At 41.0% G+C, this 55,686-nt stretch overlaps 1 protein-coding gene across 1 annotated transcript; it reads right to left on the reverse strand.

Annotated features, from left to right (window-relative positions):
- Nucleotides 1-1,160: 1,160 nt before the first annotated feature.
- Nucleotides 1,161-50,232, reverse strand: mtus2b (microtubule associated tumor suppressor candidate 2b). The gene is given in 14 exon segments (XM_067365936.1): nt 1,161-1,368; nt 8,344-8,441; nt 9,177-9,296; nt 10,196-10,294; nt 10,395-10,468; nt 12,277-12,382; nt 13,328-13,542; nt 14,965-15,031; nt 22,326-22,525; nt 28,289-28,387; nt 30,427-30,588; nt 44,429-44,624; nt 47,515-47,736; nt 48,337-50,232. Coding segments are annotated over 14 exon segments (3,762 nt in total).
- Nucleotides 50,233-55,686: the final 5,454 nt, after the last annotated feature.

A 55,686-nucleotide genomic window follows, 5' to 3' on the forward strand; every position in this document is an offset into this window, starting at 1 on the left:
GCCCTTACTTGAACATTATGCTACTATAATATTAAAGGTTAACAACTGAGCCCAAACTATTAGCCTAAATTCAATTTCTTTTTATTTTTAGATAAAATAATCATCACTCAAATAACAAATTGTAGGCCTATGCAAACATGTAAGATGCACCTAGGGCAGTTTTTGCATTAACTTCTAAATGTTTTTACTTGAAATATTTCATTTTCACAACAGATTCATTTAAACATTCATTACATTAAACATACATAGCCTAATCAGGACATCTCTAAAAGGTTAAGTAAAATATAATGATTATATAGGCTAATACAGTGTATATATTGAGCGAAAGAGTTAATTTCTCTAGTGAACTAACAAACTTTGGACACTGAATGGCTTTTCTGAGGTAAATGCTACATGACTTATTGTTTACAAGCTTTCATTAATGTCTTTCCGCCGCTGAAACACTGATTGAGCGATTACATGAGATATGACCGTTTCAGTAAGTTGTACTGTATCGTTCAACATTATTGGTGGTTAATGTTGGTTAGGCTACAGTGTTTCAATGTAATGCTTCGGTACACACGTGCACCGAACTGAATGCCCTGTACCGAAACGGTTCGGTACGAATACGTGTACCATTACACCCATAATACTTGGCTAAAAATGCTTTGGGAAATGCACCACTGATAGATTCTTTCAGGAACAGGACTGATTTTGTTCAACTCACTGATAGGTGAAGATTATGAGTGAACTTTAATTTGACTTTCATGCATTGTTTTAAAGCTTGAAAACTTAAGTCCCCATTAACTGCATGAAAAAAGTAACAATGGCATATTTTTTTCAATTTCTCCATTTATGTTTCACATAAGAAAGTCACTCATGCAGGTTTGGAATGAGTAAATAATGACAAAATGTTTCATTTTTGGGTGAATTTCCCATATACATGCCTTCAACTATGCTCCAACTCAAACTTTGATCAAAGCCTATCAATATTCAGTATGAGCAACAAAGAATACAGTAACACTGAACAGTAAGTTGAGATGTGATGAAACACAAAACGCAATGGTGTAAGAGGTGTGGGAGCATCTTCCGTTCCATCCAATCAGAATCCACATGATGAGAAATATAAATTAAAGATACAAAAAAAGAACAAAGAGTGTGAAAGGCAGGTAATTGGACACTCATCTAGGGAAGGGCTGTTGTCGGGAGGGTGAACCGGGACTAGAGGCTGGTCGGTGAAGGGGCGACTGGGTGGGAGACATTCGAGGGCTCAACTCGCCCGTTTGAAGACGCCACAGAAGCTCTTCGTTGGTACGACTCAGTCGCTTCTTCTCGTTGCTCTCTTTCTCAACGTACACCTGCAGATTGGCATTTTCCTCTGACAGTTGCCTGGTAGAATAGAGGAAACAACTAATGAGAATTCTTCTGTAGCTTTAGGCCACGTACACACTGTGAAGTTTCAGGAGTGACAACCGCATTTAAATACGGGAGTGAATCCCCTAAATTATCCTTCTGTCTTTGTACGGAACACAAATCAAAATTGCGATGATTGACAGCGTGGTAACCATAGCAACGTTCTGGGGCTTATGCATTTGGTATCCGCTATGTAATATTACAGCAACCAAAGACGTTCTGCAATTTTAACGAAACTACCGTCGACAGAGGCATCATGTTTTGTTTATGTTTGGAAGGCAGCTTCGTAGAGCACACTCTTAAAGTGTTGCCATGTACATAACATAAGTGATATTTTGGGCTTGTTTTTTGCTCATAATGTGAATTTACTGAATTTAACTGCAGTGTGAACATGGCTTAAAGCAGTCATAGTAAGGAAAATTACAATTTCATTGCACTTTTGAAATTAGAGTTCCCTTTCAGTCGGTCACGTTCGACGTACGTCAGTAGTGACCGACGAATTGGGATATCGCTTAGAGAGCCCTATCATCTTCGTGTAAACTAAAACAAGCCAATGCAATTGGCGTGCGATATTTGCATAATGCGCACCGCCCCCGACAGGTGTATATAAATAGGAAGCAGATGCAATCGCACTCTGTCTTTCGCTTCGGAGCCAGTCACTGGTGTCCTGTTTAGAAGACTCCTTTCTTCGTTGTTTATTCTAAACTTTGCCTAAACAGAAGAGGATTTACAGCGAGCTTTCAGTGCTGGTGAAAGGGCACGTTCAGCGAGGTTGCGAGTCTCCGAGGAGCTGAGCTATAAGCTCGAAAACTGCTGTTTTCACAGCAACACAAAGAGTGTGTGCGTGTGTAGCGATTTGGGCCGGTTCCTCGGTGTGTCAGGGAGTGGTGTACCTGACACATCGCGTCGCTCCCTGGGTGCTTCAGCACGAGTGAGTTGACTTCCCCTTCTAAAAGAGCTTTACAGACGAACCCTGACAGTATGTCATTTCGTCTGTGCGTTAATGGGTGCGGTCGTTCCCCGGTCCCTGCTGATGGGCACAATCGTTGCATCTCGTGTTTGGGCATTCTGCACGCTGAAGCAGCTTTTGTGGATGGTTCATGTTCCCATTGCGGGAACATGACTATCGCGGTGCTGAGGTCGAGGCTCTCCTTCCTGAAGTCTCAGGAAGCGGGGGTCCCCTCTCCTATGCTGCGTACGACCGTTTTTTCCGGCCCCGGGAACCGGAATGACGGTACGGCGCTGTATAGGCACGGTGACCTGAGGATTACGGTCAGGGCTTCCCCGCCGAGCGGAAACGCTCCTCGGGCCCCTGCCGCCTCATCAGCACCGCAACCCATCGTGCCACCGTTGGTTTCCGCTGGGCCCTCTACGGACTGTCCAGCCGGTACCTTTGGTGTGCCGGCGGCGGATCGGATGTCGATCGCTGCATCGGAAGGTGAGCCTGAGTCCTCGGGGGAGGATTCGGACGCGCTGCCGCCCGGGACGGTAGCGTTGCCCGAGTCGGATCCCGAGCTCACGGCTGTGCTCTCCCGGGCCGCCTTGTGCGTCGGGCTTGATTGGAACCCTCCACCCTGTCCCGGCCCATCTCGGTTGGACGATTGGTACTTGGGGGGGGGGGGGGGGGGGTCACGCTGATCAATTCCAGCGTCCCGCCCCAATGCCTTTCTTCCCGGAAGTACACGATGAGGTGACCAGGTCTTGGCAAGCTCCGCATGGGGCTCGTACAGGGCCTGGTCCCTCGTCCGCCTTCACCTCCCTGGACGGCGGGCTAGCCAGGGGGTACGCGAGGATCCCGCCAGTCGAGCGGTCTGTTGCGACGCAGTTGTGTCCAACGGCCGCTGGCTGGCGCGGTGAGCCGCGTCTCCCGTCCCAGGCCTGTGGATTCTCAGCCGGTCTGACTGAGAAAACTTACAGTGCCTGTGGGCAGGCTGCCTCTGCCCTGCACGCGATGGCCCTTTTGCAGGTCTATCAGGCAAAAGCGCTGTCGCAGATGCCCCAGGAAGGTCCTGACCAACAGCAGCTTGGGGAGCTGCGCGATGCCACTGACCTTGCCCTCCGGGCAATGAAGGTGACAGCGCGTTCTGTTGGCCAGGCGATGTCTACTCTGGTAGCCCAGCAACGCCACCTCTGGCTGACCTTGGCAGACATGAGGGAGACCGACAAACATCGGTTCCTGGATTCCCCCGTGTCTCCGGTCGGCCTTTTCGGCACAGAAGCAGGCTGAGGCTATCAGACATGTCATGCCACGGCGGTCCGGTCGCCGAGGGCGCCCGCCTGCGTCTTCCTCCGCCCCTGCTAAGTTGGCAAAGCAGCAGCCTACACCAGCCAAACAGCAGGGTGCCGGTCGCAGACGCTCTGCCAGCCAGGTGGCAAGCGGTCGGGGAAAACTCGGCCCTGAGACGGGCGACCTGGAGCGGAAGGTTCCTGCCCTTTGGGAGAGTATTCCATCTGCTTTCCCACCCCCGCAGGAGGGCCGGGGGGATTTTGTGGCGGCTGTCCATCTACCGCCGCTGGCTCTCCGGAGTCCAGCGGTACCCACTTTGCCACAAAAAGAGCAGTTTCCTCAAACTCCAGGTCACAAGAGGGCGCGTTCGCCAGTGTGCCAGGCCCCGCCTCGCCACTCGCAACCCCCTCCCATTCCGCCAGTAGGCGGCAGTGTGATGGCGCAGACCGCGTCCCGTGCGCTGTCTCCCATTCGCACTGCTGCCTCGCAGAGTCCGACCTCACTCCGGGCCGCTCCCATGCCGTCCGAGTCGGGTCCCTCTCTGCCTTGCTGCCCCACCCCCGGTGCGTCTGTGGTGCCTTTGGTCCCGCTGGCTCGGAGTCTGGAGGCGTGGATCACGCTTCCCAGCCCGTCCCGCTGGCTCATTCGCACTGTCAGACTCGGCTATGCGATTCAGTTCGCCTGGCGTCCCCCGGTTTTCAGGGGTGTCCACTTCACTCAGGTGTCGTTGGACAGTGCACCTGTTCTCCGGGCGGAGATTGCTGTCCTGCTGGCGAAGGATGCAATCGAGCCGGTCCCTCCAGCCGATATGAAGTCGGGGTTCTACAGCCCCTACTTCATTGTACCGAAAAAGGGCGGTGGGATACGGCCAATCCTGGATCTGCGCGTCCTGAACCGGTACCTTCAGAAGATGCCGTTCAGGATGCTCACGCAGAAGCGCATTTTCGAATGCGTCCGTCCCCGGGATTGGTTTGCAGCAATAGACCTGAAGGACGCGTACTTTCATGTCTCGATTCTGCCTCGACACAGACCCTTTCTCCGGTTTGCGTTCGAGGGTCGGGCATATCAGTACAAAGTCCTACCCTTCGGGCTGGCCCTATCACCCCGCGTCTTTACGAAGGTTGCGGAGGCGGCCATTGTTCCCCTCAAGGAACAGGGCGTTCGTATTCTCAACTATCTCGACGACTGGCCAGCTCGCGAGAGCAGTTGTGCGAACACAGGGACATGGTTTTAGCTCACCTCAGCCGGTTGGGTCTTCGGGTCAACTGGGACAAGAGCAAACTCGCCCCCGGGCAGAGGATCTCTTATCTCGGTCTCGAGCTAGACTCGGTTGCACGGACTGCGCGTCTCACCGAGGCGCGCGTCCAGTCGGTGTTGAACTGCCTGAGTTCGCTCAAGCGCAGGACAGCGGCTCCACTGAAAGATTTTCAGAGGCTCCTGGGGCATATGGCATCTGCAGCCGCGGTCACGCCGCTCGGATTGCTTCATATGAGACCGCTTCAACACTGGCTCCGCGGCCGGGTCCCGAGATGGGCGTGCCAGTGCGGCACGCTCCGTGTCCCCGTGACACCGAGCTGCCGTCGCACCCTTGTCCGGTGGTCGGACCCTTCGTTCCTGCGGGCCGGAGTACCCCTCGAACAAGTGTCCAGGCATGCTGTGGTCTCCACAGATGCCTCTGCCACGGGATGGGGGGCCACGTACAACGGGCATGCAGTGGCAGGTCTCTGGACGGGGCCTCAGCTGCACTGGCATATCAATTGCCTCGAGTTGCTAGCGGTACGTCTTGCGTTGGCCCGCTTCAAGAAGCTGTTGTCAGGCAAGCACGTTCTAGTCCGCTCAGACAGCACTGCGGCCGGTGCGTACATCAACCGTCAGGGTGGTCTACGCTCCCGTCGCATGTCGCAACTCGCCCGCCATCTCTTGTTGTGGAGTCAGAAGTATCTGAGATCCCTTCGGGCCACTCATCTCCCAGGTGTGCTGTCACGGCAGCCTCCACTTGCGGGCGAGTGGCGGCTCCACCCCCAGGCGGTTCAGCTGATTTGGCAGCATTTCGGCGAGGCTCAGGTAGACCTGTTTGCCTCCCCAGAAACTGCCCACTGCCAGTGGTTTTATTCCCTGACCGGCGGCACGCTCGGCACGGATGCCCTGGCACACAGCTGGCCCCCGGGTCTGCGCAAATATGCGTTTCCCCCAGTGAGCCTTCTCGCACAACTCCTGTGCAAGGTCAGGGAGGACGGGGAGCAGGTTCTGTTAGTGGCTCCGTACTGGCCCACTCGGACCTGGTTCTCAGACCTCATCCTCCTCGCAACAGCCCCTCCCTGGCCGATTCCTCTGAGGAAGGACCTCCTGACGGGGCACCCTGTGGCACCCGCGTCCCGATCTATGGAACCTCCACGTGTGGTCCCTGGACGGGATGCGGAGGTTCTGAGTGATCTCCCGCAAGCGGTCGTAGACACCTTCACTTCCGCTAGAGCTCCTTCCACTAGGAATCTCTATGCGTTGAAGTGGAACCTGTTCGTCGAATGGTGCGCCTCTCGCCGAGAGGACCCCCGATCATGTTCGGTCGGATCCGTGCTTTCCTTTCTGCAAGATGGGTTGGAGCGAAGGCTGTCTCCCTCCACCCTCAAGGTGTATGTTGCCGCTATTGCCGCACATCACCATGCAGTTGTGGGTAAGTCCCTGGGGAAACACGATCTGATAATGCATGCATTTTCGGTCGACGAAACGTGCCTAGAATTCGGGCCCGGAGATTCTCACGTCATCCTGAGACCCCGGCCTGGATACATGCCCAAGGTTCCTACCACTCCCTTCAGAGATCAGGTAGTGAACCTGCAAGCGCTGCCCTCGGAGGAGGCAGACCCAGCCCTAGCTTTGCTCTGTCCCGTCCGCGCTCTGCGCGTTTACGTGGACAGAACGCGAAGCTTCAGGACCTCAGATCAGCTCTTCATCTGTTACGGAGGCCAGCAGAAGGGAAAGGCTGCCTCCAAGCAGAGGATGGCCCACTGGATAGTGGATGCCATCGCCTTGGCGTACGAATCCCAGGGCGTGCCTTGCCCGCTCGGGTTGAGAGCCCACTCCACCAGAGGGGTGGCCTCTTCCTGGGCGCTGGCTCATGGCGCCTCGCTGACAGATATCTGTAGAGCTGCGGGCTGGGCGACACCAAACACGTTCGCTAGGTTTTATAGCCTACGTGTAGAGCCGGTATCCTCACGTGTACTCGCATCCACTAGTCGGTAGACGTGTTGTACCCACTCTAAGTGTCGGCTTGCAATGCCATTCCCGCCACTGGCCGGATACGTGCATACTTTCACTCCAGTCGTGTTCCCCGCTTGGCGAACCCTGTCGAGTTCCTCCGCCTCCCCCTTCGGCTCGGACATTGCGGAGTGTCTGATGCCAGGCCTACATCCGTCGCTGACGCTGTCTGTTGGCTGGGGCCCATATGTCGTGACCCCTCTACGTGAGCGGTCCCATATGTGTATTTTCCACGGTTTAAAACTCCCTACGGGCCGAGTCCGTGTCTTTCCCTTAGCAGAGCCAGCTCTGCTGTCACCTGTCAGATGAGTCTCCCCCTACCAGGGGGACTCCATATGCGTACTGCGCCCCGGGCCAGTCCATGTGTGTATTTCCCACGTAAACTCCTCCCCCATTGGGTAGGTAGTGGTCTCCGCAGTGTCCCTTACGGGTTCGCTTCCCCAGTGTGTCTAGTTTACTTAGTGGGTAGTGGTTAGACAGCAGTAGACTCTCTCGGTGTAAGCTCGCCCCCTTCACCGCCAGCCGGTGCTATGGGCGGCTGAGCTTGTGCTGGGCACTGGAAGGGGTTTCGTAACTGTGGCGCTTTAGTTGGGATCCCAATTCGTCGGTCACTACTGACGTACGTCGAACGTGACCGACTGAAAGGGAACGTCTCGGTTACGTATGTAACCCTCGTTCCCTGAAGGAGGGAACGGAGACGTACGTCCCGTCGCCACAGTTTCTGTACCCTCGCTGTAGTGCGGACACCAGTTGTCTCCTCAGCGAAAAACAGAGTGCGATTGCATCTGCTTCCTATTTATATACACCTGTCGGGGGCGGTGCGCATTATGCAAATATCGCACGCCAATTCCATTGGCTTGTTTTAGTTTACACGAAGATGATAGGGCTCTCTAAGCGATATCCCAATTCGTCGGTCACTACTGACGTACGTCTCCGTTCCCTCCTTCAGGGAACGAGGGTTACATACGTAACCGAGACGTTTCTGTCATGACAACTCTTAGTGTGTGTGGCATGGTAATGGATATAAAAATGTTGATATGTTTAGACTTAGCCGAATAGATCTGCTATGCTGCTGCTGTTGGTCATTGCTGCTGGTGCTGCAGAGCAAGTATGGGACTTGCTGCTGCCAATACATACACAACATGCTGCTGTGAGCAAGTAAGTGTACTTTAATTACCCTTAGCAGATCTGTACAGGTGGAGCTGGGGAAGGTGAAGGGTTTCTGAAAGGGCACTGCAAACAGCTACAGCAAATGCTGACCAAGTATTTGAAGGTTAAGCAGCGAGCTCATTGGCTGCTGATACAGCAGGAACCAATCAGCTGTGCTCTATAGAGAATGATGTGATTGCAAGCAGATTGAGTTAAAGACCCATCAGCCTGTGCAATCTAGAGTTTCATGACAGAACTTTGTATTTCATTTATGTCCTACTCAGTACCTTTAATTGTATAAACTAGAAATGTTTTATAAAGACCTGGACATTGCGAGGTTGCGGTCAATCCTGTCTTTTAGGTCTTCATTTTGCTGCTGTAACACCTGAATACGCTCCTCCAACAAAACATTCTTTTGGGCCTGTGCAAAAACATGACAAACATACTAAATCACTGAAAAACATTTTTACTTTCAAAAAGGAACTTAGTGCTTTATTCCTCATTATATAAATATAAATGAGATGGAAACTCCAGTCATACCAAAGGACATTAAAAGTGTTTAATTCTACACGGGGGTGAGGGGTTTTTCCTCACGGGGGGTCAACAATGCATCCCGTTAATACTATATTGTTAGTGGACACTTTTTTGGGAAACAGATACATCTGCATATAGGGAATTTCTAATGGCACAGGTACCTGAAAACATTAGTATTTGCTTGATAATACATCCACACTGATAGTCAGTATAAGTTTAAAAAGAATAAGAAGAATATCATATTGGCTAGCGAAACTTGAGAACAACTTTAAAGACCCCATGGAATCTGTCCTATGTTGATGGATTCCATTTTGAAATAAAAGTGTGGGTGGCACATATTGAGCAGGTGGTCTTATTTAAAAAATAAAAATAATAAAAAAGTTACGCCACAAACTATGATTGGCTACTTTTTGATTGGCGGGGGAGAGACTGTGTAGTGCAAATCAGTATTTTTGGCCTATTTTCCTACAAAAAAAAGATTTCAATGTCAATTTTACACATATCTGCTAAACTAGACTTTTGTTTATGAATACAGGGAATAAGTAAAAAAACATCCAATTTCATGGAGTCTTTTATAAATAAAGAAATCTTCTAACTGTCTCTTTCTCCATTGTAAATTCACCATTTTTTCCAGCTCTGAAATTTTGAGCTCCTGTTGATGAATCTGCTGGTTCTTCATCTCCAGAACCTCTTTAAGACTCTTCAGGTCCTCCTCAATATGCTGATATGGAGCAAGAGCATCCTGTACACAAACAAACACAAAACATTTAAACTACTATATATCTGTATCAAATAACAAGCTTCCCAGTGGTAAATGTGACTTGAGGTGCCATTCATGACCAATTTTTAAAGGTGGGGTATGTATTTTTTCAATAACGCTGTTGGACATTGTTGATATTTAAACTCAAACCCACCCCTCTATTCATTGCTCCACCTCCAAAACTCACCATCCAATCCAAACCACCCTATTCAGAGTCAGTCTCGAACCCCGGCCCATCCACTGCTGGCATGTGAGGCGAGTGCACTAACAATGACGCAAAACACCACATTCTCTAGCACTCGTCAGTGTGCAGTGAAAAGTGCAAGTTTCACTGCACAACTCTCACTAGCTGGCCACACACAATACAAGAATGGGTGTGTGTTTATCATAGCTGACATGCAACAAAATTCTTAAAGAAAAATAAACTGTTTACACAGTTTTTTAAAAATGACGGTGTTTCATACTTCATGCATTTGGCCAATCAAAGTACACTTGCATCACTGGTAGTTCCTATTGTACTGGGTTAGACCCTACTCTGAAGTAGGAGCTCATTTAGTCCCCCCAAAAGGCACTCCTATAACTAAAATCGTTCCCAGTTCCTGCGGCACTTTCGCCAATAGTTATAGGTAATATGAAAATGTTCCTCCAGTGCAAATGCTGCTTATGACATGTTGCAAAAACCTCCTTTTAGGAACCTTTATTTTTAAGAGTGTAGATAAGGAAATAAAGTAAACAAGTATCCAGTATGCAAACTCCTTCAATACTGTTTAAAAAGCATCCCAAAAGACACATTTTGCAAATAAATAAATAAACGAAGGGATGAACTTTTTTTAAATACCACTGGCCAAACACAAAGCAGAAGAGAATATCAAGAACAGTACCACTATCTGCTCATCTGTGCTTCTGCGCAGTGCTTCTTCAAAACGCTTGGCCCGGTCTCGCAGAGAGCGGTTCTGAAATGTCAACGTGTCCACCTGATCCTAATCACAGCACAGAAATACACACTCTTACACTTGCTGTCATAAAAAGGCACACACACACATACTGTACAACACATGCTGGATTGAGGACATTCAGTACCTGCAGTGAGAGTCTGAGTTTCTCAAATTCCTCTTCCATTGACTTCTTTTGCTGCTCATGTGCCATCTTCAGGTCTACAAAGAAACAACCATTTCATTCATGTTAGTAAGAACACACAGATGAAGAAGAATTAACACACAGTTTAGATTCAACCGTCTGTAGTGATGTTGTTAAGCAGAAGTCACCAGAGCTCTCTTAGGAGGCCAAACCTATTTGCTTTTATAGACCTTCTAGCCCAAATAATGCTAAGTAGGCAACTCACTAGGATTTTAGGCCCTGTTTCCACATGGTATTAAGATGCATTTTGGTCAATCGGATCACAAGTGGACAATGCTAACTAGGTGTAAATGGGGTGTAAAACGTTTTGAGCTTGTCCACGTTCAACCACTTCCAGAGGTAGTCGAAAACACATTTGACCGGATTGCTTTCGTAGTGGAAACACACATGTGGTTGAATGTGTTCGAACAGCTGCTAAAGACGCCTGACCTAAGGCTGATTTATACTTCTGCGTTGGACCAACGCCAGAGCCTCTGCGTCATAGGTTATGCGTCTGTTTTCATTTATACTTCTGCGTCATTGTCTGCGTCGACGTGCATGCAGACCACTACTTCGCGGTCATGTTGAGGATCAAGCTGAAGTAGAAGCAGTTTGTCATGTACGTTGTCAGAAGAAACGGCAGAGAAGCAGCAAATAGATAACAACCTTTGTTGCAGTAAGACATTCGCGCCGAGCCAGTTTTTTGACCTGAGGGAAGGGTTCTAGCAGACCAATCACAGCGCTTGCGGTCCGCGTAGAATTGACACATTGTTACATTTTTGAAGAGGTGCACGTCAGGCTATGTCGTAGGCTACGTGTGGTACAAACAACCTACGCCGTAGCTACGGCATACACTCGACACAGAAGTATAAATCAGCCTTTAATGCGCAAACATTATGGAATGTGTGCTGGCCAGACGAAATTTAAACTTTGTCGGCTAAAGACCCAAGTTTGGTTTGAAGACGAAAAACGTACCAAGCACAATGTTCTCTCAACAGTCCTGATTTCCAACACGCACTCAATGCGTTCGTCTGTCAAAGCTAATGCTCTCTGTGAGTTTTTCCGTCGTCATGTCCATTAGATCGAAAGATCTGGAAAAACCCATACATTTACCTGCCCATAGACTCTCCTCTCGAGGAAATCTGGACAGAAGTGGTTGAAACTGGACAAAAGAGATGGATTAAAGGTGCTATAGAGGATGTTTTGTTTTATAAATGTTTGCAATATTATTTGAAACTCTCTTTACTAACTGATAAAAGTCTATTTATTAGTCTATTCACTGAAAGGAATAATATTAATATACATCATCTGTGCATGAGGTAAGGCCTTAAAAACATCAGCCAATCGTTTACGTGTTCATCGCGTAAACGATTGGCCCTCTGGCTTGTCAATCACTGCCATTACGTTCCTTGTGAGAGACGTGCGCGCTCCAGTAACTTTCCACACTCCACAGGCGCCGCATGCAATGTTTTTGTCAGGAGCAACAACTTCAGATTTTGAGTTACCTGCGGTGAGTCCGACATAATCCACTAACATGACACAGCGAATGCCGGAGGTAAACACTTGTGTTCCAATACTTGTGCACGAGTTTTGGGAGGCGTTCCCTCGAAATGAGCTGTGAAGGTGGGGGGTTGTTCTTACGCGCTCATTTCGAAAACTCACTAACAGTCTTTGGTTTCTCAGTCGTCGAAAACATCCTCTATAGCACCTTTAAAATACCAGGTGTAAACAGGTGTTGTGATCGGATCAACCAAAACGCATCTTTATACCAGGTGGAAACAGGGCCTTAGACACGTTCGCTTTGATTCCAGGGAGTGTGATGGATGTGTCTGTCAGCAGGACTCACTCTTGATGGTTCTGGTGTGTTCTTCCTGTAAAGTGGCCAGTGTGGCACCATGAGTCGCTTCCATCTCCACCATGGCCGTCTCGTGGTTTTCACTCATCTCCTCGATCTAACAACAAAAAATGGTTGACAACTTTTAAAAGCTGCTCTGGAATATTGGACTCTGAATGGTCAAATGCAGCAATTTCTGTATAATGTATATTTGACTGTCTCTCCCTTTTTCATACCAACACAATTGAGACTTTTGAACATTTTGAACGGTTTGTGAGCTACTGTAGACTTTGTGATCTTCAGTTTTGTAGTGTTGATAAGTATTGAATCTCTGCCCACCATCACATGCCAAAACAAGAAGCTTGCTGATGGCTGGCGTTGTGAATTTGAGTTACACCAAACTTGAATCCGACGCAGAATTCGCATAGGGAAATATCTTTGCCAACAGAAGTCTATGAGGCAAAATTCTTCATTCCTAATTAAATGACTGGATCTCGCTTACACATACGCTAGGGTATAGGGCGCATATCGCAGATTTCATTATCAGCATAGAACTCGTGTACTGTACACGCACAGTTAGATTTTTTTAAACCAGGTGTATTCTGTACGCTCAGCTTGCAAATGTGCCTTTGCACTAATAAGTTTGTCCACAAGATGGAAACACTGCATAGATGGCAACGACCAATATTTCACAGTTGAATAAAGAATCTGATGAGATGGAACAACAACTCAAGCATTTGTGTGAGGAGATACACAAAACTAGTTTGAATGATTTCAAATATATTTTTTATCAGTCATAACTTTTAAAAAGCAATAGCACAGACTCTGGACAAGGATGAAACGAGTGAACTTCTGTGTTGCAGTATATTTTCAAAGAGTGTGCATTTGGGTATACTTTGGGTTACTTTTCAGACTACTGGGTTACCTTCCAGGCTTCCTTAACTCTTGCTGAGCCTTCACACCATGTAATCATTTGTGTATAATGCTAAAATAAAAGCCTCTTCAAGGTGTGTCAAAGATAATCTCAGTCTTTACACCCTGTTACTTCCTCATCTCATCTCACCTGTTCCTGGTGCTGGGAACGTAGCTGCACCAGATGGCTGGTCTGTTGTTGCTGGAGTCGCTGTATCTCAGAGTTGTGCTCCTCTACCAATCTCTCTTCTAGGGCCTTGAGCTTCTGCTGTTGCTCCTCTTGGAGTACTTTCAGCTCCCGCTCAAAACTCTGCTCCAGCTGGGCCTTCTCACCCTGCAGACGCTCCCAGCGCTGAACACTGACCACTAGAGGGATAGAAAATAGTTTGTTATGGGCCGTGAAAGGACATGCTTAACCTTCAGAAAATGTTTGGTGTAAAAATTGCCAGCCTGTGTGACAGATTTACATATGCTAAGTTTTCAGCCCTGTTACTTTCAACATTGGTACCTATTCTAGTGTAGAAATTGAATAATATATGAGCCATTTTATTTTATTTTCAATAAATATGGGGTTTGCACATTTTGCAACGCTGTTACCAAAATTTGAGATTTAAATTTAAATTGTAATTCTAACCTGATTTGTGTGATCTTGTAATTTTATAGCAATAAATATTAAATGATCAATATTTATAATTTTTAAAAACATTCACCAAAATAGGTACCAAGGTTAAAATGGTTACACATTTATCATAAATCAGGCAGGTAATTTTGACACCAAATGCTTTATTAATATTCTGAGATTCTTAGATTTTATGTTTATATTTTGCTTTCATTTTAATTTCAGTTAAAATTTTAGTCATAGTAATTTTTAGATTTTTTTTAATAGTCTATATCTATATAGGTTTTATAAATGTTTTCATCTGGTTAAACTAAATGGAAATGGGAAATGTTACTTTGTTGACTGGCTAAAAATAAAAAGTTTCTGTATATTTATTTTTTTTATTTCAGTTTTGTTTATTTTACTTCATGTAATGACTTTTGTATTTACTGTAGGTTTTAATTTTAGTTTCAGTTAAAATAGTAACCATGGCTATTGATAAACTTAAATGTATCATAAATTAAGGAAAAATATTTGTTTGAACAACTTGGGTAACAGGGTTGAAAGCTGAGCTTGACGAATGCAATCAACACATTAATATTTGTAAAAACTGATCAAACTGAAAGAGATTATTTACTTGTCTTATTAACACACTATAGTCATGTTTCTTGGGTGTCACAATTTTAAGGTATAGCATATTTTTCATCATAAGGTAAAATCATGCTGTAAAAGGGTTGCATGCAAAATAAAACAGACAAATACAGTGTATTTGGTCATTGAAAACTAGTGAAAAATGATTGATCAAAATTATGGCATTGCATGGTTATATATGAGATTTTCTGATGATGCATTTAAAACTAGCTGCTTTTCATGCTAGCTTAATTTTATATTACAAAAAAGTTTACTTAATACTATGACCATGTGCCACTAATGCTTCACAACAAAATAAAAAATAATATCATGGGACACCAAGGTGTACCATTTTTGTAGAGTCACGTGCCAAATTAAATATGAGGGGGGATGGAAAGAAAAAAAAATGGCATTTACAAATGTAATGTATGTAATCTGAGAAGGTCAGTTTCGTTTTAATTTTTTGAGTGGTTGACCTCATTCTAACATTTGTGAGTAAGCTGTAGCACAAGTGGGTGACATGAGATCACTGTTGTGTGTGATGTCCAGAGGAAACTTACCAACTTCATCCCTGATCCTGGATAACTGCAGGGATAATTCCCTCTCCTTCACAGCAGAGCTCTCACTCTGGAAAACACACAGAGAGATACACAAATGTCTTATGAATAGCTCCACACAGAATCTGCAAGCTCACGTGAGTGTAGGGGAAAATTATGCAGAACAACTGATGTAAAACGTGTTTAACAGTGCTTACAGTACCACAGTGAATGCGTAATAAAATGTTTCAAAAGTTTGTAATAAATAAACGTGAGGGATGAATCTGCAAAAATGTGCATAACTTTGTTCTGCTTACTTTTTACCAAATAAATCATACCAGTCAAAATACCACTTTAAAGGGGTCTTATTATGCTTTTTTTACATGTTCAACTTTTATTTAGTGTGTAATGTTGCAGTTTGAGCATGAAAAAGGTCTGCAAACTTCCAAAGCACAAGGTTATTTTCTATATCAGTGCAAACTATTTCTGAACTCCTGAGTTTTCTTCCGGGAACGAACAAGTCACAATATTCCTCATTTAAATAATTCCCACCCCTAGGGGGTGAGGCCAGGTTGAGTTTGTTAGTAGTGTGTAAAAAATTGGGGTTATGGTACGGGGCATAACATTTCCCAAACACGCTCGAAACACACTGATCCATCTGACTAATCAGAGCACACTGCACTTTTCAGAAGGAGGGGCTTAATAGAGACAGGAACTAAACAGGGGTGTGTTTCCCAAAAGCATTGTTAGCCAACTATAGTTGCAAATTTTGTCGTTACCAACACAGTTCAATGATTTTCCAATGAACATTCGCAAACAGCTTCGCAAACTTAAGTGGTTGGAACTACAGATCTCGACCTGTGGTTAGCAGCATAGTTTCTTGTTCAAATGACATGTGGACTTAAATAGATCATGCTCTTGGGCACAATAAGCAAGCAAACACTCAGTACATTCTATATCTTTAAAGCAACACCATGAAACATTTGCTAAACATTTTATACGTTTTAACCATAAATGCTCATCTTGAACTAGCTCTCTTCTTCTTCTCTATTAGAATTCCAGCAGTGTAGACACTGCTAAGTGTATTACTGCCTTCCACAGGTCAACTGTTATATACAATATTCTAGTGTAAGTATATAACAATTAGTTCAACGTTTGACCTGTGGAGGGCAGTAATACATTTAGCAGTGTCTACACTGCTGGAATTCAAATAGAGAAGAAGAAGAGAGCTAGTTCAAGATGAGCATTTATGGTCAAAACTTATATAATTAATTAATTTATTTATTTTCTTTTTTTAAGAAAATGAGTGATGGTTTCTCTAGATAAGACCCTTATTCCTAGTCTGGGATTGTGTAGAACGCTTTGAAGCTGCAGTGAAACTGTAATTTTGACCTTCAACCGTTTGGGCTCCATTGAAGTCCACTATAAGGAGAATGGAAGGTTTTCATCAAAAACCTTAATTTCTTTTTGACTGAAGAAGGAAAGACATGAACATCTTGGATGACATGGGGGTGAGTAAATTATCAAGAAATTTTTATTTGAAAGTGAACTAATCCTTTAACTCTAACTTTTAAATTAAACCAGCAAGCTTCAGATAACCATGTCACAGACCTTTTTCTGCACTAGTTACACTAGTAGTACAGTACCTCTATCTGTTAATAACACACATTTACCCCAAAGTGACAGAACTAACCACATCTGTAACTGGAATGTTTGATGATGCCACAGCACAATAACATGTTGATGATCCATGCTTGTTTATAAGAATCAATGTCAGCAAATGATATGGCATGAGTCAGCATTTTAACACAGCAGTCCTGAATCCTACACTCATTCAGCTCCAAACGCCAGCTGGGATCTCATTGTAACATCTGCTGTTAAAAAACACCTTCTAACCCTCTTATTCTGTGTGTAAACAAACAGCAGGGTCACGACCCTGTGACCCCATAAATGTCCTGACCTGTCATCATTGTGTCAGTTCTACAGCTCTCATCCAATCAGATTTTCCTCCAGCACACAACATGTCACGCAGATCCCTGGAGAGTCTTTCCATGAATACTAATCCGCCCAGCTTGTTCCTCACCTCAGCTACTTTAATTTCCTGCTGTGGAAGGTCTATAATAGTGAGAGCTAGGTGGTCTCAAGGACTCAGTCCCCACCTATAAAACAAAAGATAAATCTGTAGGGCCTAACATTGTTACACCCCAACACACCTACAGCCTGAACATGCTTTCTTATTAGTGTTGTCTGCTGAGCATTACTATTACTACTGCTTATGTTGAGGGTTAGGACTTTAAATAAACCCATAACCCTAAACATTTTGGTTCTGTAACTTATCCCATATGTCTGTGCTACAGACATTACAATATTTCAAATTGTACGGCTTGTAGGGGAGAAGTTAGCCCTACATCTCTATGATATTCTGTACCAATATGTTTAAACTAAATAAATATTTTTGTCTTGGCCCAATAAGTAACCATAGTAATCACCCTAAAGACATAGCAACATGCTAGATACCATTCAGAGCCCATTAGCACTCTCTAGCAATCATTCAAAACACCCTAGTGAACATACAGCAACATGCTAACAACCACTTAACGCAACCACATAGCAGTTCCCTAGCAAAGAACATGTGATCAACCACTCACAACACCTAAGCAGCCTCCTTGCAAAGCACTAGCAACCACGCAGAACACCCTAGAAAGCACATGTAAATACAACACCTTAGCAACCTCATAGCAACACCGTGGCAACTACCCAGAAGACCCTAGCAATCACATAGCAATAGACAAACAACCACTCACAATACTTTATAGCAACAAACCACCCAGAAAATCACAAAAAATCCACATAGAAACTGCTCAGCAACACACAAACAACTACTCACAACACCTTAGAAACCACTTGACAACACCCTAGCAACCACCCAGGCCGAATAGTAACCTGCAAACAACCACTCACAATACCTTAGCAACCATATAGCAACAGTCTTGCAACCATCCAGAAACATCCAACCACTCTAATATTGTGGTGACAAGTTTTGCAAGGGCAACACTGGCTAATGTCTTCAGAAAATTTTAAAATCTAGTTAGTAGCATCATCAATGCTCATACCATGCAATGTCTCATCTCAAATACATAAATATGAAGAGGTCAATAAAGACCAAAAGTGCAATATAAAACAATAGAATTATGACATCAGACCACCTGAATCAAGTGTCAGCAGTCAGGGTGGGGTGTTTCCCTCACCGTAAGAGCACGTGTTTGTCTTCACTGACACCACACACACATACACACACACTTCCATCATCACAAAATATATATACAAGATGAATGTAGAATAAATATGCAATAAACCAGGTCCTATGCAAAAAGCATCACTGGTCCTACAAGTCAGAGCAAGAAAGCAGTATCACACACAATCATCCTGGTATTGTTTTACCGTAGTATCCGAACAGCATGTAGGATGGAGACACAGAGAGAGACATTGGCTCATGCTAGGGCAGAATGTAGCTTTATAAAAAGCTGTCAGGGGAACACCATACGCACACCGCATGAGAGAGAGAGAGAGAGAGAGAGAGAGAGGGGGGGGGGGGGGGGAGTGTAGGACAGACAGACAAACAGGCGGAGTTAGGAAGAATGTGATAGAAAAAGGCAAAATTCACCTAACAAACGGCCTTACCTCATCCTGTTTTTAGCATCATAGCCTGACTACTGCAACAATGATTCGCGTGAGTCTGCGATTCTACACATGTTCTTCAGACAACCCCCCAAGCTTCTCGCCCTCTCTCTCTCACACATACACACACACACTCGGAGATGCTGGGAGGAGGAGGGGTGAATGATGGAGAGATAGAAGAACAGGAAGATGAGATCAATAAAGAACAAAATAACATGTGTGCATTGTCTGATACTACTGGGCCCACTGGGAATGAACACACATTTTCATACAAGCATCCAATCAGATGAAATAAAGCATTTCAAATGAAATATGATAGTGCAGTGGCAACATTACAACATTACAAACTACCGTAATTGTGACATTTGCGGTTGTATACAATAAATTATGCTTTAAAAAGGTCCTATACAAAATAAAGCAAAATTAAAATTCAGTAAGGTAATTTAAGTGCTTTATGATTATGCGACTGACAGAACAAATAAATAAAACAAATCGCATTTGGAACATTCTTCATGTGTTTGTTTACTACATAACAACACCCTAGCAACCATCCAGAACAGCCTACAGACTGCACAGAAACACACCCTTACTGGTTTCTCCCAAGTTTTTTTTTTTCTCCATTCTCCACCTGATGTCACCTGTTGGAGTTTGGGTTCCTTGCCGCTGTCGCCTTTGGCTTGCTTAGTTGGGGACACTTGACATTTGACTTGACATTTGATATTCAACAGTATTCTTGACATTTATTCAACAGTGCTTTGATCTGCCTGCATTGACACTATTCTTGAAGAGCTGCTGGGCAGCAAAAATGATGTACCAGTTATCAATGTAAAGCTGCTTTGATACAATCTGCTTTGTAAAAAGCGCTATATAAATAAAGGTGACTTGACTTGACCAACAACCACTCACAACCTTTTAGCTCCCACAAAGTATCAACACACTAGCAACTACTCTCAACACCTTGGAGACTACATAGAAACACATCAACAACCACTCACAACCCTTTAGCACCCACAAAGTAGCAACGCCCTAGCAACTACCCACAACACCCTAGAGACTGCAAAGAAACACACCAACAACCACTCACAATCCTTTAGTAACCACAAAGTAGCAACACCCTAGCAACTACCAACAACACCCTAGAGACTGCATAGAAACATACCAACAACCACTCACAACCCTTTAGCAACCACATAGCAATACCCTAGCAACCATCCAGAATATCCTAGTGAATGCATAGCAACATGCAAACAAATGCTCACAATACCTTAGCAATCACATAATGCCACAGCAACTGTACAGAACAACTTACCACCTTACCATCACACAACCACTCACATCTTAGCAATGACACCCAAAACACCCTAATGACAGCATAGCAACATGCTAACTCTCAGAACACTTTAGTAACTACATAACCCACAACACGATGGCAACTGCATAAAAAGACTCAAACAACACCTTATCAATAATATAGCAATGCCCTGGAAACCCTTCAAAGCAATGCACTGGACACCATAGCAACATGCAAAAAACTACCTTAGCAACCAAATAAAACCATCCAGAAAACATAGCAACTGTTTTGCAACACACAAATAAACACTCACAACACCTTCGCAATGCCAGAGAAACCGCCCAAGACCCCTAGTGAACGCAAAGCAACATGCTAGCAACCACTCAGAACACATTAACATCCATATAGCAACACCCTGAAAACCATAATGAACACCTCAGCAACTGCATAGCAACACGCAAGCACTCATAATACCTTAACAATGACATAAAAAAATTTCACAGCAACACCATAGTGACCACATAGCATCGATCACTCAGAACATTTTAGCATTTATTAGAATATTTATTACATTTATTTAGAATATTTATTACATTACATTACAAAGATTAACGAAGGTGTTACGGGTGTGAAACGACATGAGGGTAAGTAATAAATGACAGAATTTTCATTTTTGGGTGAACTAACCCTTTAAGGGGTTAGTTCACCCAAAAATCAAAATTAAGTCACCCTCATTCAGTTTCACACCCGTAACACCTTCGTTAATCTTCGGAACACAAATGAAGATATTTTAGTTGAAATCCGATGGCTCTGTGAGGCCTTCATAGGGAGCAATGACATTTCCTCTCTCATGATCCATAAATCCATAAAGCGACAAGAATATTTTAGGAGCGCCAAAAAAAACAAAATAATGATTTATTTAGTGATGGCCGATTTCAAAACAATGATTCAGGAAGCATCGGATCATAAATGAATCAGTGTATCGAATCTGCTCTTCGGAGCGCCAAAGTCACGTGATTTCAGCCGTTGGCAGTTTGATGATTTTTGGGTGAACTAACCCTTTAAGGGTTTGGGACGACATGAGGGTGAGTAATAAATGACAGAATTTTCATTTTTGGGTGAGCTAACCCTTTAAAGGTACTCTAGAATCAGAATTTGAATTTATCTCGGCATAGTTGAATAACAAGAGTTCAGTACATGGAAAAGACATACATTGAGTTTCAAACCCCATTGTTTCCTCCTCCTTATGTAAATCTCATTTGTTTAAAAGACTTCCGGAAAACACTCGAATCTCAACATAACACCGACTGTTATGTAACAGTCGGGACCATTAATATGTATGACCCCAATATTTGCATAATGCCAGCCCATTCGACGCATTAGACAAGGAAAGGCACTATTAAAAGCTGGATCTGTGCACAGACAAGGTAAGCAAGCAAGAACAACAGCGAAAAATGGCAGCAACAATAACTGACATGATCCATGATATCAGGATATTTTTAGTGATATTTGTAAATTGTCTTTCTAAATGTTTCATTAGCATGTTGCTAATGTAATGTTAAATGTGGTTAAAGTTACCATCGTTTCTTACTGTATTCACGGAGACGAGAGTCGTTGCTATTTTCATTTTTAAACACTTGCAGTCTGTATAATTCATAAACACAACTTCATTCTTTATAAATCTCTCCAACAGTGTGTAATGTTAGCTTTAGCCACAGAGCATAGCCTCAAACTCACACAGAATCAAACGTAACCATCTAAATAAATACTTTACTCACATAATTCGAAGCATGCATACAGCATGCATGACGAACATCTTGTAAAGATCCATTTGAGGGTTATATTAGCTGTGTGAACTTTGTAAATGCACTGTATTATAGTCGAGAGCTCGTGGGGCAGAGGAAGCGCATCTCTTAAAGGGGCCGTGCTGAAAAAATCAGTGCATAGTTAATGATGCCCCAAAATAGGCAGTTAAAAAATTTATGAAAAAAAATCTATGGGGTATTTTGAGCTGAAACTTCACAGACACATTCAGGGGACATCTAGGACTTATATTACATCTTGTAAAAAAAACAATCTAGGGCACCTTTAAGTTACCGGTGCTCTAGCCTGTACATTGGTGTCATATGAAGACTTTAGCTGCGTCTCATTTCGAAGGCTGCATCCTCTGGAAGTCACATTTGAAGGCTGCATACGTCAAGGATCAAGGATGTCTTATTTAAGAAAAGTAACTGTTAGATTGCAAAGTAAGAAAAAAATTACAGTATTTTACACCTCACCAGGAATAACAGTCAATTATATTATGGTTACTTTTCTTAAATAAGACATCCTTGATCCTTGATGTATGCAGCATTCAAATGCGACCTCCGGAGGACGCAGCCTCCGAAATGAGACGCAGCCTTTGACAGAGTGTTACCTTCCGGCAGAAGTGTTGGGTGGTGATGGTGAACACATCCAGGCATCGTGAGGACTTCCTGAGCTCATCCTGCAGGCTGACCAGCTGCCGGGCCTGATCTTCACATCTCTCTTTCAGTCTCTGCACCATCAATCGCTCCCGCTCGGCATCCACACCATCTGAACGCCCACCAAGACGGGCCACACATGACTTCTGACGCACTGTGAAATATATACATAAAAAAAAAAAAAAAATGAAAAAAAAACCCGTTAGTATGAAAATTTGATTTTTTTAAACCCCTATTATGCTTCTTTATAGGTTCATAATTCTGTTTTGTAGGTCTCCTACAATAGATTTACGTGCATAAAAAAACCTTTAATTTTCTCAAAATATACATTGCAGCATCCCCTCTTTTCTCACAGTGTCTGAAACTGTTTGATCAAGGCTTCTGTCTCTCTAATCCCCTCCTTTCCGAGAGCCAACTTTGCTCTGATTAATCAGATGGCCCAGTCTGTTGTGATTGGTCAACTGCTTACAGCATGTCAGAAACCATCTGAATTTCAGCTCCAGATCTTCCTCACCACTTGATACACAGTGATATGAACAGTAACAATGGCGTCGTAATAAATTAGAACATGAGGACCATACATTTATGGATCATTAGACTATTATCAGGTCCAGCATTGAGGAGTAACTGCTGACTTCACTTTCCATGAACACACATTTCCACTATAATACTCACAGATGAGGGTTGAGTCAGGAGAGTGGTAATCCATAAATATGTGTAACATACAGTATGTACAGTATTACATATTATTGTTTAAAATGTTAATATATATATTGAAAAGTAACATTTTAAACAATATCTCAATGAACACAAAAACAATTTCCAAAATGTTGCTCAAACTAGGTTTTAAATAACATCTGTTTAATTTATAACATGAAAGTAAGGTTAATAATATAAATTAGATTACACATTTTTCAGTTTTACTCAATTTAGGGTGATGCAAAAATGAGTACACCCCACTGAAAGTCTCTGGAGCAAAGCTAAATTATAGACTACAAATGTCTAATTTAACAAGAATTCAACCACAGGTGAGTCTAATTATTCATTGTACAGGTGTCTAGCAGACAGTTGCCTATAAAAAGGATGTTAAAACCCCTTTTCATGCTGTCAGCAATGGCACCACATGGAAGAGAAATGTCACAAGACCTGAGAAAGAAAATTATTTCTTCACACCAGAAAGGTGAAGATCAGCAAAGCTTTACTTATCAGTCATAATACTGTAGCAAAAGTGCTACAAAAATGTTAAAAAGATGCAACTGCAACCATCTCACAGAGACATCCAGGTCATCCACAGACGTTGAGACCTCGACAGGAGCATCTTCTGATGAGAAGGCTTGAAGGCATGCAAGCACTGCAGTTATCTAAAGAAGTAGAAAGCCAAACAGGGGTGACTATTTCCCGTGACACAATATGGCGTACACTGCAGAGGAATGGCATGCTGTTACGGGTGGCTGGTAGAGAGATGAGGCAGATACGGATTTCCACGATAATAGAGACTTTACTTCAAACAATGGCAATGAACAACAGACAGACACCTTAACAAAACAGAGAACGGACCAGGAGTGCAGGGAGTGAGTGCATTATATAGGAGTGCTAACAATAGAGTCCAGGTGCAGGTGATGAGTGATGATGAGGAACTGACGAGGGAAGTGAGTGCAGGTGTGGAGAACAGGAGGATTCTGGGAAATGGAGTCCAGGGAAACAAGGGATCTGTAACAGTACCTCCCCCTCCCGGTAGGCGCGTCCTCGCGCCGTAGATGTAACAACCGGGGAGGGGGCGGGGCGCCCTGGAGACCTCAAACCGGAGCAGGGGAAGGAGTAAACTGGAGTGGAGGTCTCCAGGGCAGGTCCAAAAACCATGGCGGGTCAGGAGCCGTGGGCAGCCATGGCGGGTCAGGGGTTGAAGGCAGCCTTGGCGGGTCAGGAGCCGTGGGCAGCCATGGCGGGTCAGGAGCCGAAGGCAGCCATGGCGGGTCAGGTGCAGCGGGCAGCCATGGCGGGTCAGGTGCAGCGGGCAGACATGCAGCGGGCATACATGGCGGGTCAGGTGCAGCGGGCAGCCATGGCGGGTCAGGTGCAGCGGGCAGCCATGGCGGGTCAGGAGCCGAAGCCTTCGAGGCGTTGAGCCCAGGCGTCGCTGAAGGACTGGCGGGTGATGGCGGAACCGAAGGCTCCGCCGACCGAAGCGCAGCCGGGGCTCCAGAAGGCCGCAGTGCAAGCAGAAGGACAGCCAACAAAACGAACACCGGGGGGAGTGAGGAGGCCAACTGAATCCGAGGGACGGAGTGACGGAGCGGAGACGGAGGAGTGAAGTCCAGAGGGGAGGGCAGGCTGATGAATGACCAAGGTGTGAGTGGAGGCAGGATGGAGACTGGTGAAGCTGGAGGACTGATGGGCAACGGTGGAGCAGAGGGAGGTTGGAGCCGGGGTGAAGGTAATCGCCCAGAGGTCCGAGGTGGAGATCTGGGCGAGGGGGCTTGAGGTGGAGGTGCAGTATAGACATGACTAGGAGGAGGCGGGAGAGGGAGGCAGGGAGGGAAAACAGTCTTTGGGCTGGAGAGTTCAATCACAGAGACCATACTAGGAGCGGCTGGCTCGGCGGCGGCGGCTGGAGCGGCAGGCTCGGCGGCGGCGGCTGGAGCGGCAGGCTCGGCGGCGGCGGCTGGAGCGGCAGGCTCGGCGGCGGCGGCTGGAGCGGCTGGCCGGCGGCGGCGGCTGGAGCGGCTGGCTCGGCGGCGGCGGCTGGAGCGGCTGGCTCGGCGGCGGCGGCTGGAGCTGAGGGCTCGGCGGCGGCGGCTGGAGCTGAGGGCTCGGCGGCGGCGGCTGGAGCTGAGGGCTCGTAGGGCGGCGGCTGGAGCTGAGGGCTCGTAGGCGGCGGCTGGCGCTGAGGGCTCGTAGGCGTCGGAGACTGGAGAACTTTGCTTGGCGGCGGAGACTGGAGAATTTTGCTCGGCGGCGGAGACTGGAGAACTTTGCTCGGCGGCGGAGACTGGAGAACTTTGCTCGGCGGCGGAGACTGGAGAACTTTGCTCGGCGGCGGAGACTGGAGAACTTTGCTCGGCGGCGGAGACTGGAGAACTTTGCTCGGCGGCGGAGACTGGAGAACTTGGCTCGGAGGAGGAGACTGGAGAACTTGGCTCGGAGGAGATTGGGGTTGAGGGCCATTTCATCCCCTCAAATACAATTAAAATCCCCACAGGCACTGGAGCTGGCTCTGTGGGGACTGGAGCTGGCTCTGGAGATACTGGAGCTGGCTCTGGAGATACTGGAGCGGGCTCTGGAGATACTGGAGCGGGCTCTGGAGATACTGGAGCGGGCTCTGGAGATACTGGAGCGGGCTCTGGAGATACTGGAGCGGGCTCTGGAGATACTGGAGCGGGCTCTGGAGATACTGGAGCGGGCTCTGGAGATACTGGAGCGGGCTCTGGAGATACTGGAGCGGGCTCTGGAGATACTGGAGCGGGCTCTGGAGATACTGGAGCGGGCTCTGGAGACACTGGAGCGGGCTCTGGAGATACTGGAGCGAGCTCTGGAGATACTGGAGCGGCTTGCTTCCTCCTCCTCCGCTTACGGGACCCAGTTGAGGATTGTGGGTCCCGTGTGGGGCAGGCAGGGAGTTCGCTGGAGCGGTGTGCGGAGGAAGCCGGAGGTTGACTAACTGGCCCGGCCAACCGTGTTTCTGGATGGACCGGACGACAACACTGATCCTGAACCTCTTTCACTAAGAATTTGGAGCCATTCAACCACAAAATTAAATTGATAGTTTCGGCTTGGAGAAACAAAAAACAGGTTCATCAAAACGGATAGTGTCGTCATCCAATCCATCCAAAAACAAGGAGATCAACTGAGCATCAGGCCAGTTAGACAAGTAAGCAAGCTCAACAAACTCCTCCACATACCTCTCCAGCGAACGTCCTACCTGCAGGAGCCCGATAATGCGTTCGCTGGCTGTTAGGGTGAGAGGCGATGGAGGAGCTGGATCCAGGGAGCTGGGGAAAGTCTCCATTTTTTTTTTTTTTCGTGGAAAATCCGGTCGGTTTAGGTCCGTTCTTCTGTTACGGGTGGCTGGTAGAGAGATGAGGCAGATACGGATTTCCACGATAATAGAGACTTTACTTCAAACAATGGCAATGAACAACAGACAGACACCTTAACAAAACAGAGAACGGACCAGGAGTGCAGGGAGTGAGTGCATTATATAGGAGTGCTAACAATAGAGTCCAGGTGCAGGTGATGAGTGATGATGAGGAACTGACGAGGGAAGTGAGTGCAGGTGTGGAGAACAGGAGGATTCTGGGAAATGGAGTCCAGGGAAACAAGGGATCTGTAACACATGCATGGGTGCCTAGAGTTTGCCAGGGCCCATGCTATCAAAGATGAAGACTACTGGGACTCTATACTCTGGAGTGATGAGACCAAGATAAATGTATTTGGAACTGATGGCTTCAAAACTGTATGGCATTGCAAAGGTGAGGAATACAAAGAAATGCATGGTGCCTACAGTGAAACATGGTGGGTCCTTATGTGGGGCTGCATTAGTGCTGCTGGTGTCGGGAGCTGCATTTCATTGATGGCATCATGAATTCACAGATGTACTGCTCTATACTGAAAGAGAAGATGCTACCATCACTCCATGCCGCTGGTCGTCGTGCACTTTTCCAACATGACAATGATCCTAAACACATAAGACCACTGTTGGATTTCTGAAGAAGAACAGGGTGAAAGTGATTCATTGGCTCCTGATCTGAACCCAATCGAACACCTATGGGGAATTCTGAAGAGACAAGTTGAGCATCACTCTTCATCCAGCATCTAGTCTCTACAAGAGGTCATTCTTGAAGAATGGAAAAAGACAGATGTTGCAAAATGTCGCCAACTTGTTTATTCCATATGCCTAGAAGACTTGGTGCTGTCATTAAAAATTATGGAGGCCATACAAACTATTGGATGTAGTAGTTTATGTCGTGGGGTGTACTCATTTTTGCATCAACCTAATTTGAGTAAAACTGAAAAATGTGTAATCTAAGTTCTATTATTAACCTTACTTTCATGTTAGAAGTTAAACAGATGTTATATTAAACTTAGTCTTGTCAACATTTTGGAAATTGTTTTTGTGTTCATTGAGATATTGTTTAAAATGTTACTTTTCAAAGGGGGTGTACTCATTTACACTGAGCACTGTAAATGCTGTTCTTTTGAACTTTCTATTTATCAGAGAATCCTGAAAAGAAGTATCATGGTTTCCATAAAAATATGAAACAGCACAACTGTTTTCAACATTGATAATAATAAGAAATGTTTCTTGATTATCAAATCATCATATCAGAATGATTTCTGAAGGATCATGTGACACTGAAGACTGGAGTAATGATGCTGAAGATTCAGTTGTCCCATCACAGGGATAATATTTCAAAAAAAATAAATAAAAATTGTTAAAATATTCCACATATTATTATTCCACATATATTATTACTATTTTCACTGTACTTTGCTCAAATAAATCCAGTGAGCATAAATGACTTCTTTAAAAACATTTGAAAAACCTTACCAATCCTGAACTTTTTATAAATATGCTTACAAATAATTTGTAAATATTTACAAACTGACATTACATATTGGTAGGTTCAATTTATTGTGTATTTCATCTGAATTATTGAGAATACAGAAAAAACTGAGCAAAACATCAGACTCAATGAAATTATTAATCTTATTTTTAAGACCTATGGTGTCAATTTATACTCCATTAGTCTGGAAGTATTAGTGAGGGAATTACTCACCGGTTTCCTAATGGAAGTCTTTAGTCTTCACAGTGTTGCTATGACAACCATTGGTAGCCAGTTAATGAGGGATGGGAAATGACAGTGGGAGGAGCAGAAGCAGGCAGGCAGGCAGAATAAAACTCTCACGAGACACTCACCCGGGGACTGAGGCTTGGGAGAGACCACTGCAAACCTCTTCGGGGATGACACAATGGGACGGTTGATTTCTCCATCCCTTTGAAACTCCTTTCTAGAGGCTGTAGAGAAACAAATAATTTTACATTTACATTTACAAAAATACATTTATATGAGCCACTGTTGTCAATGAGAACTATCATTCTAATCCAAACTCGCAGCTAAATTTTGGAATCAAAATTATAGCTTTATATAAGGATAAAGTAAGTGCTTAAAGTGTCCACAAGCTGGAGCCCTCAGTCCACTAATGTTCTCTTTCATACTGTGACTGCAGTGTCAAGTCAGCACAATGATGCAATGCATACTTCAGCCACTAAAGGGCCCTTCAAGAAAATTTTCAAATATTTTTTTCCTAAATCAACTCTGAATATTGGAGAACATGTTACAGGTTTTATATATATATATATATATATATATATATATATATATATATATATATTATTCAGCAAGAATGCATTAAATTGACCAGAAGTGACAGTAAAGACATTTATAATGTTTTTTTTTTTTTTAAGTAAATGCTGTTATTTTGAAATTTGAAAAAAAAAAAAAAATGTATCACTGTTTCCACAAAAACATTAAGTAGCACAACTGTTTTCAACATTGATGATGAGAAGAAATATTTCTTCAAATCATCATGTGAGAATTATTTCTGAAGGATCATGTGACACTAACGACTGGAGTAATCTTATAATTTATAATTATAATAATAAATAATTTTACAATACATTCAAATAGAATATTAGTAAATAGAAACAATATTTCACAATATTACTGTTATATTTTTAATAAAATATTTTCTTTTTATATATGTAAGAATGCAAAATAATCAAAAGTAATTTACATTAAAGGAACTTTAACTCTCAGCTTAACCCTCTTATAATACATTACACCTGTTGCATTCCAGTAAGCTTATAAAACAGTCATAACCTAATATTTTTCAACTAAAACCATATTGTATCTGATCAGTAACGACTCATTAATGAGTGAAAGCGAAAATTTTAAAAAGTTTTACCATGTTTTTAACATGCTATTACTTCATCTCCCCCCTTATTATTAATTCAAAATTAAATTGAGAAATTCTTTGAAATTTAAAATGCTTTAAGAACTACAGCAAAAACCAGTGGGATGCAAGAAAATATATATTTTTATCAATATTTATTTTTATTTGAATATATCAGATGAAATTTATGAGAATTACAAAAAAAAAAAAATCAGCATAATTTCATGTGTAAATAGTTATTATATCTCTTTTTTATTTTAAAAATCTGGGGGAAAAAACTATGGATTTTTAAAATAATAAATAAATAAAATGATGTACCTCTTCTGCCAGAAGACCAAATAGATTAGGAGGGTTAAATAGTGTATTTTGAAATAAAGCTCACTGCTATTATTGACTCAACAGACTTCTAACTTCAGTCATTCTTTAACACATAGATAGAAATATGTACATGTTTATTTTAGTGCAGCTGTTATAATGGATAACTGTATTTACAGTTCTATATATTCTGATATCCCACATATCAGTAAAGCAGGAATACATAGACAATATTTAAAAATACTACAGATGATGTACATGTACAGCACACAGATGAAACGCAATACACTCTGTCATGTTGTCTTGTGTTCGGATGCTGGTGTTTGGATCTGGGAGGGAATTAAACCCAATCATTCTGATGACAGACTTTGGCTCAGGCATTTTAGAATGACTAAATCAACACTGTGCGATGTGATTGATTGCTGGTTAGTCCAGTTATCCAATCACATCCTCTGTTGAGGCAAAGTCATGCGAGTTTTTTGTTGTGCATCATGGGATTCATTCGGTAAATGTGTTTCCATCGTAGTTTACGCGCATGTCTTCTTATCGGATAAAAAAGTATCCACCTCAATTGAGTGCACATGTTTTTTATGCGCATTTTTAGAATTTATGCGCATCTTGGAGTTTCCGTCCAGCGTTGCTTGTGACACACCTCTTCACACAGGGTCATGTGACAGCTGGTCAGGTCAGGTTACATTTGGTGGCAGAAAAATGAATCTGTGATAGTTATACATATCACTATGCTCAGTGAACCATAATGAAGGAGCTGGTGGTGGCGCGACTTACCCACGGGTGAGGCGCGAAGAGGCGGGTGCAGAGAGCGGCGGGTGGGGGCGGGGCCGCTGGGGGGCGGGGGGCTGCTGCGGTTATGAGTCCTGATGCTGTGGCTCTCAGCAGGAGGGAGAGGAGAGCGAGACAGGAGGCTTTCATCACTGCCGCTGTGTGGACCTGTGGAAAAGGAAACAAAAAGCTTGTGAAGCTTTGAAGAAAAAATCCTTTCTTTTGAGAAGGGTTCTTTGGGGAACCAAAAATGGCTCTTCAGTGGCCCCTTTTGGAACTGCTTGTATTGTTTTCTCTCTTTGATTAATCGCTTATACTCACATTACTCTTATTTAAAAATCTCACAGATAAGCCTGTCTACTAAATGTATAAAATGTAATTTAAACTTGCTTTGAGAACAGAAGCATTTGATACTGCTGTTAAAAATGAAATTATTTTGGAGACATGGCCTAGTAGTTTGATTTGTTTTGTGGTGTCATCATTTCCTGTCCTCTATTGTCTCTAAAGGCCCAAACTATAAAAAAGAAACGGTCGGAAGATTGGGGTCGGAAAGCGTTTTTAATGTTTTTGAAACAAGTCTCTTATGCTCACCAAGGCTGCATTACTTGATCAATCCACAGTTATATTGTGAAATATTATCACAATTTAAAAGGGTCCTTGGTTATGATTTCACTTTTTTAACTTTAGTTAGTATGTAATGTTGCTGTAAGAGCATAAACAGCATCTGCAAAGTTACAATGCTCAAAGTTCAATGCAAAGGGAGATTAACAGAAATCACTTTTTAAGGACTACAACAGACAGCTAGTAGGGACTACAATGAGCTTCTTCCTGGGTTAGTGACATCACTAGCCATAACATTTACATAAACCCCATCCCCAATAACACGCAACAAAGGGGGCGGGGCCATGTTGGGCTGCTTTATAGAAGAGGAAGAGTTGTTGTAGTAGAGTGTTGTTGCCATGCCGTCATTTTACGCCGGACTGCTTCACAAACGAGGTTCAATTCAACGCTATTCAACATGCTAGTCGATGAGTTCAATCAACTCCACAGCAACTACATCAATTTATCCACTAACCATTCAGAAACATCCAGTTGCATTCTAAAAGTTGTAACTTCTTTCTGAGTCTCTCCATCACTGTTACTGACAATCCTCATTTTGGCTGCGTGAGATTCTCCAGCTTTGTTGTTGTTGAGCAACCGAAGCACGAGTTGTTAAACCTCTGCCCTCTTCTGGAAAGCAGCTCATTTGCATTTGAAGGGACACACAAATAGGGGCAAATTTGACAAGCTATAATAAATGATCTGTGTGGTATTTTGAGCTGAAACCTCACAGACACATTCTAGGGACACCAGAGACGTATATTACAACTTGTGAAAAGGGGCATAATAGGTCCTCTTTAAAATAACTGATACAATAACTGTACCATCGTACCACCACAATACTATTTTAGACAGCAGTCTCTTAACAGCATCCATAGGTCTTCCAAGAATAAAGACTGCTATTATTTACTCACTCTCATATCGTTACTAACCTAAGTGAAGATGTTTAGAGGAAAGCTCACACTTATATTTCCCATTCAATAAAGTTCTAAGAGTTCAGGACAGCATGAAGTTGAGTAAAATATACAGTAACAGAATTTTCATTTTCAAACTATCCCTTTAAACATTTTTCTAGGGTCCTGAGTTGAACTATGTGCTGCAATCTCATGCTGGTGTCCAGAGTTATGTGGCATGTTCTGTTGACACTGCAGATGTGTTGTCTTCACCTTCTTATTTAGACTGTTCCTCTCTGATTTATCATGGATTTTTAGCCAGGTCTCCAGTTTAAAAAGAGGTCTCGAAAATGCTGACACATCCTCCTACATGCTCACCCGTGCTACTACCCTATAAAGTCACCACAAAGAGGCTGCAAGGTGAGATAAATGTGACTCAACTCATGATTAATGGGACACCGACTGAGATCAATAAAGTCAAGAGTAAAGCTGTCAAGGGTTTAACTATTCATAATACAGTGTTGCTGTTCTGAATGTTCTAAAACAAGTCAAACGTATCATAAAAAATGTTATATGAATGACATATGCACCGATGTGTTGGGCAATAATCTATGGAAGCTTATTTCCGTCACTAAATAAAAACATTTAAAAAAAGGTAATTGTGACTTTTTTTCTCACGATTTCTGACTTCTTTTCTCAGAAAAGTCAGAGTTGTGAGTTATAAATGAACAATTGTGCATTATAAACTCAGAATTCTGACTTCTTTTCTCAGAATTGTGAGATACAGTATACACTCACAATGGCTGGTATAAAGTCCAATTCTGAGGAAAAAAGACTGACTTCTGAGGAAAAAAGTCAGAATCATGAGTTATAAAGTCAGAATTGCAAGATATAAACTCATAATTCTGAGAAAAAAAGTCCGAATTGTGAGATAAAAAGTCGCAATTATACCGTTTTATTTTTTATTCAGTGGCGGAAACAAGCTTCCATAATAATCTGTATCAGTTGATAAAAGCAATTATTTTCACTTATGGCCATCGGCTGACTTTTTAAAAGCAGCCGATGTTGAAGGCCGATTATATCCTGTCAATCAAAAGGGGGTGGAAAAATTTAGTCATACTGTGTGTTAAAAAAAAATGTCAAAGCAGGCTCTATTTGACCCTATGAATCACCCGAAGTTCAAACCAGGGCTGCCAGGTCCACAGTTTTTCCCTACACCAAATATTATTTGTAGCGCACCCCCCCCATCCAATAATCACAAAGAGCTTGTGCCTTTTTACTTCTGAAAAGAAACAAAATCTCAGCTTTCAAATTCTGTCAATTTTATCATGAAATTCAAACAATAAATGGCAATGTGACGCTCTTAAATGTGACATGACAGATTGTTGTAGTGCCTCGGTTTAAGCGGCAGTGTGGAGACCGAGTCTTTTCTTCCACTTCAATACAAGTTACAGCATGAAAGAAAAATTAACCCTTAATGGTCCCTTTGTTGTACCGACGATTTTGTCCCTCGGGGTCAGATAGACCCCAAACGTTTACAGAGCGATTGCATAAGGAAATATACATTTTTTATATGATAAACTATATATAATTTTTTTTATTTACTTCTCATCTATGCATTTATGCTGTGTTTTTGTGGATATTTTGTATTTTTTTACCTATTTACTGAACAATTACTTAACCATGTCATAAATTGGCTTATGAAAAATTGATTTTTAATAAAAAAAAACCTTTAATGATGAGTTCATCATTAAAGGTTTTTTTTTATTAAAAATCAATTAAATCTAAATTGTATTTGGACATTGCTCCATGTGGTAGGGATAGAATACTACCATCTAGAGGTTTGTGGAAAAAGTTCATGGGTTTTAGTTAGAGAATTATGGTGCAATGGCCAAAACTTTCCAATAGAGGTCAATGGAGGCTCAATATTGACTGTGTGTGTTTGGGTTTATGTGTGTATATGTGTGTGTGTGTATGAGATAGAAAGTTCTTTCCACTTTGTGTTTATAGTCAAGAACCAGACCTTTAATTTCATGTAAAATCTTTTCATATTTAGGCCAGTTTTGTTGATTTTATTTGCCAATTTCTAGAAAATGCTCTCTGTTGCAGTCACACACATGTGTGTGTTTGAGTGTGTATATGTGTGTGCGTGTATGAGTTAGAAAGTTCATTCGACTTTGTGATTATGGCCATGGACCAGACCTTTATTTTTATGTAAAATTTTTCATATTTAGGCCAGTTTTGTTGATTTTATTTGCCAATTTCCACAAAAATGCCCTCTGTTGCAGCGACACACGTGTGCGTGTCTATGTGTTTGTGCATGTGTGTGTTTGTGTTTATGTGTCTGTATGTGTGTGTGTGTATGAGATAGAAGATTCGTTCCACTTTGTGTTTATAGTCAAGGACCAGACCTTTATTTACATGTAATGTTTTTCAGATTTAGGCCAATTTTGTTGATTTTATTTGACAATTTCTATAAAAATGCTCTTTGTTGCATACACACACATGTGTGTGTTTGTGTGTGTTTGTGTGTGTGTGTGTGTGTGTGTATGAGATAGAAAGTTCGTTCCACTTCGTGTTTATAGTCTAGGACCAGACCTTTATGGAAATGTAGAACATTTCAGATTTATTCTGGATTTATTTTTATTTTTTTGACAAATTATTTAAAAAAAATCATTTTTTTCATTTTCCCATTCATTTTCAATGTGGGGTCAATCTGACCCCGAGGGACAAAATCGGTGATTTTTTGTTTACGCACCTTTAGAACAACCAAATCAAGCCCAGATTTTTTTGTGCATTTTAGATAGATTATTTAGGAAAAGTCCCAGAGTTTCAAAATGAAGAAATGAAAAAATGAAGGAAAATGCCAGCGGGGTCAGCTGGACCCCAAGGACCCATTTGAACATCAGAAGGAATGTTAAAAGATACAGTACAACTTACCAAAATGTATCATGTGTCATGTAATCGCTTAATCAGTGTTCCAACTGAGGAAAAACGTCAATATAACAGCTTGTGAACAATGTCACTTAATGTTGCATTTTCCTCAGGAAAGTTATCCACTGCTCACAGTTCGTTAGCTTCATTAGCTGTTAATTATATATGTATGTTTGAATACATTTGTCATGAAGACAAGTGTTTATGAAAACTACCTTATGTGCAACTGAGTTGTACACAAACATTTCAGTTTTTATTTGAGTGTAATTATTATATCTTAAAATAAATAGCAGTTGAATACATTCTGGGCTCTGTTTTTAATTTTAATCTTTAATATTATAGTAATGTACCAAATGAGAGGATTCCCTGTATCGTTTACAGCATTAGTTGGGAGAGTTTTTTTTCTCTCTCCTTCAAATTGGCATTGGTAGATATTCTGAATAATCAGTATCGGCTGAGAAATTTTGTATTGGTGCATTCGTTTTTGTGCTAATATTTTGAGAACATTATTAAAGAGCAGATATCTTCGAACAAACATTATTATTGTTATTATTGTATTGTACACTATTATTGTTCCAGAAAAGAGTAATTTGTACCATAGTTCCAAGGACAAAGCGAGAGAGAAAGTGTATAAAAACACATAATGCTGATACAAAATGCTGAAGATGTTGTCAAAAGAATGATTGTGTCCATATCAGCAGGAGATGGAAGACATTGGCTGGCAAATGGCATGAGGTGTGGTCAGAGAAAAGGACTGATACACACGACAGCAGGACGTGTGCATTATTTATGATGAAGCTTTAAAGTTTTCACTGTCTGATGTGAATGATGACGCCTAACATGTACATGTACAGTATGTTCGATTCATTCATTTATGTGACTTGAGATTTTCATCAAGAATTTCTTCAACAAAATGAATTGTGGTTAATTAATTTAAAGAAGCTTTGTTATAATTACAGCAATGCTGAAAATATCTTATCTTATATGGGGTGGGGGGCCTTTGAGTATTGTTTGGACGAAGGGGAAATTCACCGCTGGCAAGATGGGCGTTTTAATAAACACGCAAAACAAACTGAAATCTGTGTTACGCTACTAAACAGAGAAAAAGGGGTGTGGTGCCAAAAATTCAACACCCTTAATGCACTTTTGACTTTGGTGCCTCCTCTCTGTAAAAATGTTTGTGTGCAGTAACACAAAAATGCATAAATTGAATCCGTGGTTTTAACAAAAGCCCTAGAGCTGTCAAATTCAACAATTTATTTGTCATCAAAAGACACCGGATGATGCAAAATGTGTCAGTAAGCTTTGCTAAGTTACATACAGAATACTACTGACACTGCAATGATACAAAGCTGCTTGAAAATTCCCTTGAACTGCAAATTTACCTGTTTTTTAAAGAATGTCAACACCTAGAAAAACTATGGAAATTACAACTTAAAAATGTATACAGTGAGTTTTCAGTAAAACATGGCATGGAATTATAGAAGCTTGTTTTTGCCAACAAATTTAAACAAATAAAATAAAAGGTAATTGTGACTTTTTATCTTACAATTCAGACTTTATAACTCGCAATTCTGACTTTATAACTCAGAATTCTGACTTCATAACTCGCAATTTTGAGCTTATAACTCATAATTCTGACTTAACTCGCAATTCTGACTTCATAACTCACAACTGTGAGTTTATAACTCACAATTCTGACTTTATAACTCACAATTCTGATTTTATAACTCACAATTATGACTTTATAACTCGCAGTTCTGATTTTATAACTCACAATTATGACTTTATACCTCACAATTATGACTTCATAACTTACAATTCTGACTTTATAACTCACAATTCTGACTTTTTATCATGCAACTGACTTCATATCACGCAATTCTGATTTTATAACTCGCAATTCTGATTTTATAACTCGCAATTCTGATTTTATAACTCACAATTATGACTTTATACCCCACAATTATGACTTTATACCTCACAAATATGACTTTATAATCACGCAATTCTGATTTTATAACTCGCAATTGTGAGTTTATATCTCACATATCGCAATTCTGAGAAAAAAAGTCAGAATTGTGAGATAAGAAGTCACAATTACCTTTTTTATTTTTTATTTCATGGTGGAAACAAGCTTCCATATGGAATAACCATACCTAAAGTTCAAATTCAATTTTTTAAAAATATACTTTTAATTAAAACAACAATAATTTGATTATTATTATACTTGTAAAAATATATGTGACATGAGTAAATCACAAACAACACTCACATGGGTGCAGGTCTTGCTTTTCGATATCCCTTTTTAAAACAAAACTGAAAAGGGGTACGAAATACCCCAGTAACGAAAACATTTGTGCGGCAAATTCATCCGTTATTAGAGGAAATGCATCCAGGATCCAGACTTGAGATAACAAAGAACGTCATCCGCTTTCATAAAGTTAATCTGATATTAAAACTCCACTGAGTCGCAAAAAAACTCAGACTTACACCGAATCCTGAAGATTAAGAATTATGAAGACTTAACTGTAAGACGTAAAACCCTTAAATCCCAACTCCTCTATAATGCCTGCACTTTCCCAGAGATGAAATAAGAGTGAAAGTGGTCACACTGGCCTATACGTGGACACTCGGGAGGTGTCGACAGCTGTCCATTATATTTTATCTACCGAGCACGGCATTGAACAAAAATGCCACATGCACATACAAGTCTCCGGATTTAAATAACAAGCAGACAAGTCTTTGGGTTTTTAAAAGGGGACATAAAATTGGGAAGGGAAGGCGCCACTGTTGACCCCTCAGCTGTCCGAGCTGAGAGACAAATGTGTCCCCACTATAGCATCAGACATGTCAGGGCGTCTGCTGATGTCATAATGGGATGCTAAACAAGGGTGTGATTTCAAAACACACTGTACTTACAGTACAACTCTAAACCCCAGTGAGAGAGAGAGAGTCTCTGTACCGTGAAAATGCATACATTACACTCAGCAGTTTAGCGACACCATTTGCTATAGACTCAGCATTTATCTGCAGTCTTCAGGGAATGACTGCAGTGAATAGTCTATAAATGAATAAGAGGACACTCAAGCCTTTTAGTCACCATAAAAAAGGCACAATTCTTGTTTTTTTATAGAATATTGCAGTATTTATTATAAATGAAATCATTTTTTTTCCATTCATGTGCCCTCATAATCTTAATCAAAATAACTTCCCCTCCCTCATGCAGCTCATCTTTTCTCTTCTCTGATAAGGTGTTTATTGGTGCAAGGGCCGGACAACCTGTCACTCACATGAGATCCACCAATAGCAAAGCACAACCATCCAATCAATTCCCTAAGGACATAATCAAGTCCTGCCCCACATTTGTTCTTGTTCCAGAAGCCGCTTTATAGTATATTTCACAATAGAGTACCTCAGGGATGACGTGTTTTTGTAGGCCAAGTTAGTGGCGCACGGGTTCCCTCGATTGAAAGCCTATGCATTTTTCCCATAGACTTTTGGAAAATCGCAGAAAATAAGCTCTGTGTTTAACAAAGGGTTATGACACTTACACGTTTTGTCTATCAAGATAATTTTTACAAGTTAACACAACATTTATAGATTTTGAAGCCTAAATAAAGTTGTCAGATATAAAAAGCTAACAGTAGGCTATAAACGGACTACAGCACACCATGGTCGCGGATCAACGTCGTCACCACCACCAAGCTTCCTCAAACTTTATTTAGAAAACAACTTTATTTAAAAAACATACTCGCTGATTATGATCTGTGCTGTTATGAATACTTATCCACTTTTTCATGAGAAATGCTGTCCAAATGTCCTGTTTGTCATGATGAGGTCTAAAGTCCCCGCCAAAGGAAGTATTGTTTTTCCCTTTTAGCACTTTGTTGGCAACCGTTGTTTTTAAGACACAATGAAGGTTTAAAAAAATCACAAGCGGGTTATAACTGGTGTGTTTTATGTCATAGATCAAAACGTGAAGGCTTTGTTAACCACAGACCTTATTTCAAGCGATTTAGCAAAAACCCATTCAAAAAACCCATAGACTTTATGGTGCCGGAAGCCCTAAAATGCTAACTCGCTTCTGGGTTTTGCCTACAAAAATGGTTCATCCCTGAGGTACTCTACAGGGAAAAAAAGACTATCACAACTTCCGTTTCATGCCGACTTTCAACCCTTGAACCACTGAAATACGTTTTCAATTCCTCGTTTTCAATTTGTATCCACCTTATTTTTCAACGCAGAAGTAAGCGATTTCCTTTGAATGTGCGAGATTTCCAATTCATTAGCCCCTATAACTATAAAATTGCAGCAAAATCTAAATACAAACCAGTGTGTTCATGATTACAAATACAGTAATATGATAGTTACAAAAATAACAAATACCAGTTTACTGTATCAATCATTATAACTGACAGTTGTGGAACAGCTAAAATAACTGAGAGCAACTAACACTTCGAGTAAAAATGTCTGTGTTTTTTTTTTTTTTTTTTCAACTTTAAAAATAAGGTGCATTCTTTCCTGATCAACCCTGAAAATATGTTAGTATAATCTTGGTCAGCAGATGGTCAAATTAAACATTCCTTTCTTTGCATTTTTTTGTTAGCATGCTAAACAATTAGCCTACTAAGCTAACATGTCCAGTGCAAGTTATGCAAATCATACGTACCCTTTATCCAGATGGGTTTTTGAAAGAAAAAAAAAAATCCCAAATCTGATTCAAACAGCATTTGGAGGTGGTTTGAAATGCAGTTCCAGTCAGGTTTTTACAGATGTGTCTCGGTTTGGACACTCTGACTGTTCAAATCAGATTTTAAATTGTCTTTTGCATCACTTTTAATATGACACACAACAATAACGTCAAAACCAGTTAGAGAAATGAAATGACACAAGAACACACAGCCAACGAGAGCTCTCACAGACTGTGTGTCCACACAAAACATGACAACGTGAAAGCCCACAGCCTATGGAAAACATGAGCCATGTGCTACACAGAACAAGACATGAAAGCATGCGGTCGGTGGAAAACACAAACCGTGTGCTACATATAACACGACAACACGACAATGCCTGGCCAATGAAAACCTAAATCAGGCACTCTACAAAACACACGAGACAGCTAACTCCTGGAGTGCAAATTGGATATTCGGTGTGAAAAATTCTTTAAGAAAAAAGCCAAAAAAACTGTTCATCCTGTGGCCTTTAAAAAGAATTTTATAATACACAACAAGTATTTTCAATCAACTGTCCCGAGGTAGTCACTAGTCAAAAACTTAATTGTGAAGGTAAAAATATTGCAATATTACATATTTACTTCTCCTCATGGCCTCATGAACATTGTAGCCTAAAAGTTTATGTGTAATAAATTCTATGTGAAAATATATATAATATTTCTTTCTAAAGCTACTTTTTGTAATGTCTCTTTGATGCTTTTCTCATTTAATACAATAATGGTAATTTGGCTTAGAAATATTAAATGTTTAATTAGATTAGCTAATTGCAACATCGTTTAATTAATTAGATTAAAACATTTAAATCGCTTGACAGCCCTAATTACAATATAAAAAAATGCATATTATAATTGGATGCACAAGTTATGTTTTGAGAAGTCTGGTAGTTTCCTGAAAAATGTGGAAAAGAAAATGTCCTTGTTTTCCTGATGGAAAAAGCAGCTTGTGTGAAAATTAATGAAGGCAGCACATGATGCTTTGAAGTTTGCAAGCTCACGCTCAAGGCGTGAAACAGCCTTCATTCATCCAAAAAACTACTTCAGTATTAATGCAGATTCACCAAGCAGCAATCATTTACTGAGAAGAAGGAAGTAGACTAGATATTTAATTTTTCATTATATATCTGAGTCACATTGTTCTGAAAATATAGATTGACAATACTGACTCATTGTATAGTGGTCAAATGTGTCATTTCTTTTTTTTTTCTTTTTTTAGATTAGAGAGGTCATGAGTGGATAAACAATCTTTTTTCTATTTATGTTTCTCTGGAATTCTCTTTTTGTCGACTAACATGTCTCTATTGATCACTAGAATGTTTTGGGGTTTTTTTTCATCTCACTCTCTTGCTCTCCTTGCAGTCCTCCTGTAAGAGAACAGTTACATAACATCTGAGAACATCGCTCTGGCACATTTTATAAATTAACAAAACAATTAAAATTAGGGCTGCACGATTTATCACGCAATACAAAAATAAAACTTAAATTGAACTTAAACGCGATTATTGCTTAAACGCGATTCTTAGTGCAATTATGAAATCGCAAAGGCTGCGATTATGTTTTATGCACAGCTTGTCAATGAAGTATGGCTCCAAATGCTGATCCATGTGAAAGCACTGCGAATTTGAGTCGCTTATAATGTACATTTGAAAAAGCAACGTGTCAAATATCTTTCCAGACATGAGAAGCATTTATTAACATCTTGTCCAAAAAAAGACAACATTTAATAACATGTTTTACTCCAAACTCACTTCATAACGACAGTTGAGCGTCCTTCTGTGAGATGATCTGGCTTCTTACACAGAATAAGGCAGTCGTGTGTTTATTAATCATGTTTAATCAATCAAAACGTTTCAATCTTGTTTATTCAGCTACAGCGATATGACACTTGTTATTTTCCTCTGCGGCAGGGCATATTCAGAGTTTCTGCGCGAGAACGCCCTCTGGCATTCAGCTGGAGAAGCATTTACTACTGATCACAGAGCCGTACAGCTCTGACAAGCTGCGCATAAAATAATCACAGCCTTTGCCAAATCACATGCTGTTTAATCGTGATAAATCATGCAGCCCTACCCAATTTATTTGAGTATGGGGATGTTTGTTTACATGTGTAATGAATCTGATTTATATAAATAGTTACAATGCATGTACATTGAAGTAGCGCAGTTTGCTCCTTGACAGACTATATCTGGTTAAAACAATCAGTGGTGCCATTTCATAATTTCATATTAAGTGTCTTTAATTATTATGTACTTGAATCATTATATGCAATTAAAAATACTTGCACGCAATTACAGCTAATTCATTTCTGTAATTATATTTATAATAACAGTTAAATTTTTACCCCTTGAACCACCCCTAATCCTAACAATACCAACAAAACTGTGCCTAATATCCAAACTCAATAGCAGCTCAAGTGTTTTACAATACAACATGCACACAATTACATTGCATCTAATTTTTTTTTTTAAGTACATAGTAGTTAAAGACACATAATGTGTCCAAAAGTGTGACAAAAACGGCTCAGGGTCACAAATGTCAACATCAAAAGAATAGAGAGGTGTTTATTGACCCAATTTTTGCCTATAAATGGTTTCTAGATTGGATATAGATATACTGTTACATCAGCCAGTTACAGGGGGTTTAAACCTATAAATTACATTAATATTAAGAACATTACAGTTGCCATTATCTTAACTAATAACTACAAAAAGATGAAATATAATATAAAATAACCCCCATGTCATCCAAGATGTTCATGTCTTTCTTTCGTCAGTTGAAAAGAAATTAAGGTTTTTAATGAAAACATTCCAGGATTTTTCTCCTTATAGTGGACTTCAATGGACTCCAAACGGTTGAGGGTAAAAAATACAGGGCTTTAAACAATACCAGACGAGGAATAAGGGTCTTATCTAGTGAAACGATTGGTCATTTTTGAAAAAAAATAAGCTTACGCCGTATGTCCTACACCTTCCCTATTCAACTTATGGAACGAATGCGGCGCCAGTTTCGTTTTTTTTCCATACGGTCAATAGGGAAGGCGTAGGACATACGGCGTAAGCATTTTGAAGAATGCGGAAGCATGTGCAAGGCGATAATTTGTGTTTATAAAGCATATACAGTTGTATTTTTTTTTTTAAATGATCGATTGTTTTGCTAGATAAGACCCTTATTCCTCGTCTGGTATCGTTTAAAGCCCTTTGAAACTGTAATTTTGACCTTCAACCATCTGGAGGCCATTGAAGTCCACTATGAGGAGAATAATCCTGGAATGTTTTCATCAAAAACCTTCATTTCTTTTCGACCGAAGAAAGACAGACATGGACATCTTGGATGACATGGGGGTGAGTAAATTATCAGGAAAATTTTATTTAAAAGTGGACTAATCCTTTAACCCCTGTAGTTACCTTATATTACCAAGTGTTTTTTAGGTAAGTACACTGTAAGTACACTTACTGTAAAATAAAGTGCAACTTTCATAACAGTAAATTACGCATAATCACAAGTAACCTGAACCAAAATCTTAACCTTATAGTAATTACGCAGTAGTTAATATTACGCAGTACTTATTTGTGTATTACACAGTAACAACATCACCTTAAAATTAAGTGTAACTAAAATAACTAATAATAGTGTATCTACTGTATGTGCAGGCAAATTTCTGCAGCGGTGCTCTTTGTCTCGCTCGCATGTCTCTCTTGTTCACAAAAAATAAATCACTGTCTATATTCATCCCTTCGCATACCTCAGCCCACCACAGCACAGAAACCAATATAAAAAGGTAAATACAATAATAAAACAACAAACACTGTTCTCTATATTTCTTCAACTTCATAAAAACACACTGAAAATGCACTGAGCACTGCAACAAATAATATAACAACCTTCCTCACATTTTCACATTCACTCTTAACAATAAAATGACAATAATGATATAATATCATAGATGATATTTCAGAATGATTATAGACTTCAATGCTAAGTAAATTCCAGTTTAAAGTGCCCCTATTATGCTGATTTTAAAGGCTACTATTAGATGGTCCAGTCTGTTGTGATTGGTCAACTCTGCTCTGATTGGTCAGATGTCCTAGTCTGTTGTGATTGGTTGACCGCTTACAGCGCACCAGAAACCAAACGGCCATTAACATAGCGGAGTTTCAGCTCAGTAGACATTTGTTCACAGGTAGCCAATGAATATCATAGGCTGGCATTATGCAAATTTGTTACAAATCTACATAGGTTCTGGCCAGAAGTAAGGCTGTAATTACTGATGACTTGTGTCACGCATTTCAGAGTCAGATCTTTCTTTTGGGAGACAATAATTCCATTTTTTGAGCGCTTTGATCTCTGAAACTTTGCAGACCTTTTACATTCACAAACAGCTATATTGAAAGGCACTACATGAAAGGTACTATCAGAAAAAGCATAATAGTGGCACTTCAAAAGACACTGCTCTACACATTCCCTCGTCTTGCACAGACACGGTGCAACCAGCAGGGTGTAAGAAACATCGATTGCACTTTGTATCTGCTGGTAAGAAGGCTTAGGACAGGAAGAGTTGGATAATCCACAAGGCCTAGACTAATCCTGACAAAATACCAGTACTAGAGCATGTGGTCTAACAATGGGCATTTCTGTAGCATTTCTTTACACCTTTGAGAATTTAGACTGACACTCTAAACATTCACCATTACAAGAAGACATCATTAACAAGAGCTTGAAGGTCCATACAGTACTATAAACATCCTAACTAGAAGCAGCTAAGAAATCTGTTGAACTCAGGCATTTGTGTACTCCAGCATGGGAAGTGTGTAAACAGCAGGTTTATGACAGGAAGAGTTGTAACACTCACGGCTGGATCTGCAGGGGTCGCTGTGTGTGCTGTCATTTGATTGGTTGCTGGATACAGATGACACGCTAGCACTGCGGACGAAGCCAAAGGCAGCCAGTCGAGCAGGAGGAAGATGGGAGAAGCCAGGAGGACGCAGTCCAGATTGACCTGGTTTGGGGAGCATAAATTTGGGGGCCACACCCAATGCTAGTCTTTTCTGATCCACTGTAAAAGAGTTGAAATACATTAGTTCCTTCAGATTTGTTCCCTCAAACAAATATCACTAGTTCATTAATACATAGTAATACATGAAAACATAATCTTGACCTATTTTGTTTAAATCATGATTCTAATGTGATGAAATTCAGTTGCAAGAAAATGTGAACCACTTGCAGAATCTGTGAAAATGTTAATAATTTTAACAAAATAAGGGAGATCATACAAAATGCATGTCATTTTTCATTTAGTACTGTCCTGAGTAAGATATTTTACATAAAAGATGTTTACATATAATCCACAAGACAAAAAAAAAAAAAAAAAAAAGCTTGAATTTATCAAAATAACCCCATTCATAAGTATGTGAAGTACCACTGATTCTTAATACTGTGTGTGATTACCTGGATGATCTACGACTGTTTGTTTGTTTTGTGATGGTTGTTCATGAGTCCCTTGTTTGTCCTGAGCAGTTAAACTGAGCTCTGTTCTTCAGAAAAATCCTCCAGCTCCTGCAGATTCTTCAGTTTTCAAGGATTTTTTTTGCATATTTGAACCCTTTACAGCAGTGACTGAATGATTTTGAGATCCATCTTTTCACACAACTGAGGGACTCAAACACGACTATTAAAAAAGGTTCAAACATTCACTGATGCTCCAAAAAAAAAAACATGATAGAGCATTAATAGATAGGGGGTGAAAACATTTGGAATTTGAAAGTCAGGGTAAATTGTATTTAATTTGTCTTCCGGGAAACATGCAAGTATCTTCTGTTGCTTCGAAGGGCAGTATTAAATGAAAAAAAAATCATATTCAAGTGAAATAAGAAAAATTTGGACCTCTTCAACCTGTTCAAAAGTTTTCACCCCCGATTCTTAATGCATCGTGTTTCCTTCTGGAGCATCAGTGAATGTTTGAACCTTTTTTAATAGTTGTGTTTGAATCCCTCAGTTGTCCTCCACGTGAAAAGACGGATCTCAAAATCATTCAGTCACTGTTGTAAAATGTTTAAATATGCAAAAGATGGTGGAAAATTGAAGAATCTTTGGCACCTGGTGATTTTTTCTGGAGAACAGAGCTCAGTTTAACTGCTCTGAATAAACAAGGGACTCATGAACAACCATCACAAAACAAAAAAAAAACAGTTGTAGATAATCCAGGTAATGACACACTGGGCCCTATCTTGCACCCAGTGCAATTGACTTTGCACCCGCGCAAAGCGCGCTTTTCCCTCCACAGAAGCACGTTGCTAAACTAGTGAATGAACTTGCGCTCCCTGGGCGGTTCAGCGCAAAAAAGGAGGCGTGTTCCGGCGCAAACAATCCCTGGTGCTATTTTGCCGTTCCATTAAACAATTGCGCCACTGACTAGAAAAAACCTAGTCTAGAGTCAGTGGCGCGTTGCGCGTTGTTCATTATGCTATTTTAAGTGCGCATGCTTGACCATAATGTATAGCGTGCACAACGCGCATACACTTTGCTCATGTAATCTACACAGATGCAACAGTTATTTTTGCAAATCATATGTTACACTAAAAAAATATTAACACATGAGATTACGGAAATCATTGTGGTGTGCCACGAAGATGTGAAAAAACCTGTTTAACCGACGCTATTTTGGGTGGGTTTCTCCCATCCCCATACAACACAACTTCTCTGTCTTTCACTGCTCTTACAAGAACATCAGTCTCCTCGGCTGTGAACCGCTCCTGGCGTGCGCCTGGTAAATACGCCATAATAATAGCAATCCATAATGGAACTTGCGCACCTGCTTTTAAAGGGAATGTTGGATGACGCTCTGATTGGTTTATTTCACGTTACGCCCAAACCACACCTATGAATAATGAAGCTACTTCAGACCAACCCATTTTAGATTTGAGCCATTTATCCCGCCGGGAAAATAGCAACAGCGCCGAGACCCGCCCAAAAAGTTACTTGTGCTTCGCGCTTTGACACTTGCGTTTCAGATCGTTAAAATAGGGCCCACAGTATTAAGAACCAATGGTTCACATACTTTTGAACTGGATCATTTTAATAAATTCAGCTATTTTTGTTGTCTTATGGATTATATGTAAACATCTTTTATGTAAAATATCTTACTCAAGATAGTACTTAATAAAAAATAACATGCATTTTGTATGATCTCTCTTATTTTGTTAAAATTTTGCACATTTTCACAGATTTTGCAAGTGGTTCACATAGTTTTTCTTGCAACTGTATATACCAGTGAAGGAGGGAAGATTGTATACAAATGTCACTAGTTCTCACAATTCCCTACACAAAAGACTTGGAATAGTACAGTTTTTGTTAGATTAAGAACCATTTTTGTTAGATTAAGGATTCAGAACAGCTGATTGATTAATTTCCTAATATTTATCTGACTGGCAAAAATCCAGTTCCTTGATTTACTTTCAGAAGACTAAGGAAAGACTAAATTTAGATCACATTTAAAAAATGTCACATACTGTATAAAAGTGAGATAATTAAATTCTGAAAGTTTTCTCATAAGTCACAGTTCTCAATCTCCTAAGAGATATTTAAAGATATAACGAAAATAAAAGTGTATGTCATGGTATCTCAGCTGTCCTTGCTGCCATGAATTTTACATTTCAAAGAGAAATGGAAACGCCTACAAGAATCAGTTCCAAAACTAAAATGCCTGCACTTCATAACCTCATCTGATTGAGTGTCTGTGTGTGGGTATTACGATAAGAAATGGGTCTGATTCTGTGTATTGGCAGTATAGAGCTGTGTAGATAATCATTTAAATTCGTGTCTAGCTTTATGAGCTATATTTTAAGCAATTGTCTAATACAAATCAATACTGTTTAATTAAACATCAAATTCTGAACGAAGTCAACTGACAACTGGGGACTTGACTTTGAGGGTTTTTACTGCCTACTGACCTACGGGTTCTTGGTGACTACTTGGGGCCTGAGCAGCTGGAGCCGTATAACTGAGGGGTGATGCCGACCTTTGACCTGGTAATACAGTCCTGTTCTTAGTAGCAGGCTGTCTGGTGACGGCTCCAAGACCAAGTTGAGGCCTTAAGGCTCTGGGAAGGCGGAAAACGGAAGCAGCGGCATCATGGGTATTTAGCTGAACCGCTCTACCAACCTGGAACAGTAAGAAGCATCAAATTTGATTTTTACAAATTCGAATTGAACTACATTCATATAGTTTGAAATCATTTCTGGAGATCCGTTTCAGTCTGACTGCTCTGATCAGATTTTGTGTGGTCATGTCACTTTCTCATGGCACGTAAAATGTAAACATGTCGCTGCAGAAACAAGGTTGTTGCAAAGTATGACGGATGAAAATGACAATATATAATGGAGACATGTTGAATTTTGATACTGGCGGAGACAACAGCAAGGAATAAAGAGGCCTCCTATGTTTCCGCTGCTGCCTCAGAATACATATTAGTCCAGCATGGTGGCTACACATTGTCATGTTGTAAATAAGACAACATCTGTATTGCAAACCCCTCCATGTTGCTGTTGTTATTTTTTGAGTATGCCTACAAACGCAACGACATTGCCATAGAAACCATATCAGATATTCCGGAAAACGCAATAGTGCCATGGGACACACAAATCAGATCCGAACAGTTCCGATATATAGTGTGGACAGTCAATAATTTAGGTCAGATTCCAATTAGATACAGAAATAATCAGATTTGGACTGACAGTGTGAACATAGCCTGAGAAGTCCCACCTCATGTAAGTATTGGTCAGGCAGCTCTCCATGGAAACTCTCTGATTTTCCCACCAATTTATGGGGGACAGTGTGGCTGGGTGTCCTGATCCCAGACGCCATCAGTCCTGGAGGGGAGTAGTACCCTGACCTCTGTACCTCCTGGCGATACTTGTCATAAAGGATATTAGAAGAGCTGAGCACAGGCGAACCTCTGAATCCCTCGGCTTTGGGCTCTTTTGAGGTTGGTGAGCTACTGTACGGTGTAAGTCTTGGAGGTAGTGTCGATACTTCATAGGGACCTACAGACATTGGTTTCGCTTGAGGGCTCTTGCGGACATAGGTTATGATTTTTGGCCGAACATTTTTGGGCTTCTGAGGTGGAGAAGTCTTCTTAGATTCAGTCTCTGCCTTAGTGGGTTGTTGAGGAACGGCAGGTTTTGGGAGACTGCTACTACTACTGAGAAAGCTTTTACTCGGTTGCCTCAAACCAGTGTTTACCCTCTGTAAGGTTTCAATACGTTCCTGGCTCGCTTCTCTTGTGCTAATATATTTGGCTGGTGATGAAGGTGGCCGTTTCCGAGGTGAACAGGTGGTTTTAGGGGATGAAGGGGTCTCAGAGCGAGATGGGCTGCCCCAAGGTCTTCGCCTTTCCAAACTCGATGAACTAGATCTTCGGGTCTTTTCAAAAGATGCTTGCTTCTTGTACGGTTGGGGTTCAGAACAATCAGAGTCGACAGGTGCACCCTTTGAGGTTAGTTTCGAGGTTTTAATAGCAGTTTCAGGAGATTCCTCATCCTGGGATTTGAGTTTATTCTTTATATCAAAGGTGGAATCATTGGAGGACCTTCTGTTTTGTGAAATAGACTGAGTGTTGTCAGAGACAAAAGGTTGGCAACATTTCTTCTCAGTTGATATTGTTTTCAAATTTGGAGACTTCTCATCTTTTGCAAGGTTCTCCTTTACATGAATTCCAGGTTCTCTGAGATCGTCCTGGCTGGCACTTCCTGATTCATTAGGGACCTTTGTGATCCTTGCAATGCTACATTCACTCATGTCATTTGTCAGTTGACCTGAGCTCTCAGATATTACAAAGTCTGTAGCTTGTTGGTTTTCTTGTGCTTCTAAAAGAGGTTCCTCAGGCAATGCGGTAGAGTTAAGATTGAGATTGACGCTGCCGATGTGCATTGTACTTTTTCCTGCTTGATTATGCGTGCCCTCAGTATGCAGGAAGCTCCGGCTTTTATCTGAAATTGTCAAACAGTACTGTGAGGCAAGTGAAAGGTCCTCAGAGAGAGTTCGGTATGGCTCTGAGGGAACATGCCAAGAATCAGTGCTGTAGGTTCGACCAGCATGGTCCAGGGCACTAGCAAGACTTCCTCCAAGACTAGACATTGCTGAGAGGCAAGAAACAAAAACATCATTTTCAGAGCTAAAGTCAGTCCTGGCTATGCTGATCATCATTTCTTTGCTAGTGGACTGAGGACAAACAGTAGACTCTTGCTCTTTTGAAGTAAACTGGGAAAAACTTTTGCTATCCTTCTGAGATTTTGCTTCAGTCTTCTTCATATCGGTGGATAGAACCCCTTTCGTGTAACCTTTAGGAACATTGTTCTCTTCCTCATCCTCTAGTTCTTGACTTTCCAGCATCTCAAATTCAGCCAGTTCCGGGTCATCAGACGGAAAATCTGTGTCCTGGATAATCATTTTCACATGTTCCTCAGTGTAAGATACCACAGAGGACAGGACATCAGTTGCCTCCAAAGTTGTTTCTCCATCTCCCCTTTGGATTTCATTAGCATTGGCATCTCCATCCAGGGAATGCTCAGCATGCCTGTTGTTGTTGTTCCTGATTTCCTTACAGCCATCTTCAGTGCTGGTCCCGAAGGGTCTGGTGTGTTCTTCATTCACACTCATGTTTCCTGAAGGCTCATGTGTTCTCAGGCTTTCATGTAGAGTCTTGTTGGTCCTCCCTTGAGGTCTGGAGCTCTCTCTGCTTTCACACTTAAAGCTAAAGTAAGTATTGGCATCTTTCACACTGTTGGTTGAGATACTAATTTTGAGTAGATGACATCAGGGGTTGTCTTCAACCTGTCAAGGGTGGTAAATAACAACAGATTTAGAAATGTCTTGACATAAAACCTACAACAGAACTACAAGAAATCATCTAGATTTTTTCTTTATGATGATATTCAATATTCTTTTTTAAAGCCAAAAACAGATTAGTATGTTAAGAATTATGACCCACAAGGCCTTTCTTTGGGCAGAAACGCTTTCCCCCGGTTTCACAGACAAGGCTTAAACTAGGCCCAGACTAAAATGCATGTTTGAATTGTTTTAAGTGAAAGCAGCTTGTACGGACACATCTTAAAATATGTCAGTGCCATTGTTTTTTTTTGTTTTTTTCTCAAGATGCACAACAGTAATGTTTTTTTCTAGGGTACATTTATAAAAGCTACTTAAATACCCTAATTGAACTAAGGCCTAATCCTGGCTTAGTCCAAGCCCTGTCTGTGAAACTGGCCCTATATTTTTAAAATTTAAATGATATAATATTATAATTAGGGTCATCTATAATCTGATTATAAGTGACCCCATAATCTATAGAGGGTAATTTATAATCTGCACATTTGAAAATGGTTGTGGTGCCTACATAGTGTGGAAATCGAATAATCTTTTTTTTTTTTTGGTTCTGAAATATTGATTACTTTAATTTCTTGTCACCATACACTTGCATTTCATTGATTTTTGTGAGTGTGTGTGTGTGTGTGTGTGTGTGTGTGTGTGTGTTTTGCATTGCATTTTTGTTTTAAAAATGACCTAAACAAACAATTCTCAACAGTCTATTATTTTTCAGAGATGAAGGATGGAAACTTTTGTTTCAAAACATTGTTACTTGTTAAAAACATGATCAAACACTGGCATTTTCTCTATTCAGCTGACAATGTCAAGGATCAGCGCTGTATATTATTACAAAACGCACTGCATATTGTTTTATTAAAAGGATTTTTAAGGTGAAAAGACTCCCTAGCATAACACATAATTTAATGCTTCAATCAAATGGGATTAAGTGTAATATTTTATCCAGATCATGTCATTCTTTCATACAGAATGATGAACATATTGATAATTCTCCACAGAGTGAGAAAACAGTTCAGTTCTCCTTAGCAACAAGAACAGCTCCTACACTCCAGAACTTCATCCGTAGGAGGTCATTCCCTGAGGTAACTGCAGACAAATGTTCTCAACGGGAGCACACTTTTCCAGGAAAACAATAACTGATTTTGTAAAGGATAAACAATAGATGAACATATAAAGCATCTCAATTAGGTAAATTTGTATCCTAATAGATACCACACTGAAGAATGACTATGGTTCACAAAGACGGCAATTCATTTATTGTAAATTTTACACTACTACAAATTACATACAGTATGTTACCCAAACATTAATCACAGTAAATACTGCATTTATAAACATAACAGAAATCAAACTCATCATAAAAGACATTCTGCTTGGCCTGCTGCTGCCAAACCTAATATAAGAGAAAAACAAAGCATAATAAAATATATTTTGTGCATTCCTCTTTCTAGGAATGGTCCACTTTCTTGACCCACTTTGTGCATCTGCTGATTTTGTGCATCTGCACTCAGTCATTACTGTTCACTTACTGTCGTAATGATGTCTCATCATCTGCTTTAAAAAAAAATTGTATTTTATTTTTTACAAATGAAATAGTTGCTTTCCACATAATGATATATTTCTTAGAGACCATTTCCAGAATAAAAGCCATATAAAAACCCTTATGGCTTTCGCACTATTTTTGAATTATTTTTCTGTTGTTTATTTCCTTTCAGTTCTCTTTGGCTCTCAGTATTACCTATTACTTTCATTTTAATAAGCAAACCACGTAATTAACGCAACATTATAAATGATTTTGATACATATACAGTAAAGATGAAAGATAGAAATCATTAAAAAACTGACCTCCATTGCCCAATGATTTACGGAATAATTTAAACAGTCACTTTTGAGCTGCCAGAGACAATGACTAACTGTCACACACTGATTGTCTGCATGAGGGTTTGTCAGTCGCATGTGACAAGTCTCATCATTGTCAGGTCTGCAGGTCACAGTAACACAGCAGTGTACGACAACATGAAGAGATTTAGAATATGTATCAAGAGAAACCCTGCAACATATCACAACCATTTAGAGTCAGGAGCTCAATTATTTACAAGAGGAAGTTAGACAGAAATAGAGAATGGAAACAACTAGTGTCGGGGAAGCTACTTTGAAAATGCAGCTTGTCAAGCAGCAAGCAACTCAAAAAGGCCCTCAGAGCAGAGCCATATTTATCTGGTGCACAGAAAAGGAGAATCTCCAATTTAGGTTGACGGCATTAAACAGCACTGGAACAGATTAATTTACACTAATAATAAATTAATACGCTAATTAATAACACAGATTAATTAAAGCTGATTGGATTCTGCCGATCCTGCAGCCAATGAGATTGCTTGCTCAATATTTAAAGGTGCCATAAGTCTAAGGTGTCCCCTGAATGTGTCTGTGAAGTTGCAGCTCAAAATGTTTTATTTTTTAAATGCCTATTTTGAGGCATAATTAGAAATGCGCCGATTCATGCTGCGGCCCCTTTAAATCGCACGCTCTCCGCCCCCTCCCGAGCTCTCGACTTTATCACTGCATAAACAAAGTTCACACAGCTAATATAACCCTCAAATGGTTCTTTACAAAGTGTTCATCATGCAACATGTCTAATCGCGCAAGTATTGTATTTATTTGGATGTTTACATTTGATTCTGAATGAGTTTGATAGTGCTCCGTGGCTAACAGCTAATGCTACACTGTTGGCGATATTTATAAAGAATGAAGTTGTGTTTATGCATTATACAGACTGCAAGTGTTTAAAAATGAAAATAGCGACAGCTCTTGTCTCTGTGAATACAGTAAGAAACGATGGTAACATTTAACAGTACATTAGCAACATGCTAACGAAACATTTAGAAAGACAGTTTACAAATATCACTAAAAATATCATGTTATCATGGATCATGTCAGTTATTATTGCTCCATCTGCCATTTTTCGCCATTGTCCTTCCTTGCTTACCTAGTCTGATGATTCAGCTGTGCACAGATCCAGACGTTAATACTGGCTGCCATTGTGTAATGCCTCGATCGTGGGCTAGCATATGCAAATATTGGGGGCGTACATATTAATGATCCTGACTGTTATGTAACAGTCGGTGTTATGTTGAGATTCGCCTGTTCTTCAGAGGTCTTTTAAACAAATGAGATTTACATAAGAAGGAGGAAACAATGGAGTTTGAGACTCACTGTATGTCATTTCCATGTACTGAACTCTTGTTATTCAACTATGCTGAGGTAAATTCAATTTTCAATTCGATGGCACCTTTAAATAGTCTGGTTCATTGTTTGCTGTAAGCTAGTCTTGGAGTGTGCTTTCAGATTTACTCTGAAACTCAACCACTTAAGATAATTGTTCAAAATGCTGAACAATGTTGCATAGTCTGCATTTATCAATGAAACAAACATACAGGTTCAAAATAATATTTTATGTTTTAAACCTCTTGCTTAACATTGCCAATTTTGTTTATATCGCCCAATATCAGTAATCACAATCCAAACAACATCCATCCTTTTGTTTGAGCACTTGAAAATACCACTATATTTTGTATATTTGTACCCAATACACACATGTAATGTAATGTCTGTTTCATTCATACTGGAAGCCGGAGGGCACCCTCACACAAGTGAGACTCATAGAATTAATAAAACTCATGCAGGAAATCCCTTATATGGACAAAGACATCTAAATATCTCTGCAGCTGAATAACACATTCTGTCTCTGAAACATGAAGACAATAAACATATTGTGCAATATATGGTTTATCTGTGTTCTTCTAGACATCTCTGGTATTTTCAGAAGAATAAAGTATATTTTCAATGCGATGCTTATCGACACAGCCTTTATCACTGTATAGAATACTATAAAATAATATAATTTCTTCCTCATTCTAAGATATAAAGCCACATCAGATCACAAAATTGCCATTTGTCTTGCAATTCTTAGAGAAAAAGTCAGAATTGTGAGTTTATATATTGGCGGCCTTATATTAACAAGTATGCAAAAAAATTAATACTCACTTCACACAATCAAGCGTCTCTCTCACACACAAGCAACACTGTATTGCACAAGTACTACTGTGGTAAATTTATTCATCACACAGACTGTTTTTTCTGTAGCACGTGCAATATATATGTCATATTGTACAGCCCTGTTGCCATATTCAGTAATATAATAATATAAATATCTAGTTCAGTCATGAAACTCTAGAGGGCACAGGCTAATGGTCATTTACATGCAATCTGCAAGCAATCACATCTTTACCACATGGCACAAGATGATTGGACTCTGCTGATCCTTGGAGCCAATGAGATTGCGTGTTCAACATTTAAATAGTCTGGTTCATTGTTAGCTGTATGCTAGTCCTGCAGCACGCTATCAGAGTTCCTCTGAAACCTTCCACCTCCCACAACTCCACCTGTCTAGATCTGCTACAGGATTTATATATTCTTTATGCAGCAGCAGCATATCTTACATGCTCACAACAGAGTGTCTAAGTATCTGTTAGCAGTAGCAAGTCCATACTTGCACTACAGCAGCGTAGCAGATCTAGTCTGGCAAGACAAAATACATCATCATTGCCATTTTCAAAAACATGCTAAAACTATTCCAAGCATTGTCATGATTTAAATATTATACTGTTTTGTAAATACAACATAAAAGCTGCAAAGAATCACTTCCCCATCACTTTCCCAACTTCCCAATGCCCAGCTCACATTGTGAGCTTTTAAAGGTGCTAAAGAAGAGGTTTTGTTTTATACATTTCTGCAATATTACTTGAAACTGTATTTACTAACCGATAAAAGACTATTTATTAGGTGCACTGAAAGGAATAATATTAATATACATCATCTGTGCACGAGGTAGGGCCTTAAAAACATCAGCCAAATTGCGTAAATGATTGGCCCTCTGGCTTGTCAATCACTGCCATGACGTTACTTGTGTAACTTTCCACTTCCAGTAACTTTCCACACTCCACAGGCGCCGCATGCAATGTTTTTGTCAGGAGACAGGAGTAACAACTGCAGATTATGAGTTACCTGCAGTGAGTCCGACATAATGAATCCACTAACACGACACAGCGAATGCAGGTGGTAAACACTTGTTTTCCAATACTCGTGCATGAGTTTTGGGAGGCGTTCCCTCAAAATGAGCTGTGAAGGAGGGGGGCTGTTCTTACGCATGCGCTCATTTCAAAAACTCAC

Source organism: Chanodichthys erythropterus, chromosome 17 (assembly GCF_024489055.1).
Source record: "Chanodichthys erythropterus isolate Z2021 chromosome 17, ASM2448905v1, whole genome shotgun sequence".
Classification (NCBI taxonomy): Eukaryota; Metazoa; Chordata; class Actinopteri; order Cypriniformes; family Xenocyprididae; genus Chanodichthys; species Chanodichthys erythropterus.